General features: G+C 41.5%; 1 protein-coding gene across 1 annotated transcript; it reads right to left on the bottom strand.

Annotated features, from left to right (window-relative positions):
- Positions 1-36,171: 36,171 nt before the first annotated feature.
- On the bottom strand, positions 36,172-55,854 carry LOC115200352 (neuropeptide FF receptor 1-like). The gene is made up of 3 exons (XM_029763349.1): positions 55,397-55,854; positions 38,645-38,744; positions 36,172-38,291 (listed from the first exon to the last, which is right to left on the bottom strand). The coding sequence occupies exons 1-3, from the start codon at positions 55,773-55,775 to the stop codon at positions 37,271-37,273; spliced, it is 1,500 nt and encodes a 499-aa protein (XP_029619209.1). The 5' UTR covers positions 55,776-55,854; the 3' UTR covers positions 36,172-37,270.
- Between the last annotated feature and the right edge of the window lie 16,235 nt (positions 55,855-72,089).

Genomic DNA, 72,089 nt, shown 5'->3' with positions numbered 1-72,089 from the left:
TCATACATGTCAATCCAAACACGCTGTCATACATGTCAATATGATTAACCAGAGAATCATCATTTGTAACAGGACAATGACCCAAAACTCACCTCCAGGCTGTGTAAGGGCTATTTGACCAAGATGGAGAGTGATGGAGTGCTACATCAGATGACCAGGCCTCCACAATCACCCGGCCTCAACCCAATTGAGATGGTTTGGGATGAGTTGGACCGCATAGTGAAGTAAAAGCAGCCAAAAAGTGCTCAGCATATGTGGGAACGCCTTCAAGACTGTTGGAAAAGCATTCCTCATGAAGCTGGTTGAGAGAATGCCAAGAGTGTGCAAAGCTGTCATCAAGGCAAAGGGTGGCTACTTTGAAGAATCCCAAATATAAAATATATTTTGATTTGTTTAACACTTTTTTGGTTACTACCGTAATTTCCGGACTATTAAGCGCACCTGAATATAAGCCGCACCCACTGAATTAAATTTTTATTTTGAACATAAATAAGCCGCACATGTCTATAAACCGCAGGTGTCTACCGGTACATTGAAACAAATTAACTTTACACAGGCTTTAACGAAATATGGCTTGTAACAAAAATAAATAGGCTTTAACGAAACACGGCTTGTAACAAAAAAAAAATTAGCAGTAAGCTTTAGTTGTCTTTTTGCACTGAGTCAATTCCTCACGCTGCTGTTTCCAACGTCTTATCATCGACTCATTAAGACCAAGCTCCCGTGCAACAGCTCTATTTCCTTTTCCAACAGCCAGATCAATCGCCTTCAACTTGAAAGCTGCATCATATGCATTTCTCCATGTCTTTGCCATGATGAGGGTGAAAAATGACTACCGTAATCAGAATGATGGGAAGTTTGAGAGCGCTCGATTTAATCAAAACAGTAAACAAAAAAGTTGTTTGACCTTAACCCGTGAGGCAATTTCATTGGTCTAATGAAAGCTTCATGCCGCCAAAAAACTGAGCACGTCACAGAATGTGGTTTTTTGGAAGAAAAAAATTTGAAAGCGGGAAAAATTCATATATTAGCCTCGTCATTGTTTAAGCCGCGAGGTTCAAAGCTGGGAAAAAAGTTGCGGCTTATAGTCCGGAATTTACGGTACATGATTCCATATGTGTTATTTCATAGTGTTGATGTCTTCACTATTATTCTACAATGTGGAACATAGTAAAAATAAAGAAAAACCCTTGAATGAGTAAGTGTGTCTAAACTTTGACTGGTACTGTAATTCCACTTTGACATTATGGGGTTTTGTGTATAGGCCAGTGACAAAAAAATCAAAATGTATTACATTTTAAATTCAGGCTGTAACACAACAAAATGTGGAAAAAGGGTTGTGAATACTTTCCGAAGGCATTGTACATTATTTTACTGCACTGGTAGATAATTTATTCATTATCAAGTGCTTTGGAGTCTGAGGTATCAAGAATGAATGCCTGTAAGCCTGTAGAATAATTAAGAAAGCCATGCCTGAGCTGCAGGTGGCTTGTGCTTGGTGGTCTGAATTTCAAAGCTATGGGGCCCATCTCTACAGCAGGCATATTTCTAACATTTCAGTCTTGGCTCTGTTCTCTGAAGAAAATATTCTGTTTCAGGGTCCTTATGCAAGTTATGATCACTGAAGCATGAAAGTGGCAATTCTGGTCCTATAGAAGGAATGTCAAGCCAAGTCCCTTTTATATTCTAGAACTTAGTCTCTAGACTCCAGAAGACTGGGTAATTAAATGCCTTAATGTGTCATCCAGCAGTCCCTGGGTTTGAAAATTCTTTAAATTACATTTTATCCCAGCTGTCACAGCATAAATCCATCCAGATCTGTCAAGCAAATGATTACCAGCTAGGCTACTTCAATACAACTCCATTTGGCCTTAGCACAAAACAAATGTCAATTCAATGAAGCGCAATGAGCTTGTCCAAAAATAAGTTGCCACTCAAACACCATCCCCTGGTTCCAGTTACTGTACACTCCTCTCCATATTTATTTGGACAGTGAAGCTAAAACCTTTAACTTGGCGCTATACTCCACCATTTTGGATTTGAGATCATGTGCTTTCATTTCTAAACGGTAAAACATACTGTATGTATGAAAATACCCTTGAATAATAGGTGACATTCTGTGGTTTATAGTGGTTTATAGTCTATGTTTATGTATTTCTATGTCTAGTCTGGTGAGTGTGTTTCTATGTTGTGTTGATTGGGGTTGGGACTCTCAGTTGAAGGCAGGTGTTGTCTATCTGCCTTTGATTCAGAGTCCCATATATTAGGGTGTGTTTGTGGTTGTTATTTGTGGGTGATTGTTCTGTGTGTAAGCCGTATGCTTTACCAGACTGTTTGTAGTTGTTCGTTCGTTTTGTATGTTCATTTTTGTAGTTAATAAAAATCAAGATGAGCATACACGTACCTGCTGCGTATTGGTCCTCCTTCACCGACGACAACCGTGACAATTATCTACAGTGCATTCAGAAAGTATTAAGACTCTTTTACTTTTTCCACGTTACATTACAGCCTCATTCTAAAATGGATTAAATAAAAACTTTTCCTCATCAACCTACACACAATACCCCATAATGACAAAGCAGGTTTTTAGAAATTTTTGCAAATGTATAAAAAATAAAAACAGAAATACCTTATTTACATAAGTATTCAGACCCTTTTCTATGAGACTCGAAATTGAGCTCAGGTGCATCCTGTTTCTCCTGAGGTGTTTCTACAACTTGGACTCCACCTGTGGTACATTCAATTGACTGGATATGATTTGGAAAGGCACAAACTTGCCCCTATAAGGTCCCACAGTTGACAGTGCATGTCAGAGCAAAAACCAAGCCATGAGGTTGAAGTAATTGTCCATAGAGCTCTGAGACAGGATTGTGTCGAGGCACAGTTCTGGGGAAGGGCACCAAACATTTATTCAGCATTGAAGGTCCCCAAGAACACAGTGGCCTCCATAATTCTTAAATGGAAGAACCACCAAAACTCTTCCTAGTGCTGGCCGCCAAACTGAGCAATCGGGGGAGAAGGGTCTTGGTCAGGGAGGTGACCAAGAACGTGATGGTCAATGACAGAGTTCCAGAGTTCCTCTGTGGAGATGCGAGAGCCTTCCAGATGTACATCAATCTCTGCAGCACTCTACCAATCAGACCTTTATGGTAGAGTGGCCAGATGGAAGGCACTCCTCAGTAAAAGGCACATGACAGCCCGCTTGGAGTTTGCCAAAAGGCACCTTAAGACTCTCAGACCATGAGAAACAAGATTCTCTGGTCTGATGAAGCCAAGCGTCACATCTGGAGGAAACCTGGCACCATCACTATTGTGAAGCATGGTGGTGGCAGCATCATGCTGTGGGGATGTTTTTCAGCAGCAGGGACTGGTAGACTAGTCAGGATCAAGGCAAAGATGAACGGGGAAAAGTACAGAGCGATCCTTGATGAAAACCTGCTTCAGAGCGCTCAGGACCTCAGACTGGGGCGAAGGTTCACCTTCCAACAGGACAACGATCCTAAGCACACAGCCAAGACAACACAGGAGTGGCTTCGGGACAAGTCTCTGATTGTCCTTGAATGGCCCAGTCAGAGCCTGGACTTGAACCTGATCGAACATCTCTGGAGAGACCTGAAAATAGCTGTGCAGCTACACTACCCATCCAACCTGACAGAGCTTGAGAAGGTCTGCAGAGAATAATGGGAGAAACTGCCCAAGTAGAGGTGTGCCAAGCTTGTATCTTCATACCCAAGAAGACTCAAGGCTGTAATTGCTACCAAAAGGTGCTTCAACAAAGTCCTGAGTAAAGGGTCTGAATACTTATGTAAATGTGATATTTCAATTGTTTATTTTGAATACATTTGCAAATATTAAAAAAAACTGTTTTTACTTTGTTATTATGGGGTATTGTTGTAAATTGATGAAGGAAAAAAAATGTAATCAATTTTAGAATAAGGCTGTAGCGTAACAAAATGTGGAATGAGTCAAAGGGTCTGTATACTTTCCGAATGCATTGTATCCTGTTACCTAGTCCCTTTATCCCTACCTATGTACATGGCTACCTCAATTACCTCATACTCTGCACATTGACACAGTACTGGTACTCCCTGTATATAGTCATGTTATATTAACTCGTTATTGTTGTTCATTATACTGTGTATTTATGCCTTGTGTCACTATTTCAACAACATTTTTTTTTTTATTCTTGTTGGGAAATGACCCGTAAGTAAGCATTTCACTGTTAGTCTACACCTATGGTTTATGAAGCATGGGATAAATAAAATTAGATTAGATTAGTATTTTATTTGATCTAAAACGAGGCCAAATCATGAAGTGCAGTCACCCTTTAACATGCATTTACATGTAAATGGTTTGTCAAGGGTTTTGGTTAGGAGTCATCAGATCAGGGATCCTGTACAGCAGGGGTCCACAATTACATTCAACTGCGTGCCGATCATTTTTACACTGCAAATTGACCGCAAGAATACCAAACAGAATTAACAACGGAATTATTTCAAACCTTGATTACATTGGGATATGATCACATATGCCTCTCTATTTATGCATGGGAATAATTGTGAACAGATTTCCTAAATTAAAATCACATGCAGCTGATTTCCTGGTGATTTTACAGTGTTTTATGTCCAACAATGAAAATAATAAAAAAAAAATAGATTCAGTATTTTGCTCAGAAAATATTGGGGGCCAAATAAAATCACTTGCGGGCCAAATTTGGCCCGTGGGTCACATATTGGGGAACACTGCTGAATGTCAAGGTGGCTGGGGATTTGGACCAACACAAAGGATTGCAAACAAATACAGATTGTGGACTTTCTGAAAAGGGAGGTGATGGGGCTGAGGACAGGCTTTTGAGAGGGATGGATATCAAATTAGGCAAACAGTGCCAACTGATTTCCAGTAAGCAAATTATAATAACATGATAAAATTATTCAATCAACAAGTAGCCTCTATGTACCCTACCAAAGTAGCCGAGGATAATGTCCCTACCCGCAAAGAGGCTCTCAAAACAATAGACTGATTGGCAGAGTAGAAGCAATGCTGCCATTATCCAATCAGTCTGGGTTGATTTGTGACAATCATTGTAATTCAGGCATTTGTTCGTGACAGGAGACTCAATCCATCAAGTCCATTGTCTTTGCTGCTGCTGTAATCTGTCCATTGAATAGGACTGAGGGAGGGAACTGGGTTTTCATTCATGTACTGCTATGGAGGACAAGGATAGAGCTAAGGAATGACTCTTTCTTTCATTCTTTCTTTCTACAGTGTTATTTTAATTGTTTAGCTGTATTTGTAGGTGTTCTAGGGATGGCAGGTAGAGGTTAAGAGTGTTGGGCCAGTAACCAAATGGTCCCTGGTTCAAATCCCAAATCCCGAGTGTCTGCTAAATGTAAATGTACAGCAGATAACTATAATAGTCCAAAGGCCAGCAGATGGAGATATTGAGTCATTTTCATTTTACCATTCAAATGCATTGAATGCAGAAAGCAATATTCGTGTCCCTCGCGGACCAGTTTGTATCGAAAACATGCGATTTCCTCCCTAACGTTATTTAATTGCAAAAAAAGCTGGGAAAATATGCATACTTTCCATATGAAATACCATTGTCCACCACCATGCTAGAGCGGCTAAATACTTATCCCGGATGTTGTGCATCGCGTTCAGTGGAAAAATAAAGAAGATTTAACGAAGAGTGAACTCAAATTATTACATTGCAAAAAAAAAATTTGTCATGCCATGAGATGTTCCAGAACGAAACAGTCCAAAACGGAGAGGTGGCAGATCCTGTTCCGGCAGGATTGGCTCAAATTAAGCACTGCTTTTCATCACCCAAAATTTTCTGTGAAATAATCTATCCTGTTTTATATTTTACAAGGTTGAAGTTCTTCTGGCACCATGTTATGATCTTAGTCAGACTGTAGCCTACTGAGCAGCAGAGCACAAGCAAATGGCTCAGCTTCAAAATGTTAGTGATCAATTTAGTGATACCCAAGCCCTGAAGGTACCCTACTTATTGATGAAAAAAAACAGGCCTTACCCGGCCCTAACCAGATATATAATGAATGTTGGGGCCTGTTGGGCTCGGGCAGGTAGCAGAGATTTATTACCTAGCCAGCTAGAAGGATGAAGTAACAAGCTAACATTAAACGAAGCCTACCTCAGCTGTTCAGCAGGAGCAAAAAATAAGCTACAAAATTCTCATAATAACTTTGCTTTACAGAGAGTAGGCTACTGAGACAGACAGTGATGTGTCGCACTGGCGCTCAGTGGTAAGGCTGAAGCAGGAAGAGAGGAATCAAGCAGAGAGAGGTTAGTACAATGGTTCCCAAACTTGGGGTCGGGGCCCACTGTGGGGTCCCCTTAGAAAATCTGTGCTAATCTTAACATCTCCACATGGCCAATCTTCCCCATAGGCCGACGTTAAAATGCAATGAAAATGCAAACAATACAGTTCTACAAATGTTATACCTTGTTGTTTATATCTGTGGTTGTTCATCTTATCTCAATTGTCCATTGGAGTTAATAGTTGACCTTTTTTACCACTACATCACTGATAGTAATTCAGAAGCGTAAGTAATATTCAAATAATTAATTTGAATGTGATATGATCATCTGTGTGCTTAATTGATGTCTGTTTGTGCATAGCTTGATTAGAAATGCCTAGGAATACAAATGTGAACGCTATGCAATTTGAGAAAAGAGATATCTATGTAAAGAGTTGATGATTTTATGCAATTCATCATTACAACTGACTGAACTGTCTCTGATGCTACAGGTCAGTGTGAATTATTTCTCATGTTTCCCTCTTTTCAGGGGTATAACGTTACAATTGTATAGCTAATAGGCTATGTGTTTGTAGATCGACTGAGGTCAATAAACCTTTTAGCCACCAATTAAATCAACATTTGCAGTCCATCATAATAATTGGAAGAATTATTATTTCAAATGATTTCATACTTTGAAAGGTTATAATGTTAGACAGTGATGATTCTGATTATTCACACTCACAAATGATAAGACGCAACATCAAGGTCAAGGGTTCATTTCCCCCAGGGATCAAATATCCACCTGTGGATAAAAGTGTCTGCTAAGTGGCATATATTTAGGCCAATATCTGGTCGTTAGGCTACAGCTCATGTGGTGTGTAGATGATTCATAGCACAACTGGTATACTCTCCAAGGTCAACTTAACCAGTTCCACATAAATAGCTGCACTATAAACACACACTGTTAAGGTAAGTCAGATATAGGGCCCTGCCTTTTGGTGCAGAAATGGTTGCACTGTGCTTTTACCGATATTTCCAGCATCCCGCTCTTGGGTTACTGCATGTAGGAAATCCTAGGAAATGTTCTGGAGTTGACCCAAGCTGTCTCCAATCAACAAAACAATGTCTGGTCATGCGAACGTATGCTTGGCAGGGAGGATTGCCTGAGCCAGGGAAGACGTAGCTCTGCAAATCTCGATCGCACAAAACCTGTTATTAAGCAGGAATATTATTAGTAGATCATTAATTCTACACCTCACTTTTCTGCATGGATTCGGTAGAGATCAATCAAACCCGACCAAAACAATGGAAAAATGCTATGGCAACGTCACTCACACCCGTCCCCCATGGGGAAATATTCATAAACACCTCATTGTCCCCCATCAAAATGTGCTTACATTTAGGCTATTTAGGCTATATGTGTATTACACTATTTTGGGGTAAAAATCGGAGTATGATGGATGTGTCAGGATACTCTAGAAATGCAGGAGGGGTGAAGTCAGGCGCAGGAGACCAAAGGTACGTGAAACACGTTTAATAGATACCCAGTCCAAAAATGCCGAACACAAGGCAGGGAACAAGGAATCCAAATAGGCAAAATACACCCGAACTGAGTCGGGACACAGCCCAGGGAAACTCGTACTTGCGACTAAAATAAGGCAGAGAAAAAACAATCCCCAAACCCCACGACAGAAAACACAAACAATCCCGCACAAACCTAAACCTAGAAAGACAGATTAAATACCCCCACTAACGAACTAACTCAAAACAGGTGCTAACACAAAACAGACATCACCAAATTAAAAGGGGATCGGTGGCAGCTAGTAGGCCGGCGACGACGACCGCCGAGCGCCGCCCGAACGGGGAGAGGCATCACCTTCCGTAGACGTTGTGACAGGATGTCAACCCCAATATATGTTTATGTCATCATTACTGCGTTATTAAAATGGCTTCAAGTACCACCACCGATTTCTATATGGCAAGCTATGCTACCACCTTATACGGACGGGAGATAGCATATAGCAGACATTTTTTCGAACCCACAAAAATTACTATTTCGAAAACAACTAAATATATCCAAATTGGATTTTAGTAACCACATTGTGATTGTGGGCTGGTAAGAACACAAAACACATGACGGATTTTACAAATATCCACTTTGTAAGAACAGATCCTTTGAATGTCCGCCAATGAAGGACAGTATCCTGTGGCTCAGTTGGTAGAGCATGGTGTGTGCAACACCAGGGTTGTGGGTTCGATTCCCACGGGGGGCCAGTACAAAAAAATGCATGAAATGAAATGTATGCATTCATTACTGTAAATCGCTCTGGAGAAGAGTGTCTGCTAAATGACAAAAATGTAATGATGGTGTCCTTGTTCTTCCCCCAACTATCTGTGTTCCATTGATCTCTTTACCGCATGTACAGTACCAGTCAAAAGTTTGGACACACCTACTCATTCAAGGGTTTTGCTTTATTTTTACTATTTTCTACATTGTAGAATAATAGTGAAGACATTAAAACTATGGAATAACAAATATGGAATCATGTAGTAACCAAAAAAGTGGTAATACATATTAGATTTTAGATTATTCAAAGTAGCCACCCTTATGTTAGATAATTACGGTATAGCCTACACACGTGACAATTGACACGTGGTGTGAGAAGGTGCTACATTGGCCCTGTAATGGCTTTTTGAGGTGGGGTGATCAACATGCTGGGTAGAAAATAACTGGAACAAAAGGCACGGCTCTGGGCATATGCTGTAGGTCTACCATGCTGTTCCTTCTAAAGTGTTAAAAACACAGGGTTGCAGAAATCAGCCAGCAAGCCCTCAGCGGATGGCATGTCCCTACAGATAGCTGACAGTGTAAGCCTGTGATGCGTTCTGCAGCTTTTAGCACATCCTGTATATTCTTCTGCCTGCCTGGAATTGATTCAAACTGCTCTTCATCACTGTGTTCCACCTTTATCTCTCTCCCTGGCATTCACTCCTAGTCTGAGTACCATTATTTTTAGCTAACATTCCACTCCTTGCCACTCCTGTCTTGGTAAGTGGAATTAAAATGGATGTAATTGTAATTTTTGGTTAATGATTTACACAAAATACTGTAATGTCAAAGTGAAAGAAAAAGTAATGTAGTAAAAAAATTTAACACTAATACACTACAGTATATCTTGATTAGATACGTATTCAACCCTGAGTCAATACATGTTATAATCACCTTTGGCAGTGATTACGGTTGTGAGTCTTTCTGGGTCTAAGTCTAAGAGCATAGCACAATATTTTACAATATAAGCTCTGGCAAATTGATTGTTGATCATTGCTAGACAGCCATTTTCAAGTCTTGCTATTGATTTAAGCCAATTTAAGTAAAAACTAACTAGGCTACTTTTTATTTCACCTTTATTTAACCAGGTAGTCTAGTTTTGAACAAGTTCTCATTTACAACTGCGACCTGGCCAAGGTAAAGCAAAGCAGTGCGACACAAACAACACAGAGTTACAGATGGAATAAACAAACATACAGTCAATAATACAATAGAAAAATGTATATATACAGTGTGTGCAAATGAGGTAGGATAAGGGAGGTAAGGCAATAAATAGGCCATAGTGGCGGAATAATTACAATATAGCAATTAAACACTGGAGTGATAGATGTGCAGAAGATGAGTGTGCAAGTAGAGATACTGGGGTGCAAAGGAACAAAATAAATAAAATACATAACAGTATGAGGATGAGGTAGTTGGATGGGCTATTTACAGATGGGCTATGTACAGGTGCAGTGATCTGTGAGCTGCTCTGACAGCTGGTGCTTAAAGAGGGAGATATGAGTCTCCAGCTTCAGTGATTTTTGCAGTTCGTTCCAGTCATTGGCAGCATAGAAATGGAAGGAAAGGTGGCCGAAGGAAGAATTGGCTTTGGGGGTGACCAGTAACATATACCTGCTGGAGGGTGTGCTACGGGTGGGTGCTGCTTTGGTGACCAGTGAGCTGAGATAAGGTGGGCCGTTACCTAGCAAAGACTTATAGATGACCTGGAGGCAGTGGGTTTGGCGACTAGTATGTAGCGAGGGCCAGCCAACGAGAGCATACAGGTCGCGGTGGTGGGTAGTATATGGGGCTTTGGTGATAAAACAGATGGCACTGTGATAGACTGCATCCAATTTGCTGAGTAGAGTGTTGGAGGCTATTTTGTAAATGACATCGCTGAAGTCAAGGATCGATAGGATAGTCAGTTTTACGAGGGTATGTTTGGCAGCATGAGTGAAGGACGCTTTCTTGCGAAATAGGATGCCGATTCTAGATTTAATTTTGGATCGGAGATGCTTAATGTGAGTCTGGAAAGAGAATTTACAGTCTAAACAGACAACTAGGTATTTGTAGTTGTCCACATATTCTAAGTCAGAACCGTCCAGAGTAGCGATGCTGGATGGGCGGCAGGTGTGGGCAGCGATCGGTTGAAGAGCATGCATTTAGTTTTACTTGCATTTAAGAGCAGTTGGAGGCCACGGAAGTAGAGTTGTATGGCATTGATGCTCGTCTGGAGGTTAGTTAACACAGTGTCCAAAGAAGGGCCAGAAGTATACAGAATGGTGTTGTCTGCGTAGAGGTGGATCAGAGAATCACCAGCAGCAATAGCGACATCATTGATGTATACAGAGAAAATAGTTGGCCCGAGAATTGAACCCTGTGGCACCCCCATAGAGACTGCCAGAGGTCCGGACAACAGGCCCTCCGATTTGACACACTGAACTTTGTCTGAGAAGTAGTTGGTGAACAAGGCGAGGCAGTCATTTGAGAAACCAAGGCTGTTGAGTCTGCTGATAAGTATGTGGTGATTGACAAGAGTTGAAAGCCTTGGCCAGGTCAATGAATACAGCTGCAAAGTATTGTCTCTTATCGATGGAGGTTATGATATCATTTAGGACCTTAAGCGTGGCTGAGGTGCACCCATGACCAGTTCGGAAACCAGATTGCATAGCGGAGAAAGTACGGTAGGATTCGAAATGGTCAGTGATCTGTTTGTTAACTTGGATTTCGAAGACCTTAGAAAGGCAGGGTAGGATAGATATAGGTCTGTAGCAGTTTGGGTCTAGAGTGTCTCCCCCTTTGAAGAGGGGGATGACCGCAGCAGCTTTCCAATCTTGGGGATCTCAGACGATACGAAAGAGAGGTTGAACAGGCTAGTAATAGGGGTTGCAACAATTTCGGCGGATAATTTTAGAAAGAGAGGGTCCAGATTGTCTAGCTCGGCTGATTTGTAGGGGTCCAGATTTTACAGCTCTTTCAGAACATCAGCTATCTGGATTTGGGTGAAGAAGAAATGGGGGAGGCTTGGGCAAGTTGCTGTGGGGGGTGCAGGGATGTTGGGGTAGCCAGGTGGAAAGCATGGCCAGCTGTAGAAAATTGCTTATTGAAATTCTCAATTATCGTGGATTTATCGGTGGTGACAGTGTTTCCTAGCCTCAGTGCAGTGGGCAGCTGGGAGGAGGTGCTCTTATTCTCCATGGACTTTACAGTGTACCAGAACTTTTGGGAGTTTGTGCTACAGGATGCATATTTCTGTTTGAAAAAGCTAGTCTTTGCTTTCCTAACTGTCTGTTGTATATTAGTTCCTAACTTCCCTGAAAAGTTGCATATCGTGGGGGCTATTCCATGCTAATGCAGCCGCCACAGGATGTTTTTGTGCTGGTTTAAGGCAGTCAGGTCTGGAGTGAACCAAGGGCCATATCTGTTTCTGGTTCTACATTTTTGAATGGGGCATGCTTATTTAAGATGGTGAGGAAAGCACTTTTAAAGAATAACCAGGCATTCTCTACTGACAGAATGAGGTCAATATTCTTCCAGGATACCCGGACCAGGTCGATTAGAAAAGCCTTCTCGCTGAAGTGTTTTAGGGAGCATTTGACAGTGATGAGGTGTGGTCGTTTGACCGTAGACCCATTACGGACGCAGGCAATGAGGCAGTGATCGCTGAGATCCTGGTTGAAGACAGCAGAGGTGTATTTGCAGGGCAGGCTGGTTAGGATGATATCTATGGGGGTGCCCGTGTTTACAGATTTGGGGTTGTACCTGGTAGGTTCATTGATCATTTGTGTGAGATTGAGGGCATCAAGTTTAGATGGTAGGGGTGTTAAGTATGTCCCAGTTTAGGTCACCTAACAGCATGAGCTCTGAAGATAGATGGGTGGCAATCAATTCACATATGGTGTCCAGTGCACAGCTGGGGGCTGAAGGTGGTCTCTAGCAAGCGGCAACGGTGAGAGACTTGTTTCTGGAAAGGTGGATTTATAAAAGTATAAGCTCAAATTGTTTGGGCACAGACCTGGATAGTAAGACAGAACTCTGCAGGCGATCTCTACAGTAGATTGCAACTCCGCCCCCTTTGGCAGTTCTATCTTGTGGGAAAATGTTATAGCTGGGGATGGAAATGTCAGGGTTTTTGATGGTCTTCCTAAACCAGGATTCAGACACGGCTAGGAAATCTGGGTTGGCAGAGCGTGCTAAAACAGTGAATAAAACAAACTTAGGGAGGAGGCTTCTAATGTTAACATGCATGAAACCAAGTCTTTTACGGTTACAGAAGTCAACAAATGAGAGCGCCTGGGGAATAGGAGTGAAGCTAGGCACTACAGGACCTGGATTAACCTCTACATCACCAGAGGAACAGAGGAGGAGTAGGATAAGGGTACGGCTAAAGGCTATAAGAACTGGTTGTCTACTACGTTCGAAACAAAGAGTAAAAGGAGCAGGTTTCTGGAAACAGTAGAATCAATTCAAGGCATAATGTACAGACAAAGGTATGGTAAGATGTGAATACAGTGGAAGTAAACCTAGGCATTGAGTGACAATGAGAGAGATATTGTCTCTAGAAACATCATTTAAACCAGGTGAGGTCACTGCATGTGTGGGAGGTGGAACTGAAGGGTTAGTTAAGGCGTATTGAGCAGGGATAGAGGCTCTACAGTGAAATAAGGCAATAATTACTAACCAAAACAGCAATGGACAAGGCATATTGACATTAGGGAGAGGCATGCATAGCTGAGTGATCATAGGGGTCCAGTGAGTAGCTCGGCGGGCTGGAGACATGGCGACTCAGACAGCTAGCGGGCCGGGGCTAGCAAGCTAGCAGAAGGGCCTTAGAGGGACGTCGTGACGGAAGAAGTTTGTTGTAGCCCCCTCGTGCTGTTACGTCGGCAGACCAGTCGTCATGGATCAGCAGGGCTCCGTGTGGTAAAAGGGTTCAGGCCAATTGGCAAAATAGGTATAGCAGCCAAAGAATTTGTCCGATGGGCCTTTGCAGCTAACAGTCCGATATGCTCTGGACAGCTAGCGGGCCGCCGCTAGCAGGCTAGCAGATGGGCATTCAGGGGACGTTGCGATGGAGGAGCCAGTTGAAAAACCCCCTCGGGCGAATTACATCGGTAGTCCAGTTGTGATGGGTCGGGGGGCTCCGTGTCGGCAGTAAAAGGGGTCCAGGCCAATTGGCAAAATAGGTATTGTAGCCCAAGGAGAGGCTGATGGACCTCTTCGGCTAGCCGGGAGATGGGTCTAGCAAAGGCTACTTCCAGGCTAATTGGTTCTTGCTTCGAGACAGAGACATTAGCCAGGAGTGGCCACTCGGATAGCGGCTAGCTAGCTGCGATGATCCAGGTGAAAAGGTTCAGAGCTTGCGGTAGGAATCTGGATAAAAATAAGTCAGATTTGCTCTAGTTTGAGTCACGCTGTGCAGACTGGTGAGAGTTGTCCGGGCTAAAGGTAGCTGATGACCGCTAGCAGTGGCTAGCTGACTACTAACTAGTTAGCTGGCTAGCTCCTGTTGGGGGTTCCGGTTCAAAAGTAAAGAAAATAGCAGATACATACCACATTGAGTGAGGCGGATTGCAGGAGAGTATGTTGAAGTTGAGGTTAAGAAAAATATAAAAAAATCTATGCGAAGAAAAAATATATACAAATATATATACACGGGACACGACAAGACAAGGACAAAAGATGTCTGACTGCTACGCCATCTTGGATATGACATAGAATTGTCTTGGTAAGCAACTTGTGTATATTTGGCCTTGTGATTAGGTTATTGTCCTGCTGAAAGGTGAATTTGTTTCCTAGTGTCTATCATAAAGCAAACAACCAGGTTTTCCTCTAGGATTTTGCCTGTGCTCTATTCAATTTCTTTTTATCATAAAAAAACCTCACTAGTCCTTGCCGATTACAAGCATACCCATAACATGATGCAGCCACCACCATGCTTGAAAATATGAAGAGTGGTACTCAATGATGTGTTGGATTTGCCCCCAACATAAAACTTTCTATTGAGGACATGAAGATAATTTCTTTAGTTTTGCTTTAGTGCCTTATTGCAAACATGATGCATGTTGGAATATTTTATTCTGTACAGGCTTCCTTTTCACTCCGTTATTTATGCTAGTATTATGGAGTAACTAACGGAGATGCTGGGAGTCGAGAAGCAGGTGCAGGGGGTGAGTTTAATAATACAAAACAAGAGTATCGTCTGGACATGAAACACCTAACCAATACTGCCTGGGGTATGGAACTAAGGGAGTGACAGTTATAGGGGAGGTAGTCAGTGAAATGACAGAGTCCAGGTGTGTCTCATGATTAGGCTCAGGTGTGCGTAATGATGGTTGTCAGAACCAGTGATTAATAAACCGGCGATGGCGAACACCGGAGAGGGGGAGTAGACATGACTGTACCCCGCCGCCGACGCCAGCCAGGGGGACAGCCTCGAGGGTAAGGAGCGGGCTGGTTGGCAATCATGGATGATATTGGGATCAAGAATGTCCTCCACCGGAACTCAACACCACTCCTCTCGACCGTACCCCTCCCAGTCCACCAGGTACTGGAGCCGACCCCCATGATGTCGGGAGTCCAGTAGGGATCTGACTGCATAGGCGGGACCTCCCACGACGTCCAGGGGAGGTGGAGGGGTGTCGTGGGGGACAGCCTCAGACAGGGGACCAGGAACCACCGGCCTGAGAAGGGAGACATGAAAGGAAGGTGAGATACGGTAGTCACTTGGGAGCTGTAATCTATACGTCACCTTGTTAACCCTCCGGAGAACCTTGAACAGCCCCACAAACCAGGGGCTCAGCTTCTTGCAGGGAGGAGTGGGAGGTTCCTGGTGGAGAGACAGATGCGATCACCAGGATGGAACACAGGAGCCTCCCTGCGGTGGCAATCCGCTGGAGTCTCATGTGGGCATGGCTCCACACTTCTGCATGCCTGAACCACTCATCCACCGCAGGAGCTTCGGTCTGGCCCGGGATCCACGGAGCCAGGGCTGGCTGATATCCCTTCCAGTGTGTTCTGGGTTTCAGCCAGGTGGAGAAGTGACGTAACAAATTCTGGGTGTACTCCGCCCAGGGAAGGAATCGGGCCCACTCCCCCTGCCGGTCCTGGTAGTGGCTCCTCAGGAACCTCCCCAGCTACTGGTTCATCCTCTCCACCTGCCCGTTAGCCTGAGGCCAATACCCGGAAGTGAGCCTGACTGTGACTCCGAGCTTCTCCATGAAGGCTCTCAATACCTGTGATGTGAATTGGGGGCCACGTTTTGGGACAATGTCCTCTGGATAGCTATAATACCGTAAGACCTGCTGGAACAGTGCCTCAGCAACCTGGAGAGCAGTAGGGAGACCAGAGAGATAACAGCATTTTGAGAACCTATCCACAACCACCAAAATTGTGGAAAGGGGAAGTAGTTTCCCTGCTGTAGTGTGCCCGTATTCTGTAGTCGAGAAGCAGGTGGTGAGTTTAATTAATACAAGCAACATGGACCGACACAAAACAAGAGTAGCATCTGGACATGAAACACATAACCAATAGTTTGGGCACACACAGAACAGGAGTTCTGAATAACATCCTGTGCCAAGGTGGGACACCATTACTTTTCAGAGAGATGTCCAGCGACAACAGCTGTGTGTGCCCAAGTCAGCAGCCAGTCCCTTATCCCCGTGGGAATGTAGATGCACTCAGGACGACAGGTAGTGGGTGCGGGTTCCCTCTTCAGAGCCTGACGAATGTCCACATCTACATCCCAGACCACAGGGGCTACGACTCGAGAGGGGACGGGAAAGCAGGTCCTCCGGCATTCGAGTGACCAGTCCGTCATTCTCATCCTCGACCATGAGATGGTGGGGTTATGACATTGGAGCCATGGGAGGCCGAGGATGATCTTGTAAGCTGGTTGATGAAGGGAATGTTTTCCTGATCAATGGACTCCACGGTGAGGGTGAGTGGTGTAGTGGTGTGTGATGGTTCCGGATCCGATTATCAAGGGCTTGAACCGGAAACTGAGAGGACAGCAGGTTTGAGGTGATGTTCAGAGAGGAGGCAAGGGTCCGATCAATAAAGTTCCCAGCGAAACCGGAATCGATTAGCGCTGTGAAACAGTACATGACGGACAGCCAGCTAGTGTGAGCGACACAAAAGGTTGGCAGAAAATTATGAAGATAGGATACTCACACCTGCCCCAGGAGGTGGAAGATCATGTGACCGTCCCTCTGCTCTCGTGGAGCCCAAGCTGGGACATACCAGACACTGCTGAAGCCCCCCTTGATCCCAATAGGGACAGAGCCCTGTCTGCGTCACTCAACTGCGGGGAGGCATGTGACCCCTACCTCCATGGGTTCAGGCTCTGATACAGAGTGGTCACTGAGAGAGGGAGAGAAACGATGAGGGTACCGACGCTCCCGAAGGTTATCCAGACAGATGGCCATCGCGATGAGTGCGTCCAAGGAAAGGATGTCGTCTTGACATGCCAGTTGGATGCTGGATGCTGCTACTGTCCGGAAGGTGAGCGTGTACTCAGCAGCGGTCTGGTCATCCTGCCCCAGTTGGAATAGGCACTCACCATGGCAACGGTTAAGTGTGCCAAACTACTAACAGTCTTTATTTTTACTTTTTTATTTATCAGATCAGTATAGTGTCTATACTCGGTCTGTTGTTTTTATGAAGTAGTTTTCCTTAAATCGTTTTTAATCATAACAACAACATCTTTAACCATTGGAAGTTTTGATAGCTAAGGATTTCACAATGAGGTTAGCTTTTTCGGCTGGGACCGCAAGTTTGTGTCCCGGATTCCTGGAAAAAAAACAACTATCATGCTAACAGAGCAAGATAACGCTAGCATTGCTAGAGACAAAACACCAGTGTGGTATTTGTGTCTACACCTGGGCTCAAATGCACTAGGTATTAGATGATATCTAGACAGGAATGTCTCCTTTTGTGACAATTTTGACTTTCTGTGGGAGCAACCAACACTCTTTAAAATAGGATTCACCCTAACCACAGTGGTTCCAGGATTATCTTAATCAACATAGCGAACTGCTTAAGAGACTGACACTCTGGTTTTGTTAGCGTTCCAGTCCTCCCTGTGATAATAAGCAACAGAGGACATGGAAATTATATTATATCCAAGAAAAATAAAAGTGCATTAAATGTAAGTAACCTAATCTATGTTCCTTTAACTGTTAGCTCCGAGGGTATTGTCTGCAATAATTATATGTACATAGAATTTAATTCCACAATTTGCAAGGAAACCGTCTGCCTTAGGAAGAAGCCCACTGTGGGCAGCCCACTCAGTAGCATTAACTCAAATGTAAATGTCACTGACATGTCTATCCTGGATCAGCCTCTCAGAATAGCACTAAAAACAAACAAGCAAACCAGAAAAGGACAAAAAAATCCCATATTAACATACCTAGCCTGAGAATCAAGGTTCATGAAAATGACAACTTATTAATAACATCAGAAAACATTCATATTCTGGCCATCTCTGAAACACACTTAGATCATTCATTTCATGATGCATTAGTAGCTATACATGGTTATAGAATATATTGGAAAGATAGAAATGCAAATGGAAGAGTAGTTGCCATGTATATCCAGAGTCATATTCCTGTTAGGCTGAGAGAGGATCTCATGTCAGGTTCATCTGCCTCACCGTAAGCTTATTCTCGTAGGATAGTTGCTCTAGACCACCAAATGCTAAAAGTCAGTATTTGGACTAAATGTGTGAAATTTTGGATAATGTTTGTGATTTTAACATAGAGGTACACTACTGTTCAAAAGTTTGGGTCACTTAGACATTTCCTTGTTTTTGAAAGAAAAGCAAATTTGTTGTCCATTAAAATAACATCAAATTGATCAGAAATACAGTATAGACATTGTTAATGTTGTAAATGACTATTGTAGCTGGAAACGGCAGATTTATTTATGGAATATCTACATAGGCGTGCAGAGGCCCATTATCAGCAACCATCACTCCTGTGTTCCAATGGCACGTTGTATTAGCTAATCCAAGTTTATAATTTTAAAAGGTTAAATGATCATTAGAAAACCCTTTTGCAATTATGTTAGGACAGCTGAAAACTGTAGTGCTGATTAAAGAAGCAATAAAACTGGCCTTCTTTAGACTAGTTGGGTATCTGGAGCATCAGCATTTGTGGGTTTGGGCAGAAACAAAGAACTTTATTCTGAAACTTGTCGGTCTACTCTTGATCTGAGAAATGAAGGCTATTCCATGCGAGAAATTGCCAAGAAACTAAAGATCTCATACAATGCTGTGTACTACTCCCTTCACAGAACAGCACAAACTGTCTCTAACCAGAATAGAAAGAGGAGTGGGAGGCCCGGTGCACAACTGAGCAAGAGGACAAGTACATTAGAGTGTCTAGTTTGAGAAACAGAGGCCTCACAAGTTCTCAACTGGCAGCTTCATTAAATAGTACCCGCAAAACACCAGTCTCAACATCAGCAGTTTTTCTTTGTCTCTTGACCTAAGAGTTGAGGAGAGACTGACTGCATCACTTCTTCATTTTATAAGAAACATTCATGTGTTGAAAATCCCAAATTGTTCGCATAGTCAACTTACACACAGCTCTGACAAACACACTTACCCCACCAGACATGCCACCAGGGGTATTTTCACAGTCCCCAAATCCAGAACAAATTCAAGAAAGCGTATAGTATTATATAGAGCCGTTAATGCTCCGTTCCATCTCATATTGCTCAAATTAAAAGCAAACCTGGTTTCAAAAATAGATAAAGCAACACCTCATGACACAACGCCTATTTGACCTAGATAGTTTGTGTGGATGTATTGGTATTGATATGTAGGCTACGTGTGCCTTTTGTTATTTATTTTTGAATTTATGTAGTTCAGTCACTTGAGCTGTTCTTGTCTATTAATGTTCTATATCAGGTATTCCCAAACTGGGGTACGTGCAATGCCGTCGGGGGTACGCCAAATAAAAATGTGATTTGCTTTTTCAAACAGTCCATTTATATTATCCAACGGGCCTATACATTTGGGTGAGTTTTTTTTCTTCGTCTGAGTAGCCTCGTTTCACTGCCAAAAATAAAATGAAACTATCTAGTGTTCAGCGAAATAACAACACAATGTCAAATACAGGTAGCCTAGTCTTCCCTGTGGCTCAGTTGGTAGAGCATGGTGTGTGCAACGCCAGGGTTGTGGGTTCAATTCCCACAGGGGGCCAGTACAAAAAAATTAAAAAATGCATGAAATGTATGCATTCACTACTGTAAGTCGCTCTGGATAAGAGTGTCTGCTAAATTAGTAAAATGTAAATAATTAACATCACATTAACTGTTTCTCTCGTGGGAATTCCACTAATGGTCTGTATGTAGCTGCTGCTCATTCCGTTTGCACGAAAATCGATAAAAGGTTTTACTACCAGCAGTACTGCACCTGTCGACGACACAAGTTTTTCTGCTTCCACGAGCACATCCAATGCTAGCATCAGTAATTCAACATTTGTTGTTAGCCCAGCTAGCATGGACACTGATAGTTGTGAATCTAATGCAGCCGAAGAGCTACTGCCCCCTTAACTGGGAAAGCACTGAACAACAGACCGGGACGTTGGACCATTGAAGAGGCGCAAATATGATGAGAAATACATTGATTTGGGGTTCACAAATATTGGCAGCAGTACCTTTCCTCAGCCACAGTGTGTTATATGTGCAAAAGTACTATCTCACAACTCGATGAAACCTTCACTCTTGCGCAGACATTTAGAAACAAAACATGCCAATTTGAAAAATAAGCCACGGGAGTTTTTTGAGTGAGAATTAAGATGACTTTTGAGTAGTAAGACATGTATAAAAGCAACAGATACCATTAATAAGAAGGGGCTAGAAGCGTCTTATATGGTGAGCTACCGAGTGGCTAGAACAGGCAAGCCCCATACTATTGTGGAGGACTTAATTCTTCCTGCTGCCGCGGACATGGCTGGGACAATGCTGGGGGAAAAGGCCAAAAAAACTATCCAGACAATGCCTTCATCAAACAACACTGTTTCACGACGCATCAGTGATATTGCAGGAGATGTTTTGAAACAATTACTGCTTCGCATATAAGCCAGTGAATTATATGCGTTACAGCTGGATGAGTCAACAGACGTGGCGGGCCTGGCACAGCTCCTGGTATATGTCCATTATGTGTATGGGGGATCAAATATGGAAGACATCCTCTTCTGCAAACCACTGGAAACCAGAACAACATGAGAGGATATTTTTAAAGTACTGGACAGCTTTGTGACATCTAATGGACTTTAGTGGTTAAGATGTGTTGGTATCTGTTCTAATGGCGCAAAGGTCATGACAGGGAGACATAGTGGCGTGGTAACGAGCGTGCAAGCAGTTGCTCCCGACGCCACTTGGGTACACTGCAGCATCCACCGAGAGGCTCTTGCCGCCAAGAGAATGCCTGTCAGCTTGAAAGACGTTTTGGACACTACAGTGAAAATTGTTAACTTTGTTAAAGCAAGGCCCCTGAACTCTCGTGTATTTTCTGCACTATGCAGTGATATGGGCAGCGACCATGTAATGCTTTTACAACATACAGAAGTGCGCTAGTTATCAAGGGACAAAGTATTGACCCGTTTTTTTAAATTGAGAGACAAGCTTAAAGTTTTCTTTACTGACCATCATTTCCACTTGTCTGACCGCTTGCATGATGACGAGTTTCTCACACGACTGTCCTATCTGGGTGATGTTTTTTCTCACCTGAATGATCTGAATCTAGGATTACAGGGACTCTCCGCAACTATATTCAATGTGCGTGACAAAATTGAGGCTATGATTAAGAAGTTGGAGCTCTTCTCTGTCTGCATTAACAAAGACAACACACAGGTCTTTCCATCATTGTATGATTTTTTTGTGTGCAAATTAACTCAAGCTTACGGACAATGTCAAATGTGATATGGCGAAGCACCTGAGTGAGTTGAGTGCGCAATTACGCAGGTATAGTTGAAGTCGGAAGTTTACATACACCTTAGCCAAATACATATAAAATCAGTTTTTCACAATTCCTGACAATTAATTCAAGTAAAAATTCCCTGTCTTCGGTCAGTTAGGATCACCACTTTATTTTAAGAATGTGAAATGTCACAATAATAGTAGAGAGAACTATTTATTTCAGCTTTTATTTCTTTCATCACATTCCCAGTGGGTCAGAAGTTTACATACACTCAATTAGTATTTGGTAGCATTGCCTTTAAATTGTTTCACTTGGGTCAAACGTTTCGGGTAGCCTTCCACAAGCTTCTCACAATAAGTTGGGTGAATTTTGGCCCATTCCTCCTGACAGAGCTGGTGTAACTGAGTCAAGTTTGTTGGCCTCCTTGCTCGCACACGCTTTTTCAGTTCTGCCCACAAATTTTCTATAGGTCAGGGCTTTGTGATGCCCACTCCAATACCTTGACTTTGTTGTCCTTAAGCCATTTTGCCACAACTTTAGAAGTATGCTTAGGGTCATTGTCCATTTGGAAGACCCATTTGCGACCAAGCTTTAACTTCCTGACTGATGTCTTGAGATGTTGCTTCAATATATCCACATCATGTTTCTCCTCGTGATGCCATCTATTTTGTGAAGTCCAGTCCCTCCTGCAGCAAAGCACCCCCACAACATGATGCTGCCATCCCCGTGCTTCACGGTTGGGAAGGTGTTCTTCGGCTTGCAAGCATCCCCCATTTTCCTCCAAACAAAACAATGGTTATTATGGCCAAACAGTTCTATTTTTGTTTCATCAGACCAGAGGACATTTCTCCAAAAAGTACAATCTTTGTCTCTATGTGCAGTTGCAAACCATAGTCTGGCTTTTTTATGCCATTTTTGGTGCAGTGGCTTCTTCCTTGCTGAGCGGCCTTTCAGGTTATTTCGATATAGGACTCGTTTTACTGTGGCTATAGATACTTTTGTACCTGTTTCCTCCAGCATCTTCACAAGGTCCTTTGCTGTTGTTCTGGGATTGATTTGCACTTTTCGCACCAAAGCACTTTCATCTCTAGGAGACAGAACGCATCTCCTCCTGAGCATATGACGGATGCGTGGTCCCATTGTGTTTATACTTGCGTACTATTGTTTGTACAGATGAACGTGGTACCTTCAGGCATTTTGAAATTGCTCCCAAGGATGAACCAGACTTGTGGAGGTCTACAATTCTTTTCTGAGGTCTTGGCTGATTTCTTTTAATTTTCCCATGATGTCAAGCAGAGGCACTGAGTTTGAAGGTAGGCCTTGAAATACATCCATAGCTACACCTCAAATTGACTCAAGTAATGTCAAATAGCCTATCAGAAGCTTCGAAAGCCATGACATCCTTTTCTGAAATTTTCCAAGCTGTTAAAAGGCACAGTCAACTTAGTGTATGTAAACTTCTGACCCACTGGAATTGTGATACAGTGAATTATAAGTGAAATAATCTGTCTGTAAACAATTGTTTGTAGAATTACTTGTGTCATGCACAAAGTAGATGTCCTAACCGACTTGCCAAAACTATAGTTTGTTAACAAGAAATTTGTGGAGTGGTTGAAAAACAAGTTTTAATGACTCCAACGTAAGTGTATGTAAACTTCCGACTTCAATTGTGCTTTCCCGAAACGGGTGACACAAACAACTGGATTCGTTATCCTTTCATGTCCTGCCTCTAGTCCACTTACCGATATCTGAACAAAAGAGCCTCATCGAAATTGCAACAAGCGGTTTTGTGAAAATATAATTTAATCAGAAGCCACTGCTTGATTGGGCTGCGCTCAGAGTGTCCTGCCTTGGCAAATCACGTTGTTAAGACACCGATTACCTTAGCAACCACGTACCTTCAGTATGTGAGAGTGGATTCTCGGCCCTCACTAGCATGGAAACTAAATACAGGCATAGACTGTGTGTGGAAAAACACTGAGACACTCCAATATACGCAACATTGCAGAGATATGTGCTTCCTTTCAAGCACACCCTTCTCATTAAGCTGTGGTGAGTTATTCACCACAGCTGTGGTGAGTTATTCACCATTGCTGCTTTTGCAACAGCTAATGGGGATCCTAATAACATACCAAAAATGCTCATCTGCCCACTCAAAACGAAGCTCCAAGCTGTAACCAGCACCTTCAATCTGGTTCAAGTCATCAGTCTACCTGCCAAGGCATTTACAAACAGAACAGGAATGAAATCATTCACGTGTATTAATCACATCTTTACTAATGCTGCAGAAATCTGCTCTAAAGCAGTATCCACACCCATCGGATTTAGTGATCATAATATAATAGCCAAATCTAGAAAAACCAAAGTTCCAAAGTCTGCAATTAAAATTGTGTATAAACAATCATACAAGAGGTTTTGCAATGATTCCTTTGTCAAAGATGTGAAAAATATTTGTTGGTCTGATGTGTGTAATGAGGAAGATCCTGACACTGCACTTGAAGTATTTATGAAACTGCTTCTTCCAGTTACTGATAGGCATGCACCCATCAAGAAACTGACTGTTTGAACTGCCAAATCCCCATGGATAAATGATAAATTGAAAAACGGTATGGCTGAGATGGATGAGGCAAAGGGAATAGCAAATTAGTCTGACAACACAGCAGACTGGCAAACATAGAGATAATTGAGATATCACATAACTAAACTAAACAAAAAGAAGAAGAAGCTATACTATGGAACAAAGATAAATAAATAATGATAGTAAAAAGCTCTGGAGTATTTTAAATGAAATTCTCGGCAAGAAAGCAAACTCGGATCCATCTTTCATTGAGGCAGATGGCTTGCTCATAACAAAACCCTTTGATATTGCCAACCACTTTAATAACTTTTTGGTTGACAAGATTAGCCAATTTTGGCATGACATGCAAACAACAAATGCTGAGCCTTCATATTCATGCATAATGGACCAAATAATGAAAGACAAGCACTGTAGTTTTGAGAGGTGAAACAATTGTTGCTATCTATAAATAAGGACAAACCACCTCGTACCGACAACCTGGATGGTAAATTGCTGAGGTTTGTAGCGGAATACATTGTGATTCCTGTTTGCCACATCTTAAATTTAAGCATAGAAGATGGCATTCTGCTACCCAAGAATAGGCTGACCAATCAGACTTTTACAAGTGCTAAGTAAACTTTGGGAAAAATTGTGTTTGATGAAATACAAAGTTATTTTACAGAAAACTAAGACTTTCAGCATGCTTATTTACATGTTTTGATTTAACCTTTATTTAACTAGGCAAAACATGAGTTAAATGAGGCCTCACCTCCTGGTTACACTAGTGACCATGTCCCCCGTGCATCCCGCAAAGGCGGAGGTGTTGCTAACATTTACGATAGCAAATGTCAATTTACAAAAAAAAAACTACGACGTTTTCGTCTTTTGAGCTTCTAGTCATGAAATCTATGCAGCCTACTCAATCACTTTTTATAGCTACTGTTTACAGGCCTCCTGGGCCATATACAGCGTTCCTCACTGAGTTCCCTGAATTCCTATCGGATATTGTAGTCATAGCAGATAATATTCACATTTTTGGTGACTTTAATATTCACATGGAAAAGTCCACAGACCCACTCCAAAAGGCTTTCGGAGCCATCATCGACTCAGTGGGTTTTGTCCAACATGTCTCTGGACCTACTCACTGCCACAGTCATACTCTGGACCTAGTTTTGTCCCGTGGACCACCATTCTATTACGTTTGCAATCGCAACAAATAATCTGCTCAGACCCCAACCAAGGAGCATCAAAAGTCGTGCTATAAATTAGAAGACAATCCAAAGATTCCTTGATGCCCTTCCAGACTCCCTCTGCCTACCCAAGGACGTCAGAGGACAAGAATCAGTTTATCACCTAACTGAGGAACTCAATTTAACCTTCTGCAATACCCTAGATGCAGTTGCACCCCTAAAAACTAAAAACATTTGTTGTAAGAAACTAGCTCCCTGGTATACAGAAAATACACGAGCTGAAGCAAGCTTGCAGAAAATTGGAATGGAAATGGCGCCACACCAAACTGGAAGTCTTCCGACTAGCTTGGAATGACAGTACCGTGCAGTATCGGAGAGCCCTCACTGCTGCTCGATCATCCTATTTTCCAACTTAATTGAGGAAAATAAGAACAATCCGAAATTTGTTTTTGATACTGTCGCAAAGCTAACTAAAAAGCAGCATTCCCCAAGAGAGGATGGCTTTCACTTCAGCAGTAATAAATTCATGAACTTCTTTGAGGAAAAGATCATGATCATTAGAAAGCAAATTACGGACTCTTTAAATCTGCATATTCCTCCAAAGCTCCGTTGTCCTGAGTCTGCACAACTCTGCCAGGACCTAGGATCAAAGGAGACACTAAAGTGTTTTAGTACTTTTAGTACTCTTGACACAATGATGAAAATAATCATGGCCTCTAAACCTTCAAGCTGCATACTGGACTCTATTCCAACTAAACTACTGAAAGAGCTGCTTCCTGTGCTTGGCCCTCCTATGTTGAACATAATAAACGTCTCTCTATCCACCGGATGTGTACCAAACTCACTAAAAGTGGCAGTAATAAAGCCTCTCTTGAAAAAGCCAAATCTTGACCCAGAAAATATAAAAAACTATTGGCCTATATCGAATCTTCCATTCCTCTCAACATTTTTAGAAAAAGTTGTTGCGCAGCAACTCACTGCCTTCCTAAAGCCAAACAATGTATACGAAACGCTTCAGTCTGGTTTTAGACCCCATCATAGCACTGAGACTGCACTTATGAAGGTGGTAAATGACCTTTTAATGGCATCAGACTGAGGCTCTGCATCTGTCCTCGTGCTCCTAGATCTTAGTGCTGCTTTTGATACCATCGATCACAACAATCTTTTGGAGAGATTGGAAACCCAAATTGGTCTACACGGACAAGTTCTGGCCTGGTTTAGATCTTATCTGTCGGAAAGCTATCAGTTTGTCTCTGTGAATGGTTTGTCCTCTGACAAATCAACTGTAAATTTCAGTGTTTCTCAAGGTTCCGTTTTAGGACCACTATTGTTTTCACTATATATTTTACCTCTTGTCATTCGAAAACACAATGTTAAATTTCACTGCTATACGGATGACACACAGCTGTACATTTCAATGAAACATGGTGAAGCCCCAAAATTGCCCTCGCTAGAAGCCTGTGTTTCAGACATAAGGAAGTGGATGGCTGCAAACTTTCTACTTTTAAACTCAGACAAAACAGAGATGCTTGTTCTAGGTCCCAAGAAACAAAGAGATCTTCTGTTGAATCTGACAATTAATCTTGATGGTTGTACAGTCATCTCAAATAAAACTGTGAAGGACATCAGCGTTACTCTGGACCCTGATCTCTCTTTTGAAGAACATATGAAGACTGTTTCAAGGACAGCTTTTTTCCATCTACGTAACATTGCAAAAATCAGAAACTCTGATTTTTGAAAAATGATGCAAAAAAAGTTATCCATGCTTTTGTTACTTCTAGGTTGGACTACTGCAATGCTCTACTTTCCGGCTACCCAGATAAAGCACTAAATAAACTTCAGTTAGTGCTAAATACGGCTGCTAGAATCCTGACTAGAACCCAACAATTTGATCATATTACTCCAGTGCTAGCCTCCCTACACTGGCTTCCTGTTAAGGCAAGGGCTGATTTCAAGGTTTTACTGCTAACCTACAAAGCATTACATGGGCTTGCTCCTACCCATCTTTCCGATTTGGTCCTGCCGTACATACCTACACGTACGCTACGGTCACAAGACGCAGGCCTCCTAATTGTCCCTAGAATTTCTAAGCAAACGGCTGGAGGCAGGGCTTTCTCCTATAGAGCTCTCAACCTTTAAGTCTTTACTGAAGACTCATCTCTTCAGTAGGTCCTATGATTGAGTGTAGTCTGGCCAGGAGTGTGAAGGTGAACGGAAAGGCTCTGGAGCAACGAACCGCCCTTGCTGTCTCTGCCTGGCCGGTTCCCCTCTCTCCACTGGGATTCTCTGCCTCTAACCCTATTACAGGGGCTGAGTCACTGGCTTACTGGTGTTCTTCCATGCCGTCCCTATGAGAGGTGCGTCCCTTGAGTGGGTTGAGTCACTGATGTGGTCTTCCTGTCTGGGTTGGCGCCCCCCCCTTGGGTTGTGCCGTGGCGGAGATCTTTGTGGGCTATACTTGGCCTTGTCTCAGGATGGTAAGTCGGTGGTTGAAGATATTCCTCTAGTGATGTGGGGGCTGTGCTTTGGAAAAGTGGGTGGGGTTATATCCTGCCTGTTTGGCCCTGTCTGGAGGTTTCATCGGATGGGGCCACAGTGTCTCCTGACCCCTCCTGTCTCAGCCTCCAGTATTGATGCTGCAGTAGTTTATGTGTTGGGGGCTAGGGTCAGTCTGTTATATCTGGAGTATTTCTCCTGTATTATCCAGTGTCCTGTGTGAATTTAAGTATGCTCTCTCTAATTCTCTCTTTCTCTCTTTCTCTCTTTCTTTCTTTCTTTCTTTCTTTCTCTCTCTCTCTCGGAGGACCTGAACCCTAGGACCATGCCTTAGGACTACCTGGCATGATGACTCCTTGCTGTCCCCAGTCCACCTGGCCGTGCTGCTGCTCCAGTTTCAACTGTTCTGCCAGCGGCTATGGAACCCTGACCTATTCACCGGACGTGCTACCTGTCCCAGACTTGCTGTTTTCAACTCTCTAGAGACAGCAGGTGCGGTAGAGATACTCTCAATGATTGGCTATGAAAAGCCAACTGACATTTACTCTTGAGGTGCTGACTTGTTGCACCCTCGACAACTACTGTGATTATTATTATTTGACCATGCTGGTCCTTTATGAACATTTGAACATCATGGCCATGTTCTGTTATAATCTCCACCCGGCACAGCCAGAAGAGACTCATAGCCTGGTTCCTCTCTAGGTTTCTTCCTAGGTTTTGGCCTTTCTAGGGAGCTTTTCCTAGCCACCGTGCTTCTACACCTGCATTACTTGCTGTTTGGGGTTTTAGGCTGGGTTTCTGTACAGCACTTTGAGATATCAGCTGATGTAAGAAGAGCTATATAAATCTGACTTATATATATTATAAGTCAGTTAATAAGAACAAATTCTTATTTACAATGACGCCCTACCCTGGCCAACCCTCCACTAACCCGAACAACGCTTGTGCTCCGCCCTATGGGACTCCCAATCTTGGCCGGTTGTGATACAGCCCGGGTCTGTAGTGATGCCTCTAGCACTGAAATGCAGTGCCTTAGAATGCTGCGCCACTCGGGAGCTTATAGGGAAGGGCACTCAACATGCTCGCCATTGACACAAATGACTGATGTTTGGCTGAAAGAAATTGAAAGTAAGTAGATTGTGGGAGCTGTTTCGTTAGACTTCAGTGCAGCTTGTGATGTCATTAATCATAACCCATCTGCCTTATTATGGATTGAGAGCTACCCATCTAAAAGAACACAGAGGGTTTTCGTTAATGGAAGACTCTCCCATGCAAATTCAGTTGAGTGTGGTGTACCGCAGGGCAGCCGGCTAGTGCAATAATTTCTGTTTTTACAAACTAACCTTGAATAAAGCCTGTCTGTCTATGTACACTGACGACTCAACAGCTTGCACGTCGGCTGAAACAGTAAAATAAATGAGACACTTAACATAGAGCTCCAGTCAATTTTAGAATAGGTAACTAGCAATAGGCTAGTGATAAATATTTTAAAAACTAAAAGCATCATTTTTGGTACAAATCACTCGCTCAACGCTAAACCTTATTTAGATCTATTATTGAATAATGTTGCTGATAAGAGGAGACTAAACTGCTAGGTGTAACCCTAGATAGCAAGCTTTCGTGGTCAAAACCTATAGACTCAATGGTTGCTAAAATGGGAAGAGGTCTTTTCCATGATAGGGCGTTGCTCTGCCTTCTTGACATCTCAGTCAACCAGACACATCCTACAGGCCCTAGTTTTGTCGCACCTGGACTACTGCCCAGCTGTGTAATCATGTGTGGCAAAGGAGGACATAGGTACATTGCAGTTGGTCCAAAACAAAGCAGCATGTATCTCACTTAGATGTACATGGAGGGAAAGTGTCAGCAACATGCATGGCTCAAAGTTGAGGAGAGATTGACTGCATCACTATTGGTCTTTGTGATAGGTATTAATGTGTTGAAGGCACCGAACTGTCTGTTCAACCAGTTGGCACACAGTTCGGACACTCATCGCTACAACACAAGACATGCAACCAGAGGTCTCTTCACAGTCCCCAGGTCCAAAACAGAGTCGGGGAAACACACTGTATTAAATAGAGCCATGACTACATGGAACTCTCTGCCACCCCAGGTAAAGCAAGCTAGCAATAAAACCAATAAAAAAAACCAGATAAAAAAACACCTTACTGCACAAAGGGGACTGTGAAAAGCACAGCTATTTTATATATGTTCTATTGCAATTTGCACTGTATTAGACCTAGATATTGTGTGTATGTACTGATATCTGTGACATTTCACATTGATGTACACTGCTCAAAAAAATAAAGGGAACAGTAAAACAAAACAAAATCACACAAGAATAATCAATGGAAATCCAATTTATCAACCCAGGGAGGTCTGGATTTGGAGTCACACTCAAAATTAAAGTGGAAAACCACACTACAGGCTGATCCAACTTTGATGTAATGTCCTTAAAACAAGTCAAAATGAGGCTCAGTAGTGTGTGTGTGGCCTCCACGTGCCTGTATGACCTCCCTACAATGCCTGGGCATGCTCCTGATGAGGTGGCGGATGGTCTCCTGAGGGATCTCCTCCCAGACCTGGACTAAAGAATCCACCAACTCCTGGACAGTCTGTGGTGCAACGTGGCGTTGGTGGATGGAGCGAGACATGATGTCCCAGATGTGCTCAATTGGATTCAGGTCTGGGGAACGGGCGGGCCAGTCCATAGCATCAATGCCTTCCTCTTGCAGGAACTGCTGACACACTCCAGCCACATGAGGTCTAGCATTGTCTTGCATTAGGAGGAACCCAGGGCCAACCGCACCAGCATATGGTCTCACAAGGGGTCTGAGGATCTCATCTCGGTACCTAATGGCAGTCAGGCTACCTCTGGCGATCACATGGAGGGCTGTGCGGCCCCCCAAAGAAATGCCATCCCACACCATGACTGGCCCACCGCCAAACCGGTCATGCTGGAGGATGTTGCAGGCAGCAGAACGTTCTCCACGGCGTCTCCAGACTCTGTCATGTCTGTCACATGTGCTCAGTGTGAACCTGCTTTCATCTGTGAAGAGCACAGGGCGCCAGTGGCGAATTTTCCAATCTTGGTGTTCTCTGGCAAATGCCAAATGTCCTGCACGGTGTTGGGCTGTAAGCACCTGTGGACGTCAGGCCCTCATACCACCCTCATGGAGTCTGTTTCTGACCGTTTGAGCAGACATGCATATTTGTGGCCTGCTGGAGGTCATTTTGCAGGGCTCTGGCAGTGCTCCTCCTGCTCCTCCTTGCACAAAGGCGGAGGTAGTTGCCCTCCTACGGCCTCCTCCACGTCTCCTGATGTACTGGCCTGTCTCCTGGTAGTGCCTCCATGCTCTGGACACTACGCTGACAGACCTTCTTGCCACAGCTCGCATTGATGTGCCATCCTGGATGAGCTGCACTACCTGAGCCACTTGTGTGGGTTGTAGACTCCGTCTCATGCTACCACTAGAGTGAAAGCACCGCCAGCATTCAAAAGTGACCAAAACATCAGCCAGAAAGCATAGGAACTGAGAAGTGGTCTGTGGTTACCACCTGCAGAACCACTCCTTTATTGGGGGTGTCTTGCTAATTGCCTATAATTTCCACCTGTTGTCTATTCCATTTGCACAACAGCATGTGAAATGTATTGTCAATCAGTGTTGCTTCCTAAGTGGACAGTTTGATTTCACAGAAGTGTGATTGACTTGGAGTTACATTGTGTTGTTTAAGTGTTCTCTTTATTTTTTTGAGCAGTGTATTTCAGTCCTTGACTAATAATGTTCTGTCCTATGTATTATCATGTTTCATGTGGACCCCAGGAAGAGTAGCTGATGCTTTTGCAGCAGCTAATGGGGAGCCTAATAAATACCAAATATTTGGCAGAGCAACTTGTACAGAAAAAGGCAAAAGCAGATAAAGAAAATATGTTTGCAAACCGGCAATTGCAGTTTGTCATGCATAGGCACTCACATGAAGACGTTGACAGAAGTATGCTGACATACAGTAGAGAATGTATTTAGTAGTAAACAACTGTTACACAACACTAGCAAATGTACCTAGAAAGAAAGATTCATACAGATTCAGCCCTTAAATTTACCCGGTATGCCTTGTGGTGAATTATGACAACGCTGTTGCAAAAATATAACTTATAAATGTCTCATGAGTGTAGTTCAACAGTCGTACCCCATCAGAACCCAAAATATGAACTTGTTTTACTCCAATGTTTGTAAACAAAGTAAATGTTAACACTGTATAACCTCAAAACATGGTTAAAACTATCATTATTATATCATGGATGGTCAGTCCTTGCATCCATAGCTCTGTCTATGAATTTGAGCGTGGTTACATTTCTCCAGCCCCATCCCTCAGATTTTTACAGAAACAGGGCGTGCAGAACTCTGATATTGTTTCTACTGCTGATTGCCACTTTAAAGCGAGTACCTTGGTAAAACTGCCACATCCGTTTTGGGATATTACAACAACAAAGAGGTTACTGCAAACAAACAGTTTTTTCCCCCCACTCTGACATCATTGCATGCGGGATAAACAGAAGAATATGTACGGCAATTCTTTTTTGCACCATTCTGCCAGACGCTACTCTCCTCAACAAAAACAGTAACAGGCGCTGTGGTAAACAGTAACAGGCGCTGTGGTGAACAGTAACAGGCGCTGTGGTGAACAGTAACAGGCGCTGTGGTGAACAGTAACAGGCGCTGTGGTGAACAGTAACAGGCGCTGTGGTGAACAGCAACAGGCGCTGTGGTGAACAGCAACAGGCGCTGTGGTGAACAGCAACAGGCGCTGTGGTGAACAGCAACAGGCGCTGTGGTGAGCAGCAACAGGCGCTGTGGTGAACAGCAACAGGCGCTGTGGTGAGCAGCAACAGGCGCTGTGGTGAGCAGCAACAGGCGCTGTGGTGAGCAGCAACAGGCGCTGTGGTGAGCAGCAACAGGCGCTGTGGTGAGCAGCAACAGGCGCTGTGGTGAGCAGCAACAGGCGCTGTGGTGAGCAGCAACAGGCGCTGTGGTGAGCAGCAACAGGCGCTGTGGTGAGCAGCAACAGGCGCTGTGGTGAACAGCAACAGGCGCTGTGGTGAACAGCAACAGGCGCTGTGGTGAACAGCAACAGGCGCTGTGGTGAACAGCAACAGGCGCTGTGGTGAACAGTAACAGGCGCTGTGGTGAACAGCAACAGGCGCTGTGGTGAACAGCAACAGGCGCTGTGGTGAACAGCAACAGGCGCTGTGGTGAACAGCAACAGGCGCTGTGGTGAACAGCAACAGGCGCTGTGGTGAACAGCAACAGGCGCTGTGGTGAACAGTAACAGGCGCTGTGGTGAACAGTAACAGGCGCTGTGGTGAACAGTAACAGGCGCTGTGGTGAACAGTAACAGGCGCTGTGGTGAAAAGTTGCGCTGTTTACCCAAATGCAGTATGATCTTTAAGAGAAGGATGATTAGAAAACTTCGAACATATTTTTTAAGTGCAGAATACCTTACACTGCATTTTCAAAATACATTTATTAAGCAATGTTCCTCCACCCACTTTATAGACTATTTTCAATGCAAGGCACCATTTAAAACACATGGTGGAGTATCAATTTACATGTAGCATAGCAACCAATTATCACAATTACCATGTTCATGTTTCAAGACAGATTCAATTAATTGCACTGATTACTTTCAATTTGATTTGATTGAAATCTGTAATATGAATAATTTTGACTAATCTGTCATTGCAACATGAACTCAGGTTAAACATGGTTTGTTATGATAAAACAATTACTCCCAGAACATCAATAATATCAGGATACATAAACATAAATTTACAAACACCACTCCCACTACAAATAGATAACACAAACAGTAATCTGACAATCATAAGATTTAATGGGTTAATTAAATTGATCCTACATTAGTATATACGAAGTGGCTCTTATCCCATCGTTAATTAATATACACAAAATGCCATTTGGGTATTGTAAAAAACCTACTACGATCTGGTAGGCTTCCCTCACAGGAGAGGCTTCAGGTTGTCAGAATTCTACGTGTGTCAGCAGGCAGTAAGTAGCCTTCCGTCTGTGTCAACATAGAATCATGTATACTGCATAAACACTTCCATTACAGATTGGGTCAATACAATTTCCAATTTAATTCAGGAGGTAAACTGAAAATCCAATATTCCTCAAGGTTTTCCAGTGAGATGTGATCTCCAAAGTGCAAAGGGCATGAGGACTTAAGGTTGACATTAGGATTGGGCCAGAGCTTATCTGGTGCCATGCCACTGCCTAAACAAAGCTACCCTGTCTTCTGTTCTCCTCTGTTTCTTTCTCAGGAGGATCATGGTGAAGACAGGCCTGAGACCTCAGCCGTGCTACTGCCTGTCTGGCCAGCACCTAATCCAGTTTGGACATCCTTTGTTGTTCTGACAACAAGCTTTTTTCAGTTTTTGTCCAATGTTTATTACATTTACTGAGGGACTCAGCAGATCCTTGTTTTTATCTGTTATTTCTACTCTGGTCCTGCTGGCACTGTTTTTTACTCCCACACATCACCACAGAGGAAATGTCATTTGACCAAACTGACACATTTGAAAAACCCCAACCCTGCTTCCTTTAAACAAACAGCTGCATGCATTTCCAGTCTGTAAATGGGAGAAGCGGAAAAGCCGCCATGCTTTCTCCTTTCGCCCCATCCCCTCCTGCCCACAAAGCTCCCACCACAAAATAAACCACATAATACAATATACTGTACACAACACAAATGTGGAGGCTTGCAGTACACCAAAGCAGCATAACGCCATAGCAACCATACTGTGTAAAGACTAACACAAACATTATTCAGCAGATCATTTTGCAAGCAAGCCGCTTTGATATTTAAACAGTTGCAAATGAGGCTGTTATCTTTTGTTAGATTGTATTTGCCTTATCAGGTTATGGTTTGTTATCTTGTGTTCTATAAAATATTAGCTAGATTGAGTTTTGTAAGGATTTGCCAGATGATTAGCATTAAAACTATATTAGTAGTAAATTAATAGGATCTCTATGGGTACAGTAACCATAACGACATTGCTTAACAATGACATATGAAGTAGAAAAATAGCATTTTTTTTGTGTCATACCTCTGACCTCAGCGTGCTTTTCAGTTGAATTAGTGCTCTGTCTTTTCAGCACCTGAGTAAGTCCTACCCAATGATGTACAGTGAGGTTGACATTTTTGAGACCCTTCAAAATAACAGTATAAAATAAACAATTAAAATACTGCGTTATACTGTATGCTGGAACATTTTGGGAAATTATATTATTTTATACTAATTCAGAGAAAGAGATTGTTTAATAACAAGTAATACTTTTTTATAAAAAAGGTAGGGGTCAAAATTATTGACACCCCCGTTTTCAATACCTTTCAATACCTCACCTTGCGAAGATAATGGCACCGAGCCTTTTTCAAAAATATTTTATGAGTTGGAGAACACATTGGGAGAGATCTTAGACCATTCCTACATACAGAATCTTTCCAGATCCTTGATATCCTTTGTCTGCGCTTATTGACTACCTTCTTAAAATCAAACCACAGGTTTTCAATGGGTTTCATGTCCGGAGACTGAGCTGGCCATAGCAAAATGTTGATTTTGTGTCCAAATAACCATTTCTTTGTGGATTTTGATGTTTTATATTTTGTATTAAAATATTTATGTTAAGTTCAAGTATGCATTAAGGTGTTTGTAATAAAATGTTGTTCGCAAAACTAACGTACACATGAATAAATACATTTTTTACAATGGTGGGGGAATACAAAAATGGCTGCGAAGTGGCTTCAAAACAGCAGCCCCTGTCAGTCCTCTAGTGTTTATACTAATGATGTATATAAACTCTAGATTGCTGATGCTATATATTGGCCAATGAGAGGCTTTGAAGTCATTGGTCGACCATATTGATTCTCCTTAGAAGAAGGAGTCCTCCATAGGAATAAATGGAATTCTACAGTATTTCAATTAAATGTTTCAAGCGCACAATGACATGTATTTAAGTATTTTTGTCATAGTGGGGACAGTAACATTAGGTACCGTCTAGAAATTATACTTTAAGAAAAATGTTTTTACATATTTTTTATTTGTATGTTTAGCTCACATAATACAATGTAAAGGTTGCCTTAGTGATATGATATAGATGCAGAAAGTAAACATTGCAGTGGGTAAAGAGTGTTGATGTGCGAGGCTCAACTTTTTCGTTTTTGTGTTGCCCTGGCTACTACGCTGTGAACAGCATGAATGGCACCCCCTGTCAGTCATCTAGTGTATATATAAAGCATTGCTTTATACCAGGGGTTCTTAAACTTTTTCAGTTTGAAACCAAAATTAGAAATGTAACGTCCTCCCTTGACCCAAATCGTCCTCCAACGACCCAAATTAAGAATAAATAATGTGACTAGAGATGTATTCTCATAACTCGTGACCCATAACTCGTGTTTTGTTTGACTCAGCCCCTTCTGGTGTTTTCATCAGTCCTATAGAGTAAGGGCATTCTCAGAAAACTTTAATAAAACCTTACATCTTTCTCACTCCTTATTAAACTGATATGTTTGTTCAGTAACATGCACAAATGTATTGATCAATAAATAGTTTGGTCCCTGTTTTCACTAGCGACAGGGACTAGATTTCAGTCCAATACTGCTTCTCCAAAACAGTTATTTTCCACCTGTATACTTTTTAATAGTTGTTTAAAACATAACTTATTGTGTTATTGTCATTACTGTTATTTAGAGTTTTGTTTTTTTATATTTCACTGCACTGTTGCGGTAGCTCGCAAGTAAGTATTTAATTGCACCGTTTACCTGTGTATACGATGAATAACCTTTGATTTAATTAGATATCATTTGATTTGTTGTGCTCTGCAGTATCAGATAATGCACTTCCCCTCTGTGTTGAAATTTCTTTTGCTTCAAGTTTCAAGATTGAATTGAACCAAACTGCCTTTTTCTGAGGCATTATGTTCTTTGAGACATTTTAAATGTTGCTTGCTTATATTTATTGGTTTCTCATCTATATTGTTGACAGTGTTCAGATTGAGACTACTTTAGGGCTAAAACGTTGACATTAAACAGTCTCAACTATATCCCCTCTCGTTGTTTTGCTGACAATGTTCAAAGAAATCTTCACTGAGCAAAACAGAATTCATATTCCACTAATTGATATTACAAGCAAAAACAGAATAAGGGCATCACCATGATTGATGTCTTTGCTTTGATTTGCTTTGTTCTCTTTCTTTTCAAGTCTATCTTTGGTGTTTGGAGAGTACTTAGCCGCTCTTAGATTATAGTTTGTCAGATCTAATCTAATGTTGAGATGAGTCCACTTCCCTCGCAATTTGAGTCCACACATGCCATCTGAAAGAAAACAAAATAAGATGGTGCCTATCTTTTCTATGCATTAAGTATGCATTTAGATTGTAAATGTAATGTAAATCTAAACGTAAAACATTATTAGGGATGCTGAAAGCACTTCCACGGTTTACATCCCCACTAATGATCCCAGGCCTGACAAACTCCCATTGGGCTGGTCTGCTCGTCAACCTGTAGCCCCTTTTTGTTCATCCCATTTCCATTCCCTATTCCTCCACCTGCCCCAGTCCCCCCAACCTCAACATGGACCGTGTTGCTTCCCACCTTAGAATTCTTCTTCAAGTCCAGCTCAAGGTGGACAGAGTGCATCACATTACCGTCGGTATACACTTTGTTTCTAGCCCCAAATGGGAGAGGATTGGGGTTGCTTGTCGGCTCCCTCAGGCCGCCTCCACCCTCACCACCATTACCCCCACCCCCTGCTCTGCCTTCCCGGTTTCCCCTCCCTGCTACCTCAACCCTATTTCCCGGGTGGCAGCAGGAGTTGGTCTGGTAGACTGCCTGGAAGCCCCTCTTGAAGTTCTCATTGAAGTATCCGTAGATGATGGGGTTGACAGAGGAGTTGGAGAAAGCCAGCCAGTGGGCGAAGGGGAAGATGTATCCGGTCAGGAGCTCCAGCTGCTCCTCGTCCAGCCCTGCGTAGTCTGTCAGCAGCATCAGAGTCCACAGAGGCAGCCAGGACAGCATGAACAGCAGGGCTACTACGATCAGCATCTTGATCACCTTGATCTTCTTCTGTGAGATCAGATGCCTGCCCCCCTCATGCCTGGCTGGAGGAGGAGGATGTGCTGCATCCTGAGGCTCTCTTCTTGACACCACGGAGGTGTAGAGCTTCACCCCGATGCGTCCGTACATGACAGTGATGAGAGCCAGGGGCACCAAGTAGATGTGGGCAAACAGCACTGTGGTGTAGACCTTCCGCATCTTCGGGTCGGCAAAGTTCTCGTAGCAGGAGTACAGGGGGTAAGTCTTGTTGTAGTCCTGGTTATACACCATGTAGTGATCGGCCACTTCCACCACGGTCAGGGCAGCTGCTGAGGGGCACATGATTACCACAGCCAGGACCCAGATCATCGCAATGGTCACCTTGGCAACTATTAGGGTGAGTTTGGGCTGAAAAGGGAACACAATGCAGCGGAACCTGTGGAGAGCGAAAATAGACAGAGGAAAAGGAAGAACACTTGCTGTTTTTTTGGGGGGGCAAGGCAAATCAATTCCAAATCTGTGTGAACTTCCACCTTTTATCAACAGCTCTGCAAATCTTTCTCTATCCTTCCTGTCTCTTCTATCTATCCAGCCATCCAATCAACAAGTGTAAACAAGTTTAAATAATGAAGCAAATAAACTGTAAACGAGGTAGAGGAAAAGGCATTGGCAAACCTAAAAAAAACAGTAGGTAAATTATGGATCAAATCTACTATTGTCCATTCACCACCACCACCTCTCCTTCACACCACACACCCCTGCCTCTCTGTAGAGCTCCATCATACCAACCTGTCTACTGCGATGGCCACCAGGGTGAAGACTGAGGCAGCCACAGACATCCCCTGCACCAGACCACTCATTTTACACACAGTGTTGGTAAACGGCCAGCCTGTCAACAAAATAAATAACAATTACCAACATCATCTTGTTAAATAATTGTCAATAAAAAATAGACTTTCCCAGCAGCAATTTGTATAACCTGAGTGTGTACAGTACTAGGCCATATACAGCACAGTGGTGAACACGTGTGTGTTGAGTGGTTAGATTCTGCACAAATGGGAGTATAGATTTGACCCTTCTTCATAGAAGATCTGTGTTCAGTGAAATGAATGACCTTAATGAATGATCTGGCTTATAACCTGGCCTAGACTTCAATAGAGTATAGTATTAACATACTCCCATTTAATTTGCATCCAGTTATTTCTTTTTCTTTTTTTCTTTAACCTTTATTTAACTAGGCAAATCAGTTAAGAACAAATTCTTATTTACAATGACGGACTGCTCCGGCCAAACCCTAACCTGGACGACTCTGGGCCAATTGTGTGCCGCCATATGGGACTCCCGATCACAGCCGGTTGTGATACAGCCTGGAATCTAACCAGGGTCTGTAGTGACACCTCTAGGACTGAGATGCAGTGCCTTAGACCACTGTGCCACTCGGGAGCCCAAGTTAGTATGGCTGCAGGCTAGGGAAACATAACTGCAGAAACTGCTTTAAAGGCCCAGAGCAGTCAAAATTCTGTTTTTACTGTGCTTTGTATCATATTGTACAGCTAATGAAACTAACACTGTAAAAGTGGGATTGTTTATTTTAATCAGTGTTATTTCCTCATAGTTTATGTTTAAAAATAAAATTCACACAGGCCCTTCTAATGAGCAGGCTTTGCATGGGTGGAGTTTTGGCTTCCCTGGTGATATCACCAGGCGGTATAGTCCAGTGGCTAATCGTCAAATTTTTGGAGAATTGTGGCTTTTGTGATAGAGGCATCAAATTTTACACAGGTAGGAGAAGTCCTTATTAGTATGTTAAGCTATGGGTAATATGCATATGTTTTTATATTAAATATTTTTTTTCACCCATCTACACACAATACCCCATAATGACAAAGTAAAAACATGTTTTTAGACATTTTTGAAAATATATTGAAAATTAAATATCGAAATATCTAATTTACATGAATATTCACACCCGAGGCCATACCTATATGTTAAAATCACCTTTTGTGGTGACTGGGTGTATTGATACACCATATAAAGTGTCATTAATAATTCACCATACTCAAAGGGATATTCAATGTCTTTTTTTTTACCCTCCGACCAATAGGTACCCTTCTTTGTGAGGCATTGGAAAACCTCTCTGTTCTTTGTGGTTGAATCTGTGTTTGAAATTCACTGCCCGACAGAAGGCCCTTACAGATAATTGTATGTGGGGTACAGAGATGAGGTAGTCACTATTATTGCACACAGAGTGAGTCCATGCAACTTGTTAAGCAAAATGTTTACTCCTGAACTTATTTAGACTTGCCATAACAAAGGGGTTGAATACTTATTGATTTAAGTAATTTCAGCTTTTCATTTTGTATTCATTTGTAAAATTTTCAAAAAACATAATTCCACTTTGACGTTATTGTGTGTAGGCCATTGAGAGAATGTCCCAACTGATTCCATACATTGAAACTGAAACTAGTTCAGTGGAGTTTACTCTTTCCCTCTCTTTCTCCCTGTAGCAAGCCTCGCTCTTCTCCGCTGTGAGGAAATGGGTGATTCAGAAATCTGTGAATCATGGAAAAATACAATGTTTTACTGAAAGCGTACGGCCAAATTGGCTATTTTTATCAAAAGTACTATCGGTTTTGTCACGCCTACTCACGCTTCCTCTCTCCGGCGCTCGATGTCGCCGGTCTACTAACCACGGGCCCTGGCAACCATTATTACGCACACCTGCTCCCCATCATTACGCACACCTGGACTTCATCGTCACCTTGATTACCTTCCCTCTATTTAGTCTTCAGTAATAAGGCAGTATTGGTTTGTTTTCATGTTCAGTACGCATCCTCTGTTTTGTTCATTTGCCTTGCATCATTGTTATTAACCTCTCCTTCTGCACCTACTTCCTGACTCTCTGTGTATACGTGACAACTTGAGTCAGGAAACGTGTACTTTTCCACCTATAACATTTGCAATTATTTTATAGCATTATTTTATGTGACCATCTGACAAGAGCAGAGATGGGTAACAGCTGCGCATATGCGCTTGTTGGGGAATCCCTGCTATGTAAAAGGACATTACATCCCCTTACTTTTTGGTGGGAGAAGGAACTGATTTATGAGAAAAGAATAACCTACACACTCCTATTGCTAGTATCACTGCTCTTTATTAAGCTTTACGTATTGGCCTCAAGGCCTTCGTCAAATCTTAATAAAGAGCAGTGTGCGGGTTTGTTCTTTTTTCTCATGTTATTCAACTGTTACCATGCACCTGCAACAAAGCTCAGATGTGCGAGTGCCTTTTGGATTTAGAACGAACTGGTTCAAAAGTTTAGAGAGTTATCAAAGGTAAAGTTTGTTCTGAAAAGTGGAAATCTGAAGAGCTGGTGTTCGGTCCCTGGCTGCAATTTATATATGCAATCTAGGGAAGGAGGCACAAAATGTCACAGATGCAGAAAATTGTTCATAGCAATTAGAAACAAATACGATGTAAATATTACGTTGCTACAGTATTACGTCGCTAGGTGTCTGTAGTAGGTACTTAAATGCCGATGACTATGAAAGAGATCGAAAATGATGGGGACAGATCCCCGAAGAATACTCAAAGATACAGCTGTTCCTTCTGTATTACCATGGACTGGATCTGGTGCAGGGCCAAAATACAGAGGCGTGTTTGAGAAGAAAAAGCAGCAAAGTGATCGTGTGGAGGTTCAGTTGCGGCCAAATATATTGGCACCCTTACACTTTTCTTAAATAATTCCCTATTTATTCTAAAATAAGTTGAAATTGAAAATAAATATTGGTCTCCACACCTTGGTATTGGATTTCCAACATCACAGAACCAATTTTATTTTTGTAAATTTAAGTTAAATAAAGACAAAGGGCATGGTCAAAGTGATTGGCAACCCAGAGCTAGTTCCTGGTTGCGCAGCCAAGATAACTACAGACAAATGCTGCTTGTAGCCATCGATGAGCTTGCTGCATATTTCTACTGGCAATTTGGCAGCAAATTGCCAGTATTCTTTCATGTTTGAGGGATGTCCTCCATGAACTGCTATTTCTAGATCTCACCATAGGTTATAGATGTGATTCAGACCTGGACTCTTCGCTGGCCACTCTAGAACAGTCCAGCATTTCTTCTTGAACTATTCCAGGGTGCTTTTGTGTGTTTGGGGTCGTTGTCCTGCTGGAATGTCAACAACCTTCAACAGAGAAAGTTTTTGGACACTGGGTTGAGCATTGCACTCCAAAACACCTTGATAATCTGCTGATAGATGTCATGATGTCTTCCATACTTTGAAGGCCCACAGTACCAGAGGCAGCAAAGCAACCCTACAGCATTATTATTATTTTAGGGGCTCCCGAGTGGCACAGCGGTCTAAGGCACTGCATCTCAGGGCTAGAGGCGTCACTACAGAGCCTGGTTTGATTCCAGGCTGTATCACAACTGGCCGATATTTGGAGTCCCATAGGGCGTCACACAATTGGCCCAGCGTCATCCGGGTTAGGGTTTGGCCGGAGTATACCGTCATTGTAAATAAGAATTTGTTCTTAACTAACTTGCCTAGTTAAATAAAGGTTAAATAAATAAAGTAAATACATTATCAATCCTCCCCCTTGTTTGATTGTAGGGAGGGTGTCTCTTCTTTGAATGCTTCATTTGGTAATTGAAAGGGAATATTGTGGAAAGGAATAACGTGCCCTTTTAATGTAGCAGGCATTCCCCAACGAGCACACATGCATAGTTGTTACCAATCTCCTCTCGTGTCAGTCAGCCATATAAAATGATATAAAATAATCGCAAAACCGATAGTACTTCTAATAAAAAAAAAATAGCTAATTCAGCCATACACATTCAATAAAACAACGTATTTCTCCATAATTTGTGTATTTCGGCAGAGCGAATCACGTGACCCATTTTTTTGCAGCTGTCTCACTTCTCCACAACAGGGAGAGGAAGAGAGCAAACTTCTACTAGTTTCAATGTACGAAATCATTTGGGACATTCTCGATTTTAGGTAAATGTCTCCTTAAAAGGTGGTGAGGAGAACACAAGAAAATGGCTCAAATATGCCATATACAAGTAAATGCCAGAATAATGGAAACATGTAAATAAGGGATACAGAGTATATTGAAAGCAAGTACTTCCACAAAGGTGTGATTGAGTTAATTAAGAAATTAACATCCCATAATGCTTAGGGTCATGTATAAAAACGTCAATTTGCCCATTATTCTGTGTAACAGGCTATAAGAAGATATCTAATTGACTTTGAAAGAGGGGTCTCAAAGAACCATAGGGGGTTTAAAGTGTGTGTGTGTGTGTGTGTGTGTGTGTGTGTGTGTGTGTGTGTGTGTGTGTGTGTGTGTGTGTGTGTGTGTCTGTCACCAGATCTCAACCCAATTGAACACTTATGGGATATTCTGGAGCGGCACCTGAGACAGCTTTTTCTATGACCATCAACAAAACACCAAATTTTTTGTGGAAGAATGGTGTCGCATCCATACAATAGAGTTCCAGACACATGTACAATTTATGCCAAGGCATATTGAAGCTGTTCTGTCTTGTGGTTGCCCAACGCCCTATTAAGACACTTTCGGTTGGAGCTTCCTTTATTTTGGCAGTTACATGTATACGTTTCCTTTTTTTAAGTGGCAAAAAAGTGCCCAGAAATCTATCCAAATTTCTGATTATCGAATATACACTGAACAAAAATATAAATGCAACATTTTTTTATTTTACTGAGTTGCAGTTCATATAAAGGAAATCAGTCAATTAAAAATAAATTCATTAGTCTATGGATTTCACTTGACTGGGAATACAGATATGCATCTGTTGGTCACAGATACACTACATGGCCAAAATGTATGTGGACACATGCTCATCAAATATATCTAATTCCAAAATCAAGTGCGTTAATATGGAGTTGGTCCCCCCATTGCAGCTATAACAGCCTCCACTCTTCTGGGAAGGCTATCCATAGATGTAGAAAAATTGCTGCGGGGACTTGCTTCCATTCAACCACAACAGCATTAGTGAGGTCGGGCACGGATGTTGGGCGATTAGGCTTGGCTCGCAGTAGGCATTCCAATTCATCCCAAAGGTGTTTGATGGGGTTGAGGTCAGGGCTCTGTGCCGGCCAGTCAAGTTCTTCCACACCGATCTCAACAAACCATTTCTATATGGACATCACTTTGTGCACGGGGTATTGTCATGCTGAAACAGGAAAGGGCCTTCCCCAAACTGTTGCCACAAAGTTGGAAGCACAGAATCGTAGACTGTCATTGTATGCTGTATGTACCATGAAAAACAGCCCAGACCATTATTCCTCCTCAACCAAACTTTACCCACATTTGTCTGTCGGACTGCCAGATGGTGAAGCATGATTCATCACTACAGAAAACGCGTTTCCACAGCTCCAGAGTCCAATAGCAGTGAGCTTTACACCACTCCAGCCGACGCTTGGCATTGTGCAGGGTGATCCTAGGCTTGCGAGCAGCTGATTGGCCATGGAAACCATTTCATGAAGCTCCCAACGAACAGTCCTTGTGCTGACGTTGCTTCCAGAGGCAGTTTGGAACTCGGTAGTGAGTGTTGCAACCAAGGACAGACAATTTTTACGCACTACATGCTTCAGCACTCATCGGTCTTGTTCTTTGAGTTTGTGTGTCCTACCACTTTGCGGCTGAGCCGTTGTTGCTCAGACATTTACACTTCACAATAACACCACTTACAGTTGACCGGGGCAGCTCTAGCAGGGCAGAGATTTGATGAACTGACTTGTTGAAAAGGTGGCATCCTATGACGGTGCCACGTTGAAAGTCACTGAGCTCTTCAGTAAGGCCATTGTACTGCCAGTGTTTGTCTACAGAGATTGCATGGCTGTGTGCAAAATGTTATACACCTGTCAGCAACGGACATGGCTGAAATAGCCAAATCCACTAATTTGAAGTGGTATCCACATACTTTTGATCATTAAAAGTAGTTTATCATTGTAATCAGCATTCAGGGAACATATCACTTTTTAGAGTGTTTACTATACATAAAATATTTGAGTAAAAATATCTTTGAGTAAAATATTGTAACTAGGCATGAGGACATTACAAAAAAACTAATTTGGGTCACTATACAAACATGATTTCAGTCTTGGAGGTGTGTTTCCTGATCGATTCCACAATTGATTAATGATGTTTGTCCTCCATGAGACACTGTAGACGCAGAAGCATATTTCACTTTCTCAAAATAACCAGAATTAATCTAAGACAACGCAAGAAACCTGTAATAAATTGACATTTTTGCTGAGGATGTTTTAGTTGCGCAATTTTATATATAACTAAGGTGTTTGGTGCAGTATTTCTCAAGTTCAAAAATGCGCAAAATGTTTTCTTATGTAAACAAAGTCAGAGCCGATGGGAAGGTTGTCTCACTGTCTATGTTAATGGATAGAGAGCAATCACTGCAGATGTTCACCCCATGTTAGTGGGCAAATGGACATTTTCAAATCAAAACCCAACCTTAATTTGCCCGTTTGCCGACGCACGGCCGTTGCAAACTCTGTTTTAGACAAGACTGACTTCATGACCAACATTATCTTATTACACTTTGTACACAATTTTGAAACTAGAATAGGGATGTGTTTCAAATTGGTTGTTGCTTTTTAAAGGCAGTCACTCTAAAGTAGACCAATATACGGCATATGTGTTCTCCACATCACCCCACACATTTTAAGCTATCATTGGACTTTATTTACCTTTTATTTATGGAGATATTTACCTTTTATTTATGGAGATATGAACATGTGCCTACTGTCCAACATGGCCCCATGGAGCTGGTTGTTGGCCATATTGGAAATGGTTGCCAGGGGGGGTAATGGACAAAATCTGTGATGGCCCTATAGCCCAACATAATTATTTAGACATGCCTTAGCGGTGTGTAAAATTTGGTGCCTCTTATCACAAAATTGTCCCCTACAATCAGACCACTCCCAGACAGTCCAAGCAAAATTCTTGAGTCACCTAGTTACAGTTTTCACTTAAATCGTCTTGAAAATCTATGGCAATACTTGAAAATGTCTGTCGAGCAATGATCAACAACCAAACGGACAGAGCTTGCAGACTTTTAAATAGAATAATGTGCAAAAAAATGTCAAAGTCATAGACTGTTAGGGTATAGACTGTTAGGGTCACTTGAAGTCACAATGAATATAGGAATACACACACACACTCCGTCTCTGAAGCGTAGTAGATGAGTGTGTAGCGACGGCAGTGGGGATAAGTGACAGGGCTTAAGACACCCATTAGCTAATGGATCTCTGAGAGAAGAGAAACTTCCTCTCTCTCTCTCTCTCGCTCTCTCTCTCTCCTCCCTGCCACACATCACCCCCCCACTGCACTTAACCCCACCGGTCTCATCCCGTCCCTCCCCTCCTCCCTCTATCCCCTTCCCGTCCCCCCCTCCGTCTATCAGGATGTCAGGGGTTGGAATGGGTGGGGGGTGGGGTCCTGCCCTCCTCCTAATGCAGGCATGTGATTGCTAAATTATATCTTCACTTAGTCATCTATCAATCAGGGCTGCTGGGCTATTTATCCTGGCTGACAAGGGGGCTGTTAAGCATAGAGCATGCTTGACCTGTGCCTGTGAGGAGGCTGTCGTGGGGTAATGAGAGGGAGGAGGTCTAAATATAATACACTTATAGCTGCCATTCAAACAATACACACTCTGCACCAGACAAGGTGCACTGATGGGCCTAGGATCACTAGTCTAACCATGCTTTCAGTGTGTACGACATTTCTCTCAATTCTTCTCTCGTCCCCTCTTTTTTTCTATTCCTCCTCTTTCTCAATGATAGTGTGGGACTATGGGTACGCGCAATGCTGTCGGGGGTACGCCAAATAAAAATGTGATTCACATTTTCAAAACAGTACATTTATATTTTCCAACGGGGCCATACATTTGGGTGATGTTTTTTTCTCGCCTGAGTAGCCTTCGTTTCAATGCCAAAAATAAAATTAAACCATCAAAATTAAACCATCTAGTGTTCAGCGAAATAACACCACAATGTCAAATACAGGTAGCCTAGTCAAATAATGAACATCCAATCACATTAACCATTACTCTCTCGCGGGAAACCTTCACTCTTGCGCAGACATTTTGAAACGAAACATGACCATTTGAAAAATAAGCCACAGGACTTTTTTGAGCGAGAATAAAGACGGCTTTCGAGTAGTAAGACATGTATAAAAGCAACAGATACCATTGATAAGTAGGGTCTAGAAGTGTCTTATATGGTGAGCTACCGAGTGGCTAGGACAGGCAAGCCCCATACTATTGTGGAGGACTTAATTCTTCCTGCTGCCGCGGATATGACTGGGACAATCCTGGGGCAAAAGGGCCAGAAATCTATACAGACAATGCCTTCATCAAACAACACTGTTTCACGATGCATTAGTGACATGGGCAGGAGATGTTTTGAAACAATTACTGCTTCGCATACAAGCCAGTGAATTATATGCGTTACAGCTGGATGAGTCAACAGACGTGGCCGCCTGGCACAGCTCTTGGTATATGTCCGTTACGTTTATGGGGGATCAATTAAGGAAGACATCTTCTTCTGCAAACCACTGGAAACCAGAACAACATGAGGATATTTTTTAAGTATTGGACAGCTTTGTGACATCAAATGGACTTTGGTGGTCAAGATGTGTTGGTATCTGTACTGATTGCGCAAAAGCCATGAAAGGGAGACATAGTGGAGTGGTAACGCACGTGCAAGCAGTTGCTCCCAACACCACTTGGGTACACTGCAGCATCCACCGAGAGGCTCTTGCTGCCAAGGGAATGCCTGACAGCTTGAAAGACATTTGGGCACTACAGTGAAAATGGTTAACTCTGTTTAAGCAAGGCCCCTGAACTCTCGTGTATTTTCTGCATTATGCAACAATGTGGGCAGCGACCATGTAACGCTTTTACAACATACAGAAGTGCGCTGGTTATCAAGGGGCAAAGTACTGACACGTTTTTTTTAATTGAGAGACGAGCTTAAAGTTTTCTTTACTGACCATTTTCACTTGTCTGACCGCTTGCATGATGACGAGTTTCTCACACGACTGGCATATCTCGTGATGTTTTTTCTCACCTGAATGATCTGAATTTAGGAATACAGGGACACTCCGCAACTATATTCAATGTGCGGGACAAAATTGAGGCTATGATTAAGAAGTTGGAGCTCTTTTCTGTCTGCATTAACAAGGACAACACACAGGTCTTTCCATCATTGTATGATTTTTTGTGAGCAAATTCATTCTAGCTTACGGACAATGTCAAATGTTATATAGCGAAGCACCTGAACGAGCTGGGTGTGCAATTATGCAGGTACCTTCCCGAAACGGATGACACAAGAGAGCCTCATTGAAATTGCAACAATCGATTCTGTGAAAATATCATTTAAATCAGAAGCCACTGCCAGATTTCTGGATAGGGCTGCGCTCAGAGTTGCCTTGGCAAATCGCGCTGTTAAAACACTGATGCCCTTTGCAACCACGTACCTACAGTTGAAGTCGGAAGTTTACATACACCTTAGCCAAATACATTTAAACTCTGTTTTACACAATTCCTTACATTTAATCCCAGTAAAAATTCCCTGTCTTCGGTCAGTTAGGATCACCACTTTATTTTAAGAATGTGAAATGTCAGAATAATAGTAGAGAAATGTATTTATTTCAGCTTTTATTTATTTCATCACATTCCCAGTGGGTCAGAAGTTTACATACATTCAATTAGTATTTGGTAGCATTGCCTTTAAATTGTTTAACTTGGGTCAAACGTTTCGGGTAGCCTTCCACAAGCTTCCCACAATAAGTTGGGTGAAATTTGGCCCATTCCTCCTGACAGAGCTGGTGTAACTGAGTTGGGTTTGTAGGCCTCCTTGCTCGCACACACTTTTTCAGTTCTACCAACAAATTTTCTATAGGATTGAGGTCAGGGCTTTGTGATGGCCACTCCAAAACCTTCACTTTGTTGTCCTTAAGCCATTTTGCCACAACTTTGGAAGTATGCTTGGGGTCATTGTCCATTTGGGGTCATTGTAACCACCATTTACGACCAAGCATTAACTTCCTGACTGATGTCTTGAGATGTTGCTTCAATATATCCACATCATTTTCCTCCCTCATGATGCCATCTATTTTGTGAAGTGCACCAGTCCTTCCTGCAGCAAAGCACCCCCACAACATGATGCTGCCACCCCCGTCCCCCATATTTGGGATGACGTTCTTCAGCTTGCAAGCCTCCCCTATTATGGCCAAACAGTTCTATTTTTGTTTCATCATGTGCAGTTGTCCCCCTTTGTCCCCATGTGCAAACTGTAGTCTGGCTTTTTTTATGCCAGTTTTGGAGCAGTGGTTTCTTCCTTGCTGAACAGCCTTTCAGGTTATGTCGATATAGGGCTCGTTATTCTGTGGATATAGATTATTTTGTACCCGTTTTCTCCAGCATCTTCACAAGGTCCTTTGCTGTTGTTCTGGGATTTATTTGTACTTGTCGCACCAAAGTGCGTTCACCTCTAGGAGACAGAAAGCGTCTCCTTCCTAAGTGGTATGACGGCTGCATGGTCCCATGGTGTTTATACTTGCGTACTGATGTTTGTACAGATGAAAGCTGTACCTTCAGGCGTTTGGAAATTGCTCCCAAGGATGAACCAGACTTGTGGAGGTCTACAATTTTTTTTCCTGAGGTCTTAGCTGATTTTCCCATGATGTCAAGCAAAGAGGCACTGAGTTTGAAGGTAGGCCTTGAAATATACTGCTCAAAAAAATAAAGGGAACACTTAAACAACACAATGTAACTCCAAGTCAATCACAATTCTGTGAAATCAAACTGTCCACTTAGGAAGCAACACTGATTGACAATAAATTTCACATGCTGTTGTGCAAATGGAATAGACAACAGGTGGAAATTATAGGCAATAAGCAAGACACCCCCAATAAAGGAGTGGTTCTGCAGGTGGGGACCACAGACCACTTCTCAGTTCCTATGCTTCCTGGCTGATGTTTTGGTCACTTTTGAATGCTGGCGGTGCTTTCACTCTAGTGGTAGCATGAGACGGAGTCTACAACCCACACAAGTGGCTCAGGTAGTGCAGCTCATCCAGGATGGCACATCAATGCGAGCTGTGGCAAGAAGGTTTGCTGTGTCTGTCAGCGTAGTGTCCAGAGCATGGAGGCGCTACCAGGAGACAGGCCAGTACATCAGGAGACGTGGAGGAGGCCGTAGGAGGGCAACAACCCAGCAGCAGGACCGCTACCTCCGCCTTTGTGCAAGGAGGAGCAGGAGGAGCACTGCCAGAGCCCTGCAAAATGACCTCCAGCAGGCCACAAATGTGCTTGTGTCTGCTCAAACGGTCAGAAACAGACTCTATGAGGGTGGTATGAGGGCCCAACGTCCACAGATGGGGGTTGTGCTTACAGCCCAACACCGTGCAGGACGTTTGGCATTTGCCAGAGAACACCAAGATTGGCAAATTCGCCACTGGCGCCCTGTGCTCTTCACAGATGAAAGCAGGTTCACACTGAGCACGTGACAGACGTGACAGAGTCTGAAGACGCCGTGGAGAACGTTCTGCTGCCTGCAACATCCTCCAGCATGACCGGTTTGGCGGTGAGTCAGTCATGGTGTGGGGTGGCATTTCTTTGGGGGGCCGCACAGCCCTCCATGTGCTCGCCAGAGGTAGCCTGACTGCCATTAGGTACCGAGATGAGATCCTCAGACCCCTTGTGAGACCATATGCTGGTGCGGTTGGCCCTGGGTTCCTCCTAATGCAAGACAATGCTAGACCTCATGTGGCTGGAGTGTGTCAGCAGTTCCTGCAAGAGGAAGGCATTGATGCTATGGACTGGCCCGCCCGTTCCCCAGACCTGAATCCAATTGAGCACATCTGAGACATCATGTCTCGCTCCATCCACGTTGCACCACAGACTGTCCAGGAGTTGGCGGATGCTTTAGTCCAGGTCTGGGAGGAGATCCCTCAGGAGACCATCCACCACCTCATCAGGAGCATGCCCAGGCGTTGTAGGGAGGTCATACAGGCACGTGGAGGCCACACACACTACTGAGCCTCATTTTGACTTGTTTTAAGGACATTACATCAAAGTTGGATCAGCCTGTAGTGTGGTTTTCCACTTTAATTTTGAGTGCGACTCCAAATCCAGACCTCCATGGGTTGATAAATTGGATTTCCATTGATTATTTTTGTGTGATTTTGTTGTCAGCACATTCAACTATGTAAAGAAAAAACTATTTAATAAGATTATTTCTTTCATTCAGATCTAGGATGTGTTGTTTAAGTGTTCCCTTTATTTTTTTGGAGCAGTGTATAATAATATATGCCATTTAACAGACAACCTTGTTACAGACACTTATTAAAAGCATGTTTGAGATACATCCAATATCTCATTGATCTCATCGATCAAGTATCCCTTTTACAAATAAACACATGTAATATAAAACTGATAAAAAGTTACCTTGGGCCTCTGACAGAGTTGACGATAACAGGGTTGAGGATTTAGGTGAAGGATCTGCCATTACTAATCATGTGGTGAAGAGCACGGGACCATGTTCCACACATAATGAAAGTTAAATCAAATTAAAAGTTTTCCTAACATTAATTGAGCGACCACCTCAGTCAAAGATGATAAAACAATTATCAATAGACCAAAACAATTATCAATAGACCAAAAAAAGAGCAAAGACTTACTTCCTTTTCAACCATGCTTTTCAGTGATATCACCTGCTGTGAATCATTTAATTTGGTGGAATGGTCCATTATTTTAAAGGAGTAAATTGTTTGCATAACAGGGTTGGCCTTTAAATGAGGGACAGACAAATGCATCACTAATCACATGAATATAAAAAATAATCTTCAGAAATGACTGTCAATGCAGCAAAATAGCTAGGCCTTTAGAATGATGGTGAAAGTTGGAAAAATATTTGGATTAAGTGGGTTGAAATCTTCCTAGAAGTGACACAGGGTTGACGGAGGGATGTCATGACTGTACTGTGAGGATCCAAATAGGTCATATCCGCTTTGCAATAAATAACTTCAACCAGACCCCAGACCCCCCTCACCTGCAGGGGGAAGGGGGGGGACTGGTGGGGGTTGACAGCTCACGCCATGTTTTAAATCAAGGACAGAACCTTCAGCTCTCACGCTCTCCAAATTCACCGGAGGAATGTGCCTTTGTTACAAAGATTTTCCTGCCGAAACTCTAACACATTCTAAAGCGAATACTGGAACAATATTTCTTACATAGAATGTGGGGAATGGTGAGAGGTAACCTAAAAGAACACCAATGTTGGTTTGGTTGTTATTTTGTGATATCATTAAAAATGTTAAAAGAAATATTGTAACTTGAAAAGTATACACACTACATGTACAAAGTTTCCATCCTCTACGTTGTGCGTGCTATATGAACAATGATCAAAGTGTTTTTGTTAAAAAGGGGATGTGATTTTAGAAACTATAATAGGAAATTGTTTCTAAAACTGCACAGTCAGTAGTCACCGCCACCTTGAGTGAGGTCAGAGAGCGTGTCAGCCTGACGGAACAGCCATTTTGAATGAACTGTATAAAATGATGAGTTAAGAATTAATATATTAGACCAGAGAGACGTTGAGCTGCAGCTCACGTTTAAAGTGGTGTGAACTCAGAATCTCAACACGAGGTAGAGACGATAAAAATCACCTCCCGGACAATCCCTGGTACAGCTGATTAGCTGTCCTAAGTAAAGTATCTAGAAACGTGAATTTAAGCGGGACCATTCTACTACTCTCTTCAAACCATCGTATTCCGCTACTCTCATCACCCCACTGGGAACCATCGACATGGCTGGCTAGCCTATCTTCAAAGAAGCATCTTTCAGAGCGAATGGGAGAATAAACTTGTAGTTCTGTTCAGGACTACACAATAAGTCATCGGATACCGGACGACTGCAGAGAACAACATTAGAAGATGTGTGGGGACACCTTTTGGACAATCAGAGCCTTAGAAGCGTGCTGCGAAAAGGCCAAACCCCCTTTCCAAGGTGGCCCGGTTCAGATACACGGCGAACAACACGGCAAACTGTTTATCCAGTGTTACTATTTACTACCATTTGTGTAGTACTGAATCATCAGTAAGGCTCAGGTTTTTGCAGATGCAAGGATACAATTGTTCACAGAATGATGATATGATACGAGGTTATGATTAATAAGTTGACTGTTTATGGATGTGATAGGTTTTTTATTTGTATTTTATTTTTATTTAACTAGGCAGGTCAGTTAAGAACAAATTCTCATTTACAATGACAGCCTAGGAACAGGGGCAGAACGAGGATTTGATCTAACCAACCTTTCAGTTGCTGGCCCAATGCTCTAACCACTAGGCTACCTGCCGCCCCATAGGTAAAGACCTTTAGAGTTTAATTCAGGAGAAGGTAACACTAGAACTGCTCTCGTGGTGCCCCAAATCCTAATGAGTTAATTGTTACATGATTAATTCAATTCGGGAACAATTAAACATAGTTAGTTAATTAGATAAATAACAGTCACCAGATTAATGAAAGTAAATTCACGACAGACATGTCAAAATACTGCATTTTGGCACTTTAGCTAAAGGCACCAACTTCGTGGAATGACCCTGGTACATCCATTTTTGGACTTATAAATGAATGATGTACACATTGATTCTTGAAGAATATAACTTATTAATGTCTCATGAGCTTAGTTCAACTGTTGTACCACATCAGAAACCAAAATAAAAGCTTGTTTTCATTCAAAGTATATGGACACAAACACTAACCTCAAAACATGGTCACGCCTGAAATTCTGATGAATCGCTGTTGCCTCTACAATAAATGTCTAAAATGATAATTGTCCATTGGCCTATGTCTAATATGATGAGTGTACAGTAGGGTAACGTGGGGTAAATGCCCCCCCCCCATTTTCATTTTCCAACACTTTCCCTGGCTGATTCATTATGATGTGGCATCAACTATGCATGGACATTTTAATATGAGGATTAATTCATTAATCATATTATCTAATTCACTTTCTAGCAATGTCATGTTAATTATATGCACAGGCAGGGTTTGAATTGGCCTTCACATTGGTCTTGGGTTGACAAAAAGATAGGAGTCCACCAAGTATAACATTTTTAATGCTTATGGGCATCCATTGGTCCCTCCAAAATCCAAACCCAGTCTATGAACGATAACATATCAATAGTTATGCAAATTGAGTTCTGAAATAGTAGAGTTTAAAAAAATATATATAATCTGCTTTTGGAAGATACTGTATGAAGAAAATGTCTGGTAGTAAAAGTAGAAACTCATGAAAGACATTCAGAAGAAAGGATCTATGATAATATTCCCTCTGTTCGTGTCTCCTTTGATCATTTAATGTTGCCTGATATACTTTGTTTACGTTAATTATAATTGTTTGCTTATGTGCTTTCTTTTTGATGAGTCATTCAATTCACAAGTTACTTTAACATCTACATACCAGACCTGAGTGGAAATGGATCTGACTCAATCTTTAGAAATTCAATATGGAGTTTTTGAGTCTGTGATATTGATGTGTCATGGATATTACACTATTCATGGATTGTTTCTAGAGTGGAATTAAGTTTGTAATTAAATTCACATTGATCAACACATTCACCTTGATATGGAGTTAAATGAATGGGATGTAATCAGTGGTGTAAAGTACTTAAGTAAAAATACTTTAAAGTACAACTTAAGTAGTTTTCGGGGTATCAGTACTTTTCTTTACTATTTATATTTTTGACCACTTTAACTTCACTACATTCCTAAAGAAAAGAATGTACTTTTTATTCCATACATTTTCCCTGACACCCAAAAGGACTCATTACATTTTGAATGCTTAACAGGACAGGAAAATTGTCAAATTCACACATTTATCAAGAGAACATCCCTGGTCATCCTATTGCCTCTGATCTGACAGACTCACTAAACACACATGCTTTGTTTGTAAAGGATGTCTGAGTGTTGGAGTGTGCTACTGGCTATCCATTAAAATAACAAGAACATGGTGCCGTCTGCTTTGCTTAATATAAGGAATTTGAAATTATTTATACTTTTACTTTTGATACTTAAGTATATTTCAACAATAACATTTACTTTTGATACTTAGTATATTTAAACCAAATACTTTTATACAAGTAGTATTTTACTGGGTGACTTTCACTTGAGTCATTTTCGATTAAGGTATCTTTACTTTTACTCAAGTATGACAAGTGGGTACTTTTTCCACCACTGGATGTAATAGAGTTGATGATGCTGAGTTGCGTTATCCTGCTCAGTTGCGTCTGCCAGCTCAGACAGAATTGCGTTCGCCAGCTCAGACAGAGTTGCGTTCACCAGCTCAGACAGAGTTGCGTTATCCTGCTCAGTTGCGTCTGCCAGCTCAGACAGAATTGCGTTCGCCAGCTCAGACAGAGTTGCGTTCACCAGCTCAGACAGAGTTGCGTTCACCAGCTTAGTTAAACCAAGTTGTTTTACCTACCTGTGATGAGGTTGTCCACAAGCGTTGTGGGGATGCAGAAGATGCCCACCAGCAGATCGCTGACTGCCAGGTTGAGGATGAAGAGGTTGGTGACGGTTCTCATGCGACGGTTCCCCAGCACGATCAGACACACCAGTACATTACCCACCATGCACAGCAGGAAGATGAACAGGTAGGCCAGGATGAAGCTAGCAGCCACAGGGAGGGAGTGTTGGTAGTAAGGGAAGTAGGTGATGTTGTTGGTGGTGGTGTAGTTGGAGTCGTTAATAGCTCTTTGGTGGAGGAGGTGGTGATTGGAGGTGGTCAGGGCTGTCATGGTGTCTGAGGAGCCCTCCAGTTCAGTCAGACCCTCCTCTTCACCACTGTTCCACACCTCCATCACTTCTTCAGGATGGGTTGGTCTGACAACACACCACACCTTGTGACACAAACAAAAACATACATCAGGAACTATTGTCAAATTATAATGTATTCATTCACTGCGTATCCATACAGTGTGTGACAGTGCTGGCCGTACCCTGTGCACTGTGCACATCAACAAGTTAAAATAATAACTGGACTGATAAAAATTGTCAAAATCAAATAAATATTTATTAGGCTGTAAAACAGATGGTTTTAAAGAAGTTAAAACACACCGTGCTAAAAGCTTATTAAACACAACAAAAACTGTTGCTGCAGATCATATATCACGTCTACATCTCCCTCCCACTGTTCAAATAGACCACCTTTCAAGACAAACCAATTAACACACTCAAAGGTCAACACACCTGAACACACTCAAATTGACAACACAAACGACTGTCTGTTGAAGATGAAGTTGATGGTAAATGTTTAAATATATGGAATGGTTTGAACAATGAAACCATTTTGGCACCAATTAACACACAAGTAACATAATCGCACATTTAAAAAGGTATAAATGAAGATGCATTGAATGCAATAAAATTCATCTTCACACAGTGTATCTTGAATTTTTCTGTAATTTGTGTAGGAATTTTTCATAGCCTACTTATATTGAACCAAAACATAAATGCAACATGTAAAGTGTTGGTCCCATGTTTCATGAGCTGAAATAAATGATCACAGAAATCTTCCATACTGTATGCACAAAAAGTTGTGTTCACCAATTTGTTAGTAAGCATATCTCCTTTCCAAAGACAAGGTGTGGCATATCAAGAAACTGATTAAACAGCATGATCATTACACAGGTGCACTTTGTGCTGGGGACAATAAAAGTCCACTTTAAATGGAGACTTAAATACCCTGACCAAGTGAGATATACATGGCGGAGGCTTAATCAAGCTAGTCATCTTGACTACTTTCTTATGCCATTCTCTCTGGCACCAAAAGTTAAAAAAGTGTTGATGGGGACAGAATGCGGTCGGATCTTCACATAATTGGCATATATATATATATATATATATATATATATATTACTCGTACAGGATTTCCACATGGAAATTTGAAATTTAATCAAAGCCTACTAGATGATAAATTGTTTTTCAGACATAACATAGGTACAGCAGATCCCCTTATTGTATGGGACACTTTAAAGTGTGCATTTAGAGGCCATGCAATTCAGTACTCATCTATAAAACAAAAGCAATTTAGATCAAAAGAGTATATTAACAAAGGAAACAAAGGAAATCGAAGGACTAATAGTACAGTTAGATAGCAATAGAAACTGTACCATAGAGGCACAGAATAGGTTAGAGGAAAAATAAAAATAAATGGAGGAACTTATTCAAGAAAGATCCAGTGTAATATATTATACAAATAAAGCGAACTGGATAGAATATGGGGAAAAATGCACCAAATTCTTTTTCAATCTTCAACATAGAAATGCTACCAAAAAATGGTATTAAAACTTGTTACAAATGATGGAGTCACGCATGATTCACTGAATGATATTTTGAAAGAGGAAGTAAAGTACTTTAAGAATATGTTTTCATTTCAGTCTCCTCCATCTCCACTAACAAACTAATTGTATGGATTTTTTTCCTAATAATAATGTAAAATTAACATCTGTACAGAAAGACTCATGTGAAGGTCAAATTACAGAGAAGGAACGTCTTGATGCAATTGGGGCCTTTAAGGCTGGAAAAACTCCAGGGCTGGATGGCATACCAGCGGAAGTATACAAAACTTTTTTTGATATACTCAGAGGACCATTATTAGCATGTTTTAACCACTCCTATATAAAAATGGTAGAGTACAAAAAAAATGCATGAAATTAAATGTATGAAATGTATGCATTCACTACTGTAAGTCGCTCTGGATAAGAGCGTCTGCTAAATGACAAAAAAAAGAAATATATAAAAAAAATGTTTTTTAAATTATCAGACACGCAACAAGGTCTGATATGATTATTACTGAAACAGGACCCAAATGGTATATATGAAGATCCAGTCCATTTAAACAATTGGAGACCTCTTACACTTCAGTGTTGTGATGCAAATATCCTAGCAAAATGCTTGGCGCATAGAATTAAAAAAGTATTGTCAGATATTATTCATCCTAATCAGACTTTTTTTTTAACATGGACGATACATTGTAGATAATATAAGACAAGTACTGGAGACAATAGAATACTATGACTCCAGGCCTGGTTTTCATAGCTGATTTTGAAAAGGCTTTTGATAAAGTACGACTGGAGTTTATATGTAAATGCCTAGAATATTTCCATTTTGGGGAATCTCCTATAAAATGGGTTAAAATTATGTATAGGAACCCTAGGTGTAAAATAGTAAATAATGGCTACATCTCAGAAAGTTTTAAACTATCTAGAGGAGTAGAACAAGGTTGTCCACTATCGGCATATCTATTTATTATTGCCATCAAAATGTTAGCAGTTAAAATTAGATCAAACAATAATATTAAGGGATTAGAGGTCCGTGGCTTAAAAACTAAGGTGTCATTGTACGCTGATGATTCATGTTTTCTTTTAAAACCACAATGACAATCTCTCCACGGCCTCATAGAGGATCTAGATACTTTTGCTATCCTCTCTGGATTAAAACCAAATTATGATAAGTGTACTATTACGTACTGGATCACAATTTTTTTTCTTCACATTTTACATTACCATGTAGGTTACCAATTAAAGGGTCTGACGGAGATGTGGACATACTCGGTATACAAATCCCAAAAGAAGGAAATGATCTCACCCCAATACTATTTTTATAGAAAGTTAGCAAAAATAGTTAAGATCTTGCTACCATGGAAAGGAAAATACCTGTCTATTTGTGCGAAAATCACCCTGATTAACTCTTTAGTCATATCGCAGTTTACCTATTTGGTTATGGTTTTGCCTGCACCTAGTGACCTGCTTTTTAAATTATATGAACAAACAATATTCAATTTTATTTGGAACGGCAAGCCAGACAAAATTAAAAGGGCCTATTTGAGGGCAGCAATTATTAAATATTAAAGCATTAGACCTCTCACGAAAGGCATCAGTCATACAAAACTTATACTTAAATCCACACTGGTTCTCTAGTAAATTGGTAAGAATCTCATCCTATGTTCAAGGGCCTTTTTCCCTTTAATCAGATTACACCTGCTCACTTTCGGTTGTTTGAAAAGGAAATAATCTCCAAAATATCGTTCTTTTTTAAACAAGCCTTAGAAAGTTGGTTGCAATTTCAGTTTAATCCACCTGAAAAGACAGAACAAATAATAAAATAAATATTGTGGTTAAACTCAAATATACTAATTGATAAAAAAAAACGTACTTTTCGAAGAAATGTTACAAAAATGTATAATTTTTGTGAACGATATCATAAATAGGACTGTATGTATGTCTATATAGGTATGTGTATATGTATGCATGTGTGTATGCATATGGATATATATATTTCCCCCAAAAATATATGGGGGATTGGAAATGATGCAGACAATTACATTGATGGAAGCAACATTCTTTCCGCAATATTAAGCTGATCCACACAAAAAAAAAACACAAAAAAAGTGCAGTTTTGCCACACAACACAATGCCACAGATGTATCAAGTTAAGGGATGGTGCAATTGGCATGCTGACTGCAGGAATGCCCACCAGAGCCACCTCCAACGTCACAGGGGCCCACCCAGGGATGCATCCCTGCCCAGTCATGTGAAATCCATAAATTAGGACTTAATACATTTATTTCAATTGACTGATTTCCTTCTATGAACTGTAATTCAGTACAATCTTCGAAATTGTTGCATTTTGTGTTTATATTTCTGTTCAGTATACTTTGGCCAATTCATCACTTCATACTTGGTAGTGCACAAGTTTGGCTATTGGGACAAAGACAATGTAATCTACCTTTGATCTGGGCTTGAGGACATTGCTTTCAGAATGAATAACAATGATCTCATATCACAAATGTTTCATTGTAGTAATGTACGCTTACCTCAGACGCACTGAGATGAAGCACAAGGATGCAATTATGTGCACATAAAACTCAAATCCACATCTACAAACTAGAGATGACTATTTTTACAGTATATTCTGAAAATAATATAAAACAAGTACTATAATTTAGAACAAATCCATATTGTACAATTGGCAGTAATTGGCTCAGCTGGACTGGACACCTCAACCTGTCCTTGCAGGAATTAAATATTGGTAAAGATTCATATTTGTTTCATGACTTATCTTGAGGCTGGTCAAATGATGAAATAGCCATTGCAATGGAAGCTCTTCAAAATATGAGGCAGAACAATACATTATGTTATCTTTTGTATAATGTGAAAATTACTGCAAACATGACTGAAGCCCTTTTGACCAATAAGCAAGCAGGTCTAAGTGACGCTTCGAAATGTACTGTAAATATACTTTTTTTAAATAAGAAAATGCCCACACCCTCCCCCTCAGAGAACTCACTCAAAATGATGTTTATGGCCACGAATAACAATTACTCTAGCGACTGTAATGGAGAGGCGTGACACTCTACATTATAGTGTTTATAAACATGGATAATGACTTTGCCACTCAGTAAATGCTGCGCAGGGCTACAGGCCAGAAGGTTTAGGGTTGCCGACCACCACAGACGAGCTCACTCTCCCTGCCTGTAGGCCTACCATACGATCATAACTGGCTGCAGACAATGATCAGCTAGGGGGAAATCAGATTTAACATTTTAATGCCATATTTATAGTTCTATAAAATATATGCAACACATTTTCCACCAACAGGTTTGTGTGCCAATGTACCACACAACCAATAAACAAAGCATATTTCAATATCATGGTTTGCGTTTTCAACACCTAAATAAATATACTATGACTATGTTAATCTCGTCAAACAGAAAACACATCCATCCCCACCTTATAGGCCTACCTAGTATTGAAGGCTTGGCTTGTCATGAAACTTTTTGGTGTTTTGTAACGATGTCTCTTTCCATTCATCAAATGGCCGCTGCACAGTTTGGATTTTGTCAGTTAAAAACAATGACTTTCAAAAAGTATTCATACACCTGGACTTATTACACATTTTGTTGTGTTACAGCCTGAATAAAAAATGTATTAAATAAAAAGTTCTCACCCCTCTACACACAGTAAATACCCCATAATGACTAAGTGAAAACATGTTTTTATTAAATGTTGCTAATTTATTGAAAGTTATACACAGAAATATTTCAGTTAAATAAGTATTCACACCCCTGAGTCAATACGTTGTAAAAGCATCTTTGGCAGCAATTACAGCTGTGAGTCTTTCTGGGTAAGTCTAAGAGCTTTCCACACCTGGATTGTGCAAAATTTGCCATTTTTCTTTCAAAAATTCCTCAAGCTCTGTCAAATTGGTTGTTGATCATTGCAAGACAACTCAGCCACTCAGGAACATTCACTGTATTCTTGGTAAAGTAACTCCAGTGTATATTTCACCTTGGGTTGTAGGCTACGGCCCTGCTGAAAGGTAAACTAATCTCCCAGTGTTTGCTGGAAAGCAAACTGAACCAGGTTTTCCCTTTAGGATTTTGCCTGTGATTAGCTCCATTCCATTTCTTTTTTATCCTGAAAAACTTCAGTCCTGAACAATTACAAGCATACACATAACATGATGCAGTCACAACTATGCTTGAAAATATGGAGAATGGTACCCAGTAATGTGTTGTATTGGATTTACCCAAAACATAACACTTTGTATTCAGGACAAAAAGTGAATTTCTTTGCCACATTATTTTAGTGCAAACAGGAAGCACGTTTTGGAATATTTTTTATTCTGTACAGGCTTCCTTCTTTTCACTCTGTCAATTAGGTTAGTATTGTGAAGTAAGTACAATGTTGTTGATCCATCCTCAGTTCTCCTTTCATAGCCATGAATTAAACTCTGATGGTTTTAAATTCACCATTGGCCTCATGGTGAAATCCCCGAGCGGTTTCCTTCCTCTCCGGCAACTGAATTAGGAAGGACGCTTGTATCTTTGTAGTGACAGGGTGTTTTAATTCACCATCCAAAGTGTAATTAATAACTTCACCATGATCAAAAGGCTATTTTATTTTACCCATCTACCAATAGGTGATCTTCTTTGTGAGGCATTGTAAAACCCCCATGGTCTAAGTCATTTAATCTGTGTTTGAATTGCATTGCTCGATTGAGGGAACTTAGATAATAATTGAATGTGATTTTTAAAAGTGACCGGGATTGCACAATAAAGTCAGGGACTTATTTCCATTGTAGTCCCTATTTGTTACATAAATACATATGCAATTACTTACACACACACATTACAGAAATAAAGTGGTTATGGTTGGTATGGCTTTGAGTTGCTATGGTAGTTTTGTTCCACTCAACAGCGCCTGTAGATAAAAACAATTTCTTACCAGATAAAGTCTTATATTTAAGAGTGAATATTAGAGTCTCTGGCTCTGGTATTATGCTGGTGGACATCTCTAACAAATGTAAAATAGTTAGATAGGTACCTGAGGGCTGAGTCCATGATAATTCTGTGGACCAGACCATGTTAATTAATGCTACTTTTTTCGCCCCACAGATAGCCAGCTTAGCTGCTTAAAATGCTCGACCTCCAGATGAGAATGAGGGGGTGGGGGCATAATCAAAGTTATATTGGACTAGTGCACAGTCTTTAGGGTGTCTATAGCTAGGTTTTCATCCAATTGGTGACACATTTCATACGAATGTCTAAAATCAGCATAAAAACAATATGCACATTTTCCCATCAGAGTTGTTTCCATCAAATTGACTTGTTGCAGATAAAAGTCTGTGCCTAAATACATAGTGCATATAAAAATAACTTAAAAATAATCAAATACAAGTTAAATGGGTTTGTGATGATACATTTTATGTTTGTTCTTTTATAATAACCAATGTCTTTGTTCTCTGTTTGCGCTTTTCTAATAACACATTTCTGTGTTCATGCGAGTGACTGACTAATAGTGGGGATTCGTTCAGTGTTTTCAATTTGGCAGTAAGCCCAGAACCTTGTTTTGAGAACAAAATTCTCTCAGTTTCAAGGTCTCAGCTTGGAGAGAAGCCTCGTGAGGTATTGGTCAGTCACATGCATGAACAAAGCGTTAATGATGAATTAATTCTGAATGATGAATAAGCTAAATCATGCCTGTAAGCAGTATAAGAGATATAATGGGACGGCCCCGAGAGAGCTCCTGACAGACATGTGCTATGGTGCATCAAGTTTGTTGGAACCTCTACAGTTAACTGTTAACAATGATTCATTGAAGATTGATTTCGAGTGTCCCTGTGTAGAATTTCCAGAACAGGTTTCCATCGCATTTTGAGCTCTAGGCCTACTGGTGGTTTTGTCACAAAAAATGTTTGTGTAGGTACAGCAAATGTGCCCACTAGTGTTGGCACGTGCGCTCTAGTCAATAGCTCGTGGATACAGTGCGGTATAGCCTAAATTATGTGATAACTACGGGTAAGAACAATAATATTTGTATTTGTCAAATGGCAGCCAAGCATCGATCATCATGTCACCAAAGTCAGACCCTCGATATTTATTGGAAAGGTGCATCAAGATCACTGTGCAATTTCACCAGCCTGTGAAGTTCATAAGTTATTTCACCTGTAGCCTAATAAACTACAAGTCGTAGTGGGAGGACCACACACCATACTGTATCATCGCATGACTCCCAAGTGAACTTCAATATGATGGTTATTATATCAATATTTGCGCATAAAGGCATTTCCACCTCCATTTCTCTCAAAAATATATATATTTTACAGACAGAAAAAGATCTGACCATGTCAAACAAACAAATTATCTGATGGCATTTATAAACTGTACTGAAACTTCCTGTTTCCATCACAGGTGTCTTGATTTTTATTTTATACGTAACTATAATAACTATAGATGGAAACGTGGTCATTAGCTAGGTTTCCATCCAATTGGCGACAGATTTTTATGCCAATATTCTAAAATCCGCATCAAAACAATGCGCACATTTTCCCACCAGAGATGTGTTTCCATAATATTGACCTGTAGTGGATAAAAGGCTGTGGGTGATGAAATAGTGATTATATATTATATATACACTTGCCAAAACTATAGTTTGTTAACAAGACATTTCTGGAGTGGTTGAAAAACGAGTTTTAATGACTCCAACCTAAGTGTATGTAAACTTCTGACTTCAACTGTGAATATATATATATATATATATATATATATATATATATATATATATATATATATATATATATATATACATATATATATATATATATATATATATATATATATATATATATATACACACACACACACACACACACACACACACACACACACACATTATATATATATATATATATATACACACATATATACATATATACATATATACACATATATATACACATATACACATATATATATACACATATACACATATATATATATACACACACACATATACATACATACATACATACATACATACATACATACATACATACATACATACACACATACACACACAGCTCAAAAAAATAAAGGGAACACTTAAACAACACAATGTAACTCCAAGTCAATCACACTTCTGTGAAATCAAACTGTCCACTTAGGAAGCAACACTGATTGACAATAAATGTCACATGCTGTTGTGAAAATGGAATAGACAACAGGTGGAAATTATAGGCAATTAGCAAGATAACCCCAATAAAGGAGTGGTTCTGCAGGTGGGGACCACAGACCACTTCTCAGTTCCTATGCTTCCTGGCTGATGTTTTGGTCACTTTTGAATGCTGGCGGTGCTTTCACTCTAGTGGTAGCATGAGACGGAGTCTACAACCCACACAAGTGGCTCAGGTAGTGCAGCTCATCCATTGATGGCACATTAATGCGAGCTGTGGCAAGAAGGTTTGCTGTGTCTGTCAGCGTAGTGTCCAGAGCATGGATTTGTTACCAGGAGACAGGCCAGTACATCAGGAGACGTGGAGGAGGCCAACAACCCAGCAGCAGGACCGCTACCTCCGCCTTTGTGCAAGGAGGACCAGGAGGAGCACTGCCAGAGCCCTGCAAAATGACCTCCAGCAGGCCACAAATGTGCATGTGTCTGCTCAAACGGTCAGAAACAGACTCCATGAGGGTGGTATGAGAGCCCGACGTCCACAGGTGGGGGTTGTGCTTACAGCCCAACACCGTGCAGGACGTTTGGCATTTGCCAGAGAACACCAAGATTGGCAAATTCGCCACTGGCGCCCTGTGCTCTTCACAGATGAAAGCAGGTTCACACTGAGCACGTGACAGACGTGACAGAGTCTGGAGACGCCGTGGAGAACATTCTGCTGCCTGCAACATCCTCCAGTATGACCGGTTTGGCGGTGGGTCAGTCATGGTGTGGGGTGGCATTTCTTTGGGGGGCCGCACAGCCCTCCATGTGCTCGCCAGAGGTAGCCTGACTGCCATTAGGTACCGAGATGAGATCCTCAGACCCCTTGTGAGACCATATGCTGGTGCGGTTGGCCCTGGGTTCCTCCTAATGCAAGACAATGCTAGACCTCATGTGGCTGGAGTGTGTCAGCAGTTCCTGCAAGAGGAAGGCATTGATGCTATGGACTGGCCCGCCCGTTCCCCAGACCTGAATCCAATTGAGCACATCTGGGACATCATGTCTCGCTCCATCCACCAACGCCACGTTGCACCACAGACTGTCCAGGAGTTGGCGGATGCTTTAGTCCAGGTCTGGGAGGAGATCCCTCAGGAGACCATCCGCCACCTCATCAGGAGCATGCCCAGGCGTTGTAGGGAGGTCATGCAGGCACGTGGAGGCCACACACACTACTGAGCCTCATTTTGACTTGTTTTAAGGACATTACATCAAAGTTGGATCAGCCTGTAGTGTGGTTTTCCACTTTAATTTTGAGTGTGACTCCAAATCCAGACCTCCATGGGTTGATAAATTGGATTCCCATTGATTATTTTTGTGTGATGTTGTCAGCACATTCAACTATGTAAAGAAAAAAGTATTTAATAAGATTATTTATTTTATTCAGATCTAGGATGTGTTGTTTAAGTTTTCCATTTATTTTTTTGAGCAGTGTATATATATATAAAAAAAAAAAAAATCACACAGTTGAAGTGTATGTAAACTTCCGACTTCAACTGTGTGTGTATATATATAAGTGAGAGAGAGAGAGAGAGAGAGAGAGAGAGAGAGAGAGAGAGAGAGAGAGAGAGAGAGAGAGAGAGAGAGAGAGAGAGAGAGAGAGACACAGACAGACAGACAGACAGACAGACAGACAGACAGACAGACACAGAGAGAGACAGAGAGAGAGAGAGAGAGAGAGAGAGAGAGACAGAGACAGAGAGAGAGATAGATAGATAGATAGATAGATAGATAGATAGATAGATAGATACACATGCACACACAGTTGAAGTCAGCAGTTTACATACACTTAGGTTGGAGTCATTAAAACTCGTTTTTCAACCACTCCACAAATTTCTTGTGAACAAACTATAGTTTTGGCAAGTCAGTTAGGACATCTACTTTGTGCATGACAAGTAATTTTTCCAACAATTGTTTACAGACAGATTATTTCACATATAACTCACTGTATCACAATTCCAGTTGGTCAGAAGTTTACATACACTAAGTTGACTGTGCCTTTAAACATGTTGGAAAATTCCAGAAATTTATGTCATAGGTTTAGAAGCTTCTGATAGGCTAATTGACATAATTTGAGTCAATGTACCTGGTGTACCTGTGAATGTATTTCAAGGCCTACCTTCAAACTCAGTGCCTCTTTGCTTGACATCATGGGAAAATCAAAAGAAATCAGCCAAGACCTCAGAAAAAAAATTGTAGACCTCCACAAGTCTGGTTCATCCTTGGGAGCAATTTCCAAACGCCTGAAGGTACCACGTTCATCTGTACAAACAATAGTACGCAAGTATAAACATGCAGCCGTCATACTGCTCAGGAAGGAGACGCATTCTGTCTCCTAGAGATGAACGTACTTTGGTGCGAAAAGTGCAAATCAATCCCAGAACTACAGCAAAGGACCTTGTGAAGATGCTGGAGGAAACAGGTACAAAATTATCTATATCCACAGTAAAAACAAGTCCTATATCAACATAACCTGAAAAGCCGCTCAGCTAGGAAGAAGGCACTTCTCCAAAACCGCCATAAAAAAGCCATACTACGGGTTGCAACTGCACATGGGGACAAAGATCGTACTTTTTGGAGAAATGTCCTCTGGTCTGATGAAACAAAAATAGAACTGTTTAGCCATAATGACCATCGTTATGTTTGGAGGAAAATGGGGGAGGCTTGCAAGCCGAAGAACACCATCCCAACCATGGGGCACGGGGGTGGCAGCATCATGTTGTGGGGGTGCTTTGCTGCAGGAGGGACTGGTGCACTTCACAAAATAGATGGCATCATGAGGTAGGAAAATGATGTGGATATATTGAAGCAACATCAGTCAGGAAGTTAAAGCTTGGTCGCAAATGGATCTTCCAAATGGACAATGACCCCAAGCATACTTCCAAAGTTGTGGCAAAATGGCTTAAGGACAACAAAGTCAAGGTATTGGAGGGGCCATCACAAAGCCCTGACCTCATCCTATAGAAAATGTGTGAGCAGAACTGGAAAAGCGTGTGCGAGCAAGGAGACCTACAAACCTGACTCAGTTACACCAGCTCTGTCAGGAGGAATGGGACAAAATTCACCCAACTTATTGTGAGAAGCTTGTGGAAGGCTACCCGACACATAAAGGAAATGCTACCAAATGCTTATTGAGTGTATGTAAACTTCTGACCCACTGGAAATGTGATGAATGAAGTACAAGCTGAAATAAATCATTCTCTCTACTATTATTCTGACATTTCACATTCTTATAACAAAGTGGTGATCCTAACTGACCTAAAACAGGGAATTTTTACTAGGATTAAATGTCAGGAATTGTGAGTTTAAATGCATTTAGCTGAGGTGTATGTAAACTTCCGACTTCAACTGTATGTATACACACACACACACACACAAATAATGGTTTCCAATTTCATTTAATTTTTGACACATCTTTTGGTTCAACCATAATGCCTAATAAGCATCATCAATGGGGGAAACATATTGGGTGTATGCTGATAAGCTGTAGAAATAATATTTTCATTTATAAAACTTTTTCTTAAAAATGCATTATTCATAATAAGGGCCTGAGATCAAAGTCAATATTCAGACCACTAGGGGTCAACGTTTATAAATAGGATATCCAGCAGGACTCCCTCTGAAGTAGTAAGATGTCGATGTTAATCTCCTCTCCTTGGTAGATTAACATGCTCAATGCCTGTGTATTTGAGGGAGGAGATGGGATGGTTAGCTTCAACAAAGTGAGCTGCCACTGGATAGTCAGTGTTCTAACACCTGATAGCTATGCATTGTTTTAATTGTCTTTTCATTTTTCCTACGTAGGCTTTCCCAGATGAACAGGTAATGAGATAGATTACTCCATTTGTCTTGCATGAGATGATACCCCTAACAGGCATTTTTAGACCTGTATATGGGTGTCTGAAGAAGGATGTTTTTGTAGTGCTATTACACTGTGCGCATGAGCCACATTTGTAGTTCCCATTTGGAATGAGTGTCAAAAGTGTCTGAGTGGGCTCAGGGGGCAGGTCAGATCTCACTAAGATATCCCTAATATAGACTACAAAGTGCACATAAAAATAACTTTTGTGATTAAATTCCCATGTACCGAATAAGGAATACAAGTTAAAAGGGGCTATATGCAAAAATTGCTTCGTCATTTCCTGTCTGCAAAAATTCTAGCAGTTCGCCTAATTTCAGTGTGACACAAAACAAGCAGTCATTGTACCATCTAAACCTCGGTGAAATATATTTTCCATAAGCAGAAATATTGAATTTTCAGTTGTTTGAAGCTGTTGTATAGAACCTAAAGTAAAAGAAAACTAAACTTAAAAACGGGAAGCATAGAAATTGTGCACATAGAACAGATCTACTGCTTCTTAGACTTGATTTCAATGAGAATGACAGATTTATAACTAACATTTCGATGCGAATTTGGTTAGGTCGCCCAAAAAGTTACATATTGCCGCTTTAAATGGGTTTACATCACATTTTCAACTCTACTGATGGTTTTGTAAAAAGATAAGTGTTTAATTGCAAATGTGTCCACTCTGGTCTTGGTGTAACAGTGTAGGTTCCGTCCCTCTCTTCACCCCAACCCGGGCTCGAACCAGGGACCCTTGCACACATCAACAACTGACACCCCACGAAGCATCGTTACCCATCGCGCCACAAAAGCCACGGCCCTTGCAATGCAAGGGGAAACCCTACTTCAGGTCTCAGAGCGAGTGACGTCACTGATTGAAACGCTATTAGCGCGCACACCCGCTAACTAACTAGCCATTTCACATCGGTTACACTCACCCCCCTTTTGACCTCCTCCTTTTTCCGCAGCAACCAATGATCCGGGTCAACAGCATCAATGTAACAGTGTAGGTTCCGTCCCTCTCTTCGCCCCAACCCGGGCTCGAACCAGGGACCCTTGCACACATCAACAACTGACACCCACCGAAGCATCGTTACCCATCGCGCCACAAAAGCCACGGCCCTTGCAACGCAAGGGGAAACCCTACTTCAAGTCTCAGAGCGAGTGACGTCACTGATTGAAATGCTATTAGCGCGCACCACCGCTAACTAACTAGCCATTTCACATCGGTTACATTGGAGCCAACAGCTCCCGATACAGTGTGGGTAAATTAGCCTAAATGATGAGCAAGATTATTTTTATTTGTCAAAAGGCATCAACGCATCGATCATCATGTCTCCAGAGTAAGACCCTTGATATTTATTGGAAAGGAGCATCCATCACCATGTGCATTTTCAGCGACTTCATAATGACTTTTATCTGTAGCCTAATAAAGTGCCTTCTTTCCCGAGACGTAGTGGGAGAACAACACAATATATCATCACGGGGTCCCGTGTGGCTCAGTTGGTAGAGCATGGTGTTTGCAACGCCAGGGTTGTGGGTTCAATTCCCACGGGGGACCAGTATGGGGGAAAAAATGTATGAAATGTATGCATTCACTACTGTAAGTCGCTTTGGATAAGAGCATCTGCTAAATGACTAAAATGTAAATGATATCATCAGTACTTCAATAAGATGGTTTTTATATCAATATGAGGCCAAAGGCATTTCCATCACCATTTCTCGCATACTTAATTGTACAGACACAAAAAGATCCCACCCCGTCTTAGTAGATTTTATTTTGTCGACATTTGGAAAATATACCAACAAATTTGCTGTTTCCATCAGGCCTGTGGTGACATTGTTCATCCAACATACTTTACTCGCATAAAAAGGTTGGATGGAAACCTGGTTACTGTCTATGTTTAACATGGTATAGCATCCATGGTTTAAAGGCTTTCCTATTGTTGAATGTGAGGTTATTCTAAGACAGCAGGACAGCAGCCAAGTCAATAACCACCATCATGGGACCAGCCTTAACACAGTTAAGTTAGTCCAGGGTCTAAAAGTGGCCGATCATCTTGAGTTCAGTTGTAGCCTACGTTTCTTTAATCAATTTATTAGAGTTATCCGAAATTCATCTCTTCTACTTCAGTGTCAGTTTGACATCATCTTGATTTTTGATTGTTATTTTCATTGGCTTTCTGAATTACCTTCTGTCTCTCAGTTGACAAATACTCAGTTTGTTTCTGTAATATCTCTTGGGAAATGTGAAGATAGTGATTCAATCAAAGCAAATTGTGTGCTAAGTGGTTTGTGATAATATTGTTAAGTAAATGTGTACTGTACAGTAGACACGTCAATCTCCAATTAAATGAGACATTCAGTTGGAATCATTCTAATTATGTCACCATGACATTGTTTCTTCACGCAATATCGGTACATTTAAATGTTTTCATGCCATCTATTGAAAACTTTTTTATTTTACTTGGTACTTATTTTAGACATGATGCTGTAGAATTGAGTTCACTCAGAAAAAGATAATCCAAGCCAGTGGGCACTCATAGGAAAGGACATGGTGGGTATAATGGAGCAGTAATGCCATGCCCATTTTCAATAAAACATTAGATAAGGCAAGAAAAAAATGTCACAGTAAAGTTTGCCACAATTCCTTTTTGGGACTTTTTAAACCCATTTACTGAGGCAGCTTTATGGTTACATTTGACATTTGGGAAAGTTTACTTTTCAAAACGATTTCCAAGACCACAACCACTTCCCCTTAGACTCATCGATCCTTTAGTTCACATTGCATCCTTGACAGAGTCGTGTACAATGATCATTACATGCTCTCTATGGCTGCGTTTAGACAGGCAGCCCAATTATGCAATTCTTTTTCCCGCTAATTGCCATTTTGACAATAATTGGGCAAAATATCAGAATTTGGCTGTCTTTGTTAACACAGCCATTCTATGCTCTCAAAGAATTGTACAATGAGAGACATTTACAATAAGTGACCTTAACCTGACATTTTTTCTGTCATTGCCTTTTTCACAGATACAGTGTACCTTCCTGAAACAGCATACTAGAAGGCCACGGAAAACAGTGAACATATTGTTTGTGTTCCCCTGCGCTGACGCCGCATGCCAGATCTTACAACACCTGGATAGGTGTTTTACCTATCTGCTAACCACATCATATGCTGTAGCAATCTGGTGCCCGACTGCACAGTCGATGACATGGCACGCAACCATTGGTAGACGCATGCAACGTCAGACCAGAAGAACACAAGCATTGCTGACCCTGGCCTGACATATAGAGGTTGTGTCCGAAATCTAACACCCATACTTGCGTTCTAAATGGTAGGCATTTAGGGTATGCGAAAATATAACCTTTTATAGTATGTGAAATGTAAAAAAAATGTAATATGGTTTAAATGCCAGGATGCCATACTAATTTGTCCAGATCTGCAATAGGCTAAATAGCAATCATATCACACAAAAACATTCTAAGCTGCATACAGTTTTTATATGAATTGACAAGAACAAATAGGAATAGCTGATAGGCAGCGGCAGAGCCGGGAGGCCCAATATGCAAGTTGCGTAGGGCCCCGCAAATTACGAAAGGGCCCCGCCTACCCCGTGTCAAAGCGGGTGTCAATGTTTACAACTTCGATGAGAGGATGAAGCGGAACCATCCTTCTGGCCACGAAAAGAGAAGAAGAAAAAAAATCACCATGAAAGTGAATTGCGGGAACAGCAATCAGGTAAACTTGTGTTCTCTCCAAGTTTGATGTAAGCAAA

This window comes from Salmo trutta, chromosome 9, assembly GCF_901001165.1.
Source record: "Salmo trutta chromosome 9, fSalTru1.1, whole genome shotgun sequence".
NCBI classification, from domain to species: domain Eukaryota; kingdom Metazoa; phylum Chordata; class Actinopteri; order Salmoniformes; family Salmonidae; genus Salmo; species Salmo trutta.
This window is presented reverse-complemented; position numbering and strand designations above follow the sequence as displayed.

What these genes read in the sequence shown, in the direction of transcription:
- LOC115200352 (XM_029763349.1), bottom strand. Translation starts at nt 55,775, where the DNA reads ATGGAGGTGTGGAACAGTGGTGAAGAGGAGGGTCTGACTGAACTGGAG. An exon ending in TGTGGACAACCTCATCACAG is followed by an intron (nt 38,745 to 55,396) that starts GTAGGTAAAACA and finishes TTTTGTTGACAG; the next exon opens with GCTGGCCGTTTACCAACACT. An exon ending in GTGGCCATCGCAGTAGACAG is followed by an intron (nt 38,292 to 38,644) that starts GTTGGTATGATG and finishes CGCTCTCCACAG; the next exon opens with GTTCCGCTGCATTGTGTTCC.